Source organism: Hippocampus guttulatus, chromosome 17, assembly GCF_054856545.1.
Source record: "Hippocampus guttulatus isolate MCC_2025c chromosome 17, RoL_Hgut_1.0, whole genome shotgun sequence".
Lineage (NCBI taxonomy): Eukaryota > Metazoa > Chordata > Actinopteri > Syngnathiformes > Syngnathidae > Hippocampus > Hippocampus guttulatus.
In genome coordinates, this window is record NC_141277.1 from 14,699,622 (window position 1) to 14,771,155 (window position 71,534).

Consider the following 71,534-nt stretch of genomic DNA (forward strand, 5'->3'; position numbering starts at 1 on the left):
CGCTGGTCAAAAAGAGGACCAGGAAATAACAGAAAACGCTTGCGAAACAAAAACGGCAAGGAGAAAGTTCTTAAGTAAAATACTAATCAAACACGAGAGGAATATCAAGGCACGCAATAATAGTAAATAGTCATGTAATTCAGAGTTTTAACCGAGAAGGAATAGACGATAGCAAATGGCACGGCGTGGAATACTCCGGCAGTGAGTTGACTGTCGGAGCGCCTAGATATAGCAGGTGCAATCGTCAACAAATGGGTGGCAGGTGTGCAGGCGGCAAGCAAGAACGCCTGCCCCCTGCTGTCAAATACGGAACGTGACAGTTAGACGCTCAGCATCAACACGTTTTAAATCACAGTGAAGCTGCAGGAATGAATGAGAAGACAGTCACATCGTAACCAGTAATAAACTGATTCGGAACAAAAGTTGAGTGCGTTGTAGCGCGTATTAAGTCAATGACATGGACACACAATTGTATGTACACACATATATTTGATCACTTATTTTTAGACATTTTAGGCGAAGCTGAGCTCCCTTTGCAGTCTGAGAGCAATCACCTCTGGTTGAAAGGCTTTTTAATAATAATAATAATAATAATAATAATACATTTTATTTGTGGGCGCCTTTCTAGAAACTCAAGGACACCTTACAACAAGCAGTTAAAATCACAAACACAATGTTAAAAACAGCATCAAATAAAATAAGAAAAAATACAACAAAAAATAAATAAATAAAAATAATGGCTTTATGGTCCGAGTGAGTAGGCTTGTCTAAACAGATGTGTTTTGAGGCTGGATTTGAAATGTGTTAATGAGTCTGTATTACGAAGGTCAGCGGGGAGTGTGTTCCAGAGCTGGGGAGCAGAGCGACTGAAGGCTCTGTTTCCTATGGTGACGAGGCGAGCAGGGGGGACAGAGAGGAGGAAGAACGAAGAGAGCGGACAGGTGTAGGAATATGGATGAGGTCAGATAGGCATGGAGGGGCTAGGTTATGGATGGATTTGAATGTGAGGAGCAGGATTTTATATTGAATGCGGTGTAAAATGGGGAGCCAGTGGAGATGTTGGAGGACAGGTGTAATATGGTTTATGTATGGTGTGAGTGTGATAATGCGGGCGGATGAATTTTGGACCAGCTGAAGCTTATGGAGGGTTTTTTGAGGGAGACCGAGCAGGAGGGAATTACAGTAATCGAGTCGCGAGGTGACGAGGGTATGAACAAGTATAGCAGTGGACTGAGGAGTGAGAGAAGAGCGGAGCCGGTGGATGTTTCTAAGATTTTCATCTTAGAAACATCCACCGGTTTGTTTCATTATCTTAGATGATAATTTTTGTATCGTATTGTAATAATTTAAAGTCTAGATTAAAAAAAGCAACTTGTTTATACATCTCCACAATAACCACATTACTTTTTACATATGATACACACACCGGGTCCGGTTGAGGGATAATTAGGATTAAATTTTTGAGATTTTTTTCAACATGTTCACATCAACTTGTCATCTTGCCACATTTCAGAGGCCTCTTATTCCCAAATGCATAATCAGATTCGGACGGGAGGTGTCACGTTGGAAAGCCGGAGAGCGGTAGTTATCCTCAGACCTACAGCCCTCACGGGATAACAAACTTTCAATTTTTAGGAATTTTTTCAAAACGGTCAAAAATGTCAACATGTTGGGCGTTCAGATCATCTTGTCAGAAATCAGGTCAACATGCCAGTTTTCAGAGGCCTTTTATTTCAAAATGCAACATCTGATCTGGACGAGGGTGGTCTGGGTGGAGAGCCGGGGTGCTGGATTCCTTCTTTTAGGATGTTCTATAAATGGGCAAAAAGATCAACATGTTAGAATGCAGGTCATGTCAGAACGCAGGCCATCTTGTCACTTTTCAGAGGCCGACATCAGATCCGAATGGTCTTGTTGGATACCTAACGTTTTTATTTTTACAGTACAGTACCTGCATTTGAAATCCAAGCCACTGACGTGCATGGTGGAGAGCTTTTATTTTGAAGGTGGCCAACCCCGCTCGCCGGCGTCAGTTTACCGTAATGTAGAGTATTAATAATCGCTGGTTTAATCGCAGCCCAGGACTGGGGAGCGAGGAAGGATAGACGCCCTTGACCAAATTCGCCTGAATTTGGAGTCAACGTGCTCAAACATCCACTCGGGGCGTCCACCATCGTCTCACTGGCCAAAACATCTTTCGTTGAAGCTTCGTGTCCGATTAAACTCGTCTTGTTTTACGTTGACATTTCTCGGCCTAGTTTAGCTTCGGTTAGCATGCTCGTCGCTAAAAAAAAGAGGCGCTCGTGCTCAACACATCGCTCCGTAGAGATCGCAAACTTAAGGTGTTGTTTTAAAATTTTGTGTGAAAATGTATGAAAGAAGGACAGCTGAGTACGAGGAGGAATTTTGTGGAGCAAAAGAGGATCGCGAGCGACAAAGTCAACTACTGGACGCCATTGGCAAGATGCAGCCAAGAATTGTTCTTCACAGATTAGGTTGGGTCACACTCTTCGTCTCATTTGTTAAGTACTCTTTTTAACGGCCTTCATCTGTTGTCTTTCTTGTACGCAGTGTGTGTATGTGTGTCTGTGAGAGAGAGAGAGTCTGCTCGTGTTTTGTTTCTTTCTGTTGCGTTTCTTGCAGTGAAGAACACACGCACGTATGGCACTGATGATGGTGGCGTGCACAGAAACTTTTGGGGTTTTTGGAAGTGGTTGGGATAGGCCAGGGGTCGGCAACCCCAAATGTTGAAAAGAGCCATATTGGACCAAAAAAACAAATGTGTCTGGAGCCGCAACAAATTAAAAGCCTCAGAGAGAAGGCAACACGTATGTATCTATATTAGCTAAATCAGGGGTGCCCAAACCTTTTGGATCAAAGATCTACTTTTCGATCAACTAACCTCACAGGATCTACCCTTACCGGCACGCGCGCGCACGCGTTTTAAAGTGCTTCCCTGGGCCCTCCTAGGTTCCTATTCTTTGCCCGTGCCCTCTGTGAATTGTACACGAAGCAAACTCTGAATGAGAATAATGACAATAAAAGATAGAGCGCAACAGCTCTGATCACAAGCTGCAATTGCAGACTGCTGAGTGCTAACAACTTCCGGTGACGTAATCACGCGCCACCGTAAATTCAAGATTTACCTGCTTTATTTTATTTTTTAAATATTTATTTTGGGAAAATGAGATTGATAGGATGATTAGGGTTCAGCGTACATTAACACAAAAAATATATTACTAACATGTACAAAGACACACAAATGGTTGATTGTTTGTTTTTTCTCCTCGACACTCTTCGGATCTACTTGGGACCGGTCTTAGATCTACCGGTAGATCAGGATCGACGTAATGGGCACCCCTGAGCTAAATTAACCTACAATCTACAAATACACAATGAGCCTTCCCGATTTAACTTCTTATTTCCCTGCAATGCATCCTGTAGAGCAGGGGGGCTCCAACCTATTTTGACCAAAGCGCTATTTTTCGATCAACCAGCCTCCCGTTACCCCACACGCGCGCATATGCACACACTTGCACACGCATGCCACAATGAGCAACAGCCATAACTCTCGCTAAGATGAACAAGGCACGGGACACACTTTTGCTGTGTGTTAACTTTCGTAGCTGACATGGACCATTTTAAAATGCTTCTCTGCCATTCTTTGCCAGTTCCCTCTGTGAATTGGACATGAAACGGCGTTTCTTCTTAGATCACCCACCTGTCTGGCAGGCTGCACATCTTTCTGCTCATAGAAACGTGTTGCTGGCTATGAGACAAATCATCATTGACAGAAATGTTGAAATGTAGTATTTATTCGACATATTTTTACAGCATTGGAAAATGTTAAGAATGTTAGTCCTCCTACAGAAACCATATTTAAACAAAAATAATTTTCACTCCGCCATCTTTTTCCATTTTCAAACATTTTAAAAAGCTCCAGGGAGCCACTAGGCGGCACTCAAGAGTCACATGCGGCTCAGAAGCTGCGTGTTGCCGAACCCCGGGATAGGCTGTCTCTTTCAGTATGCCAGAGGAACTTGAGCCGCTCCAACATTCCCATCTGCTAAATATCGCTGCACTTCAGCCATTGCATCTGTGGTTGCACTTCTCCCAATTATCCCCACTTTGCCATCCAAGTGGTGCCACGGGTCATCTAAGAAAAAAACCCCCAACCATTTGTTTGATGGTCTGAAAGTTAAACCAAAAGAAAATCAATACATTTAAATTTCAGATGGACTAAATTGCACACATCAACTACTGCTTGATGTAAGTTCCACACAAGCCTTTCTTGTTGGCCAAACATATGGGTTCAAGGACCTAAATCAGTTTCTTGGAACCCTTCACACTCTTCAACACTGACGGGCTGCCAGTCCAAGGTAGAATTTGTGCTTTGGACTTATCTACTGCTCAAAAATCTGCCATGTCAGTACAGTCTCTGTACAAGTCTTTGCACAAACAATCATGGATTAAAAAAAATACAAAAACCACCATCATGGATAAAAATAAACAAAGAAAGAAATAAAAATTCACCACCAGAAGTGATTCTGCTCATGTCAAGTAGTGAGTAAAAATCTGAACTCATCTGGCTCTCATGAAGCGTGTTGACACAACGACACACTGTGTTGATACTGTGTCGCTGACCACTGACACCTGCTGGACTTTCAAAATCCCTGCAGGCAACCCAGTTGACAGACTGAACTGACTGATTTGATGATGAAGTGTATCCAATATCATTCACATCTATGCATTCATATTGTATTATTCAATATGTTTGAAGAATGTGAAAATTATGTAAATGAGGATGCTTGTGGGCTTTGTCTTCACAAATCGTTATTCAGAAAAATAAGTTGCTTCAGTGTCTTGAATTTCAGTCTGTTGCATTTCTTGCATGCTATTTCCCCTGCTGTGGAGAACACACGCTCGCATGGCACTGGTGATGCCAGCGTACAGAGAAACAGGTTTGCGAGGGTGGAGAGGTTTGGAAAAGTAGTGTGTTGGTCCTTCGATTATTATAGCAGGTTTTGACTGCGTGCAATATTCCCCTCTGCCAGGTATCGCTGGACCTCAGGTAGAGCATCTGCTGTTGCACTTCTTCGCAGTTTCCCTACCTCATCAACCAAATGTTGCCACAGTTCATCTAAAAAACCAAACCTAACAAATTTGGCATTTAGAACAGTTTCCGTAAAACTAACTAATAATGATGAGTAACATGCCAGATGTAGTTGCAGAGGTGCTTTTGTTGGTGTATGATATTTCTGTATGGCAAATTCGACATTTCACCTGCAATAAAATATGTGAAAAGTAATGAAGAGTTACCTTGAAATTAATTTGAATTAGAATGGAATAAGACGTCAAAAATCCTAGAGGCACTTGGTGAGACAAGGAGATTTGAATAAAACCCATTATTCTCCAAAAGGAGATAAAAATGGCTCTGCACGGCGGACAATATGCGTTTCTCCGGGAGCTGCTCCATAATATGCACGTACTGTAGCAACGCCACTCGACTGAAGCCTCAGCAGTCAATAGTCCGCTGCTCTCTGCTGTGTGCGCGTGAGCGCGAGCATGTACTCACGGCGCCGACGCCACCCACGTCACATATTAAAGAAGCTTTGAAGTACGACAACAGCTACGCTAGCCTAGCCGACACGACGCTCGAAGTCAGACGGACACGTTTTTCTGATAATCTCTGTGTTTTCCTTTTTGCCCAAATATATATTTTTATTTCAAATAGGGTGAGGTCTGGCTTGTTTCAGCAGGTGGCATCATGTCGCTCGACGCACTTCCTTATAAACACTGTGTGGCGGGCTTTTGCTGTGTCAACGCCCCCTGGAATGAGTCGACGCAGTTCATGTGCTGGTCACGTGATCCTCACGAATCAGCACACACACGGACACGTGGATTGCTCTGAGCTCGACGCATGCGTCGACGCATCGGTGTTGCTGGACCCATCACTAACCTTCATTTTAAGCATAAATCAGAATTCCATTGGGTGTTTGTCTCCTTGTGTCTTTTAGACATCAGCGAAGATGTTTGTCCTGAGCATCTGGATGCAGAGCCCTCTCACATTCAAGAGGAAGAGGAGGTCTCCCACTGTAAAGAAGAAGAAGAGGAGGAGCTGGCCCCTGACATTAAAAGACGGGAGGAGCCAGAGCACCCTTGCACGAAAGGTGGTGACAACACATCATCAAACGTTGATGATGATGATGAGGATGAAGAGTCTGATCGTGATCTGACATGTCACACTGACAACAAACCCTGGAATTGTTCTCGGTGTGGGAAGACGTTTACTTGGAGGAGCACTTTGAAAAGACATATGAGAACCCACACTGGTGACAAACCACTCACCTGTTCAGACTGTGGCCGGAAATTCTCTCGCAAGGGAACCTTAATGAGTCACGCAAGAATCCATACTGGGGAGAAGCCTTTTTTCTGCTCAATTTGTGGCCAAAGTTTCTCAGCCAATGCACACTTGAAAATACACACAAGAACACACACTGGTGAGAAACCTTTTTCCTGTACAGATTGTGGCCAAAGATTCTCTCGGAAGGGAACCTTAAAACGTCACACAAGTACACACACTGGTGAGAAACCTTTTTTCTGTTCAGATTGTGGCCAAAGATTCTCTCTGCAGGGAAACTTAAAAGTACACTCAAGAACCCACACTGGTGAAAAACCTTTTGCCTGTTCAGATTGTGGCCAAAGATTCTCTCATAAGGGACACTTAAAATGCCACATGAGAATACACACCGGTGAGAAACCTTTTGCCTGTTCAGATTGTGGCCAAAGATTCTCTCAGAAGGGAGACTTAAAAAACCACATGAGAATACACACAGGTGAGAAACCTTTTGCCTGTTCAGATTGTGGTCAAAGCTTCTCTCGCAAGGGAAGTTTAAAAAAGCATGTAAGAATCCACACTGGTGAGAAACTTTTTGCCTGTTCAGACTGTGGTCAAAGATTCTCTCAGGGTGGAAACTTAAAAGTACACTCAAGAATCCACACAGGTGAGAAAGCTTTTTCCTGCTCAGTTTGTGCCCAAAAATTCTCGCGGACGTCTCAGATGAAGAATCACAAGTGTGTTAATGAGATGAACAGTCAGCAATGAGGTTTTCACCTCTCATCTGAGCAGGCGTCATGATTTCATGCACCATGGGTGATTGAATTTTATGGACTGTACTTTTCTTTTTCTTTACTGCATTGAAAAGTTTTTTTGTTGTTGAAATGAATTTGAAAATCCTGCATTGTTATCGGCATTCTAATAGTTTTAGATTCTACATACGAGTTAGTTTTTATTTGGCTTTGAGTTGCAGTTTTTGTTGTTTGTTTTAATTAATTTTCAAAGGAGGTTTGGTCATATGGATTAGCACCCCATGTATCGAGTTGTGTTTTATCTTCTTATTGGATGTGATCCTGAATAAAATGGGCATTTTCCATTTTGTCATTTAATTTATGAAGCACCCATACCTATTGTTTGATGCTGTGTGTTGCTTGCTGGCCAATAAAGTTCTCCTTGCTCAAAAAGCTTGGATCAGCCGAGTCTTCTTCAATATCACCAATCACAATAATGGTGGGATTCATGACTTGTGAAGCACAATTTCCCTGGAATGAGATTGAAAAATAGCAACCCGAAAAAGGAAGGTTTGTCTGTATTCAAATGTTGACCTTCATTATAACATGTTTGAAATACGGGCAGAATGGAATTTTTGAATGCTGCTTTGAACTGGCATGTCCGAGCCCCGAAGTCAAGAAAAAAAAAAGACCCCAAATTCATTCATTCAGTGGTGTCAGATGGACTTGGTACTTCTTGAACGCCTTGGCAATGAGTCTGCATTCTGACATTGATTTTCTTCTCTGTGGATCACAGTCCAGTCGAATGGATCCTGTGATGTACTATCAGCAGAATGATGGCGTCTTGTATCCTCCTGAGAGTTCCCGCTGCATCTACTTGGGGAATGGTGGTGGTGGCGGTCATCATCAGAGATCCAATCACGTCTGCTTTGTCGGACCTCAGGTGAGTCTGAATGGTGCCCGCGATGGAATTCTGGACTTTGACCGTAGCGTCTGTCAGGTGAGTAGTAGGCTCTGGTTTGGCATTCATCACGATGGTCGGATGGAAAATGGTGACTGGCCCAGTGGTCAAAGCGCTGGCTGAGGTAGGTGTTCTCCTCCTGTAGCTGGCGGACATCACTCTGTAGGTTACTCACATTAAGTGTCAGCTGTTCGATTGCTTTTAGAAGTTTATCAGAAGCAACAAAACTTCTCTCCTTCCTGTGCTACACGGCCGTAGTCAGGGAAGGCTTCCATAACGAGGCGCGTGATGTCAGCATTGTACACCTCAAGGCTCTCACCGGGCTTGCAGGGACGATATTTCTGTGGCACTGTGTCATGTGATATTAAACTAATGATTAACTATTTTTTAGGGCACAATCTCTGGAAAAGACTTGCTATGGAGGTTGCAGAGACCCAGAAGACCTAAAATGCAACAGCTGGCTCCAAAAATGAAGTCCAACGCTACCTGGCAGAAGCAAACACACCCAGAAACCAAGACCCTTTACAATATTGGAAATGGAACCAGAGAACATGTCCACATCTGCATCAACTTGCACTTAAAACACTCTGCTCACCATTGTCATTTGTACCATGTGAAAGACTATTTTCTAAGGCTGGGGAGCTGGTGTCCCAGAGGAGAAATCGCCTTGGAGCAAAGACACTCCAAAAACCTTTGTTTCTCAATAAAAAATCATAAACTAATCACTTTTTGTCTTTTATTTAATATGATTTAACAGTGAACATTCTACATAAGTTAAAATTTGTAACTATGAATTATAACTCAAAGTTGCTATATTTTACACAACAACTGTCGTGTGCCCTGCGTCACGCTAATACATCAATAATTATCTTAAGAATAAATAGTCTAATAATAATTAAAAAATTAAATAAAAAAAGGAAATTCAGCCATACAAAAATGAAAGTGGATTCAAGGATAGGAGTCAATATTGCCCACTAGAGGGCGACACAGACCGTCAAATGAGTCATGACAATTCACCCCTTCAAATAGTTTGGTCCAGAGATGTTTTATCCTTTATATTCAATTGATAATGCTTTGAAAAGCCTTACAGTTGCCTTACAAAAAATTGGTTGATGTCAATAACGCTAGAATGATTGGGATACAACTTTACTGTTGAATCATACAATAGTATGGCGATACTGTAATTGAGGTTTTTATCCAAAGAATGATTATTGTTTTTCTTTTCTTTTTCATGGTATTATTCAGTTAAAGTAGAATAGTTCATATTATGATAACAAACGCTTTGAAACTGCTTTGTGTAAGATATTGCCAGTTGATGTTATTTATTCCCAAATGATGTCTCCTGATAAAGAACAAAACCTGTGATTGCAAGGGAGATAATGTATCAACATGATTGTGCATATATGATATCTTTTTATGCTGTTCAGATGTGATTTTAATTATAATAGATAACAGGAACAAAGGGATGTTTTGGCAGGCTGCCAGAGTGCATGCAGCTGTCACGAGTCAGAGATAAGCAGAAAGTACAAAAAGTAACAAACTAAAAATAGAATAGCCTGAGGAGTTTTGGCAGGATGCCAGAGTGCACAGCTGTGGAAAGTCCAGGTCAGATAAAGATTCATGTATATGGTACAGCTACCTTATCTATATCTATATTTATATTGCACTTAATTGAACGGTGTACTTTGAAACTGTAACATTGATTTTGTGAATGCAAACACTTTGTTTTTCTTCTTTCTTCTTTCTACGCACAATATTGCTGCTGTAGACTGTAAATTTCCCCAGTGTGGGACAAATAAAGGATATCTTATCCTATCTTATCTTATGCAGGTCATCATGCCCGCACCATCTGCAGGTTGACATGACCTTAACCCCAGATTCAGGGCTTTTAAAAGGAGTTGTGGAGAGAGACGCGGCGGGCATTTGGGCCCTCGCCTTAGTGGAGGAGGCTTTGCCTCCAGCCCATTCGGCCCCCTGCAAGCCCGTCTCCAACTCCAGCAGCACGTTGACATCACGTTACCGCACGGGTGCGCTGCTCTTGGCGGATCGCTGGCTCAGTCTGCCCCCTGACAACCCTCGAAGGACCCTGCTGCTGAGCCCGGTACGACAGCGCCTGCGCCGGTCCGACTGGTGTGGCGAAGTCCCTGCTAGGACTTCTAGGTGAGCATGAGATGGGTGCTCCTAGATCTGCCCCTCCTCCCTGGGACCGCGCTCCGCCACCACTGGTGCCCATGACTGCTGTGACAAAGACTAACTCCACGGACGAAAAGCTTGCTGGTGCCCTGGTTGCCATCGCCGCGGTTGGAGAAACGGACCTGGAGGTCTACACTGCAATGGCTGTCCACGCGGGGAGTCGTTGAGGACGGTGGTGCTGGTTTGGTGGTACTGCGCGGCGATACAGTCATTCACCGATGGCACGCGGCAACCGGTCGCCGGAGTAGTTCCTTCCAAGCTGAACTGGCGGCCATGGCGGAGGCTGTCACCTGGCTCGACACCAACCGGCACGAGTGGCTCTCGACCAAGCTGATCTGCGACAGCCGGTCCCTGGTTGACGCTCTCGCGAACCCTACCACGGCTGGGGATCCCATCCTCCGGCTAAGAGCGGGGTTTGCGGCCCTCGGCCAGCACGGACGGGTGCACCTCCTCTGGGTCCCTGGACACTGCAATCTCGCCGGTAACGACCTCGCGGACGATGAGGCCAAGCTGGGTTCTGAGATGCAGCAGCCCGATGCCTGCCCGGATGCCTCCACCAGAGCGTCATCCGGCGCGATGGCCGTCCTCCGGGGCTCTCACATCCCCGACTACGCGCCGTCCACATGGCGCCTCTCAAATTTGACGAGGAGTCGGCCCTTCCGAAGGAGGATCGGACGAACCCCATCCGCTTCCGCAGCGGCCACCACCCCCTGCTCCGCCACTGGCTACACCGGATCGGTAGGGCAGAGGATGCGACCTGCCGGTTGTGCACGGAGGAGGACGTCGTCTGAGCACCTCTGGCTCCGGTGCCCGGCCTTCCTGGCCGAACGCCAGCGCTACGGACTCGGCCAGACTCTAGATGAACTTGCGCGTCTCCCACGGGCATCGCTGGCGCTTCTGCGGACTATCCTCAGGCACTTGCGGTGATACAACAACAACAACAACTTCAGCAGCAAGCAACTTTTTCCTTTTTCCAACTCTCTGCCTCAGCTGAGAGCAATTGGACTCAGCATGGATCATCACATTTGTCCTTTTTCCAATTTTTTATTCCAGCTAAAAGGACGAATAAGAGTAAGCCCAGACACTTAATTTTTATTATTTCCTTTTCAAAGAGGATTTTTCTCCATGCTGTGAAAAATGCCTTACGAGATTAGGATACAGTCAAACCTCAGTTTCCAAATGTCTCCGTTCTCGATCAATCGGTTTTCGACCAAAAATTTCGAGTTTTTTTATGCCTTGGATTACGACCGAAATTCGGTTCTCGACCAAACTGAGCGCACTTGAATGCGCCTCTCGACTTCCTTACACGAGGAAGTGACGCTTCCTCGGGTTGACGAAGAAGTGAGGCCTCCGTTGTGAGCAGACGTGTTCAATAAAGATTAAAAAAAAAGAAAGCGTCCATTGTGAGCAGACGTGTTCAAAGATTTAAAAAAAAGAGCGTCCATTGTGAGCAGACGTGTTCAAATTTTTTTTAAAAAAAGAGCGTCCATTGTGAGCTACGGAGCCCCTAGTTTCGCAAAAGATCTGCGATCCCTAGGCTCAAAGGTGCGGATCAAACCGTCGCCAATTCCTAGTGGATCGCAGTGAAGTCCGTAAGGGAGCCTCCACGCCGAATTGACGGGACTTTCCATCACTGGAGAGTTGGTGCGAAGTGGTAATGACCTTCGGGTCAGCAAAATCCCGCGGGACCGCGTCCGGCGGTATACAAATCCACCACAGTCCTGGCGTTAAGCGCCTAGCAAGGTGTCGGACCGGATCCCCAAGCCGACCATCCCCATGGGTTATGAAGGAATGCCCACCCTTCAAAATAAAACACCGGGCCCGGCGCATCCACGGTCCAACCTCGGGTGCTGCAGACCCCCTGGACCACCACCGTCGGCCACCGCGCTGCCGTGGACCCTGGCCACGGGGTCGAAGTGCGGGGGCGGGGTTGCGACCCGTCCCCCTCCCTCACGCTACATAGCCCCCAGGATGGCGATTCTCCCCCCCCTCTTCCCCTCCCCTCTGCCCCATCAACCCGTTTCCCCCCTCTCCCGATCCCCCAACCTCAAGAAGTCCGGCGGCGATGGCGCGGGGTGTCGGGGACAGGCTCAGATGAGGGCCCACGTCCCTAGCTCCACAACCACACGTCGGCGGCCGTGGCACGATGGTCGCTCCCCTTGCAAACTGGTGATGGTGCAGGGGAGAGGCAGCGACCACGGTGGCGGAGCAGGACTCTCTAGTCGCAGCGCTGCTCCCCTCAATCCGAGGAAGGGCCAATAAAAGGCGGCCTAAACACGCCCATCACCGCCATCGATCGGCTGGAGACCCGCCTCTGGCAGATTCATCCTTTATGCGGGCGAAACAAATACAAATATAAAAACCGGACTGCTTTCCTGGAAATCGGCGCTTGGAATGTACGAACCCTGATGGACAATGCAAGAGCAAAGAGACCGGCGCGCAGGACTGCCCTCATCGCCCTTGAGATTCAGAAGCTCGGCCTGGACATTGTGGCCCTCTCCGAGACCCGTCTTCCTGGTGCCGGGCAGCTCGAGGAGCCTCGGCACGGGTACACCTTCTTCTGGAGCGGACGAGCTGTGGAGGAGAGAAGAATTCACGGTGTAGGGTTCTGCGTTAAGTCACGTCTGGTTAGGGATCACAACATCATCCCCGTAAGAACTTCTGAGAGACTCATGTCCATCACCCTACCTCTGTGTCAATCCCAATCCCTTGTCATCATCAGCGCCTACGCACCTACCCTGGACGCCTCGGAGGAGGCGAAGGAGTCCTTCTATGCCGCGCTGCGTGGCCTGATCCTCCGCGTCAACCCCCGGGATAAGCTCTTGGTTCTGGGGGATTTCAATGCGCGGGTGGGCCGGGACCATCAGCTTTGGGGAGGGACTCTGGGGAAGGAAGGCGTTGGCAACTGCAACGAAAATGGAGAACTACTCCTTGGTCTCTGCGCAGAGACGGAGATGGTAATAACCAACACACTGTTTCGGATGGCCAACAAGCACAAGACCACCTGGCAACATCCAAGATCCGGCCACTGGCACCTGATCGATTACGTCCTTACCCGAATCTGCGACCGATCCGACGTCATGGTCACGAGGGCCATCCGCTCCATGGATGACGGATGGTCCGATCACAGGCTGGTAGCCTCAAGACTTAGGCTGAAGATCGCGCCTGCGAAAAGAAGGAAGAAGATCCCCAAGAGGATACGTTTCAATGTTGGGCTGCTGATGAATCCCCAAGTCCTCGAACAGTACCAGACGTCCCTCGCGGACAAACTGGACACTCAACCTCGGACCCTTCCTGCCACTGTCCACTCAGACTGGGAGCACTTGAAAACTGCGCTCACCAAATCCGCGGAAGAGGTCCTCGGTGTCCAGAAGAGGAGAAATCCCGACTGGTTTGCCGAAAACCTGGAAGAAATTGAGCCACTGATTTCAAGAAAGAGAGAGGCTCGCATTGCATGGCAGAACTGCGTTTCCTCCAAGAGACTTGAAGAAGCCTACCGGACAGCCAAGAGTGAAGCACAGAGAGAGATCCGGAGGATCCAAAATCAATGGTGGGTCAACTTTGCCCACCAAATGCAGAGTTCCGCTGACCGTCACGATACCAGATCCTTCTTCGAAGCAACGAGGAAGATCATCGGTCCGGCTCACAGTCCTCCAATGGCTGTGAAGGCAAAGGACGGCACCATCCTGCAGGAAAAGGAGGATACTCACCAGCGATGGAAGGAGCATTTCATGGAGCTCCTGAACCGTCCGACATGCGCAATAGACGGCTTCCTCGATCCTGTCCCCCAGCTCCCCGTGCAACACTGGATGACGGAGCTGCCGACTCTCCGGGAGATCTCCGGAGCCCTGAGGAGGATGAAGAAGAACAAAGCTGCTGGAGTCGACGACATCCCCGTAGAACTTTTACAAGCTGGGGGTGCACATCTCCTCACCCGCCTCCACACCTTCATCCTTCAATGCTGGATCGAGGAGACGGTGCCTGGGGAACTGAAGGACTCCGTCATCGTCACGATATTCAAGAAGGGCGACAAACTCGACTGTGGAAACTATCGTGGAATTTCGCTGCTGTCAACTGCTGGAAAACTCATCTGTCGTATACTGGCCGACCGACTCACCTGTCTCGCTGAGCGGGTTCTTCCGGAGTCCCAGGCGGGCTTCCGTCCAGGAAGGGGAACCGCGGACATGGTGTTCTGCGCCAGACAGCTCCTGGAGAAGTGCCGGGAGCAGCGGAGGGAGTTCCACGCCATCTTTTATGATCTGGCCAAAGCGTTTGATTCTGTGCCCCGAGCAGCACTCTGGAAAGTGCTGGAACGTCAAGGCTGCCCCCCCAAATTCATATCCCTCATCCGGATGTTTCACGACGGCATGAAGGGTTGCGTCCTGACTCAGGGCGAAATGACTCCCCCATTCCCGGTTCGGACCGGAGTCAAACAGGGCTGCACGGTGGCACCGACGTTGTTCTGCCTCTACATCGCCGCGCTCATCACCCCTGTCCAGGAGCACGGAATCACTCTACGCTACCAAACTGAAGGGTCGCTCTTCAACCTCAGCCGTTTGAGGAGCAGGCGGGGGACCATGGTCACGACCGTCAGCGAACTCCAGTACGCTGATGACAATGCTGCGGTCTCCAACTCCTCCGGGGGCCTCCAGCTCATCGCGGACGGCTTCGCCGCGGCGTACAGGACCTTTGGCCTCTCCGTCAACACCAAAAAGACAAAGACCCTCCACCTGAACCATCGTCCACCCCAAATCTCCATAGACGACGAACCCATCGAGCAGGTCTCGGCGTTCCCTTACCTGGGCAGCATTATCCAGGAGGACGCCGGCCTCACGGAGGACCTCACTTACCGTATCCAGGCGGCCCACACAGCCTTTGGACGCCTCGGTCGTCGGGTCTTCAGGAATCACGCCATTTCCACCAACACGAAGATCATGGTGTATAAGTCTGTCGTCCTCCCGACCCTTCTCTATGGCGCCGAATGTTGGACCCTCTATCGGAGCAGCATCAAGAGGCTCGAGAGGTTCCACCAAGGACGACTCCGATCTCTCCTCAACGTTTCCTGGGAGGAGAGAGTGACTAATAATGAGATCCTCACCCGGGCTGGCCTCACGAGTATCGAGGCCATGATCACCCTGGCCCAACTGCGGTGGGCCGGCCACGTGCAGCGGATGAGCGACGACCGTCTCCCGAAGCAGCTCCTCTACGCGGAGTTGCTGGAGGGCACCCGTCCCCGCGGTGGCCCGAAAAGACGATTCAAAGACCAGCTAAAGGGTCATCTTCAGCGGTGCCGGATTCCCCCGGCACAGTGGGCTGACCTGGCCGCAGATCGGGCGGCCTGGCGTGGGGCTGTGCGGGGCGGGGTCCAGGTCCTCGAGACTCGACGCGTCGCTGCGGAGGAGGACCGGCGAGCGCGGAGGAAGGAGAGGGCCCGGCGACCGCCCGGCCCCCCAACCCACTTCTGTCAATCCTGCGGGCGGGGCTTTCGGGGAAGACTGGGCCTCTACAGTCATCGGAGACACAAGCACCAGGAGCCGTCGCCTTGTCCTGGGGGCCGCATTCCTCGATAACGAGGGCCTTCACCGACCGACGGAGCCCCTAACGTGACATGGAAGGAAAAAAAATAAAACTTTGCGAGATCTCGCAAAGTAATGCGAGATCTCGCAAAGTATTCCAAAGTATTGCAAGATCTCGCAAAGAATGCGAGATCTCGCAATCGTTATTTATTTATTTATTTATTTTTAATGCTCGTTGACGTGCTTCCGGGTCATCGTACGTGTAACCGAAAACAACAATTCTGGAGCGTGTTCAACCGTTCGTGAGTTGAATAGAATTTTACTTTGAAATTGGCTTGAAATGCAAAGACATTAAATCTGTCTTGATGTTAAGTACGGTTTCCAAATAAGCGAAAGACATTTGAAGCGAGTGCTGAACCAAAGAGGACTATTTCGTCGGAAAACGTTCAATGACTTGGGAGTCCTGGTTGACTTCATTCGCAACCAATTGCAGCATTCCGGACAACTACACGGTTACAGGTGGATGTACAGTAAGTGCAGAGAATATGGGCTTCTTATCAGGAAAGAGGACGTTCGTCTGGTCCTGAAAGAGTTGGATCCGAGAGGAGTGTAGTTAAGGCAAGCAAGACGTCGGAGACGACGAAACTACTTCTCCAAAGGGCCAAATTTTATATGGCACATGGACTCCTATGACAAACTGAAACCATTTGGAATTTGTATCAATGGGGCTATTGATGGTTTTTCAAGGAAAATAATGTGGCTCAATGCCTACATAACAAGTAGTGACCCGAAGTTGATTGGAGGTTACTACATCAAAGTTGCGCACCGTTTGGGGGGTTGTCCTCGAATCGTTCGAGCTGACCTTGGGACTGAAAATGGTCACGTTAAAAGGCTTCCAGTGTTTCCTGGTGCCAATACCGCCAGGCAGCACTCTTGACAGTTACTTGGATGGAGCCAGCACCGCCAATCAAAGAATTGAATATTGGTGGCGGTTTCTTCGCAGCCAGTGCATGGAGTTCTGGTTATCCCTCTTCACAGACCTCAGAGACAATGGCTTATTTGATGGTGGATTTCTGGACAAAAACATCCTACAATGTTGTTGCATGGGACTTATTCAGGTGAGTTCATACATTCTGATAGACTCATTAATTAAATGTGTATTTTTGTATGTGAGAGTGAGTTGATGGGAAAGTGGACAGGAACACGAAAGAAGGAAAGAAGATAATGGTGTGTTGTCACAGGGTGAAGGTGAAGGAAAAGTGGGGAGTGGTGAGATGTGGTACACATGAGAGGGGAGGAGTGAGACAAAAAAAGCAGCTTCATGCTAAAATGTCTTGCTCATAAAAGCTGATATGACTATGCAACTCTTATCTAATCTGTCTGTATATTATTTTCAACAGGATGAGTTGGATGACACGGCCCTAGTTTGGAACAGCCATCTCATCAGGCCCTCAAAGAACATGAATGTCCCCAGTGGTCGGCCCAACGTGATGTATACGTTACCTGAACTTTATGGTACAAGGGACTTCCTCTCCCCAGTTCACAATGAACAAGTTCAACTGTGCAAAAGCCAGTGTGTCTTTCGTTTGACCATGCCTTGTGATCCGGATGTATTTGCATTGTGTAAAAACCAAACGCTCCATTATTATATCTCCAAATCTTGAACGGTTACTCTTTGGGAATTTAGTAAGGATTTAGACCGGGTCGGTTTCGAAAAAATAAAGGCAGTGAGAACTCAGGCGTGTCAGAATCCCCGCGATTTCGCGTTGGCGCGGGCGAGGAGGCTCACGGAGGGTTCAGACCCCTTGGAGGAGTCGATTCGGATTGTCCCCGATCCAATCCTGGCCGCTGACACTACTCAGTTTTGCAAGAAATTTCTTTACCTGTAATGATTTTATCACTACTGCAGGTAGTACTATTGGGTGACCAACATAGTATCAATACAGAGGTTAACTGAATTTTAACAGTTAAAAAAAGGGATCTAAGAGATCAAAGAAAATTATCTAACGATCCATCCATCCATTTTCCACCGCTTATCCAGCGTCGGGGGCAGCAGCTTTAGTAGGGAAGCCCAGACTTCCCTCTCCCCAGCCACTTCTTCCAGCTCTTCCCGGCGGATCCCAAGGCGTTCATAGTCTCTCCAGCGTGTCCTGGGTCGTCCCCGGGGTCTCCTGCCAGTGGGTCATGCCCGGAACACCTCACCAGGGAGGCATCCAGGAGGCATCTTAATCAGATGCCCGAGCCACCTCATCTGGCTCCTCTCGATGTGGAGGAGAAGCGGCTCGACTCTGAGCTCCTCCCGGATGACCGAGCTTCTCACCTTATCTCTAAGGGAGAGACGGACACCCTGGGGAGAAAACCCATTTCGGCCACTTGTATCCGGGATCTCGTTCTTTCGATCATGACCCATAGCTCGTGACCATAGATGAGGGTTGGGTCGTAGATCGACCGGTAAATTGAGAGCTTCGCCCTTTGGCTCAGCTCCTTCTTTACCACGACAGACCGATAGAAAGTCTGCATCACAGCAGATGCTGCACTGATCCGCCTGTCGATCTCTCGCTCCCTCCTGCCCTCATTCGTGAAGAAGACCCCAAGATACTTAAACTCCTCCACCTGGAGCAAGATCTCCTCACCGACCCGGAGAGGGCACTCCACCCTTTTCCGACTGAGGACCATTGTTTCAGATTTAGAGGTACTGATCCTCATCCCAACCGCTTCACACTTGGCTGTGAAACGCTCCAGTGAGAGTTGGAGGGCTCTGCTTGAAGAAGCCAACAGTACCACATCATCTGCAAAAAGCAGAGATGCAATCCTGAGGCCACCAAAACGGACCCCTTCAACGCTTCGGCTGTGCCGAGGAAATCTGTCCATTAAGGTTATGAACAGAATCGGCGACAAAGGGTGGCCTTGGCGGAGTCCAACCCTCATTGGAAACGATTCCGACTGACTGCTGGCAATGCGAACCAAACTCTGACATCTGCAGGATAGGGACCGAGCAGCCCGTATCAGGGGGCTTGGTACCCCATACTCCCGAAGCACCCCCCACAGAACTCCCCGAGGGACACGGTCAAACACCTTCTCCAAGTCCACAAAGCACACGTAGAATGGTTGGGCGAGTTCCCACGTACCCTAAAGGACCCTGCTAAGGGTGTAGATCTGGTCCACTGTTCCACGGCTGGGATGAAAACCACATTGCTGCTCCTCAATCTGAGGCTCGACTTCCCGACGGACCATCCTCTCCAGCACCCCTGAATGAATAGACCTTACCAGGGAGGCTGAGGAGTGTGATTCCTCTGTAGTTGGAACACACCCTCCAATCCCCCCTTTTAAAAAGAGGGACCACCACCCCGGTCTGCCAATCCAGAGGCACGCTCCCCGATGACCACGCAATGCTGCAGAGGCATGTCAACCAGGACAGCCCCACAACATCCAGAGTCTAGAGGAATTCCGGGCGGATCTTATGCACCCCTGGGGCCTTGCCACCGAGGAGCTTTTTAACAACATCGGTGACTTCAGCCACAGAGATGGGAGAGCCCACCTCAGAGTCCCCAGACTCTGCTTCCTCCAAGGAAGGTGTGTTGGTGGAGTTGAGGAGGTCTTCGAAGTACTCTGCCCACCGGCTCACAACGTCCCAAGTCGAAGTCAACAGCGCCCCATCCCCACTGTACACATTGTTAGTGGTGCGTTGCTTCCCCCTCCTGAGACGTCGGATGGTGGACCAGAATTTCCTCTAAGCCGTCCGAAAGTCGGCTTCCATGGGCTCACCAAACTCCTCCCACGGCTGAGTTTTTGCCTCGGCGACCACCGAAGCTGCGCTCCGCTTGGCCAGATACCCATCAGCTGCCTCTGGTTTCCCACAGGCCATAAAGGCCCGATCTGACTCCTTCTTCAGCTTGACAGAATCCCTTACTGCTGGTGTCCACCAGCGAGTACGGGGGTTGCCGCCACGACAACCACCTTACGGCCACAACTCAGATTGGCCCCCTCAACAATCGAGGCATGGAACATGGTCCATTCGGACTCAATGTCCCCCGACTCCAAGTGCACAAATGGATACCCTTATGTTTGAACAAGGTGTTCGTTATGGACAATCCGTGACGAGCACAGAAGTCCAACAACAAAACACCACTCGAGTTCTGACCGGGTGGGCCGTTCCTACCAATCACGCCCATGTCTCACTGTCATTGCCCACGTGAGCATATAAGTCCCCTAGCAGAACAAGGGAGTCCCCAGCAGGAGTATTCTCCAGCACACCCTCCAAGGACTCCAAAAAGGGTGGGTACGCTGAGCTGCTGTTTGATGCATATGCACAAACAAGAGTCGTGTGGTGGAGGGAGGCAACCCTCTCGTCGACACGTGTGAACCCCAATGTTCAGGCACTCAGCCATGGGACAATGAGTATGTCCACACCTGCTCTCCGCCTCTCACTGTGGGCAATTCCAGAGTGGAAGAGAGTCCAAACCCTCTCGAGAGAACTGGTACCAGAACCCAGGCTGTGTGTGGAGGCAAGTCCGACTATATCCAGTTGGAACTTCTCTACATCGCACACCAGCTCGGGGTCCTTCCTTGCAAGAGAGGTGACATTCCACGTTCCTAGAGCTAGCTTCTGTAGCCGAGGATCGGACCGCCAGGGTCTCTGCCTTTGGCTGCTGCCCAGCTCACATTGCACCCGACCCCTTTGGCCCCTTCCATGGGTGGTGAGCCGATGGGAAGGGGACCCACGTTGCCTCTTCGGGCTGAGCCTGGCCGTGCCCCATGGATGTAGGCCCAGCCACCAGGCGCTCGCCAACGAGCCCCACCTCCAGGCCTGGCTCCAGAGGGGGGACCCGGTGACCCGTGTCCGGGCAAGGGAAACTTGAATCCATTTGTTTTGTTCATCATAAGGGTTTTTTGAGCTGTGCTTTGTCTGGTCCCTCACCTAGAACCTGTTTGCTATGGGTGACCCTGCCAGGGGCATAAAGCCCCGGAAAACTTAGCTCTTAGGATCATTGGGACACACAAACCCCTCCACCACGATAAGGTGATGGCTCACGGTTTGGTTGTGTATTTTCACATGTCACTGAGCGGGGATTGACCAACGCTGCCTGCACCCAAAGCCAGTGAGTTTACCACTACACTACCAGTGACAATTATCTAACAGATGAAAGAAAATTACACAATAATAAACAACAGTAGTGGGTAGCTTAATAGGAAAAAATAATAAAAATACATTATTTCCAAGCCACAATACTCCATTAATTAAATTCGAATAATCATTACAACCCAGTGTTTTGAGAGGTGGACACACTTACTTGATACGTTTCAGCGTGTTGGGTGGACACGAAACACGCGGAAAAACACAAAGGATCTCCCCTCTAAAGAAACATAAAGCAGTTTATGTTGTTTCACAGTTTAAAAAAAACATATTTACACCTTGTCACATTGTGAAGACTTGCGCTGTACAGCCGTTTGCAGGACCCACCACTGAAAGCATTCAATTTCCGAAACCACGATCTCTTATTCAACAAATATTCCAACAATCAATCACTCATCCAAATGCAACCCCGAACATGCGCTTCATGGTAAAGTAGTTACAAGTGATGGGTCCAGCAACACAGATGTGTCGACGCACGCGTAGAGCTCATAGAGCAACCCCTGCGTCGGCGCGTGTACTGCTTCAAGACAATCACGTGACCAAAACATGAACTGCGTCGACTCAGTCCAGGCTGCGTCGACGCCGCAAAAGCCCGCCAAGCTGTGTTTATAAGGAAGTGCGTCGAGTGACGCGATGGCGCCTGCCGAAACAAGCCAGCCCTCACCCTTGCTCGAATAAAAATATCTATTTGGGCAAAAGGGAAAACATACAGATTATCAGAAAAACTTGTCCGTCTGACTTCGAGCGTCGTGTCAGCTCGGCTAGCTTAGCTGTTGTCGTAGTTCAAAGCTTCTTTGATATGTGACGTGGGTTGCGTCGGCGGCGTGAGTAAGTGCTCGCGCTCACGCGCGCACAGCAGAAAGCAGCGGACTATCGACTGCTGAGGCTTCAGTTGAGTGGCATTGCTACAGTACGTGCATATTATGGAGCAGCTCTCGGAGAAACGCAAATTGTCCGCCGTGCAGAGCCATTTTGATCTCCTTTTGGAGAATAACGTATTTATTCAAATCTCCTTGTCTCACCAAGTGCCTCTAGGATTTGTTTTTTGGAAACTGTTCTAAATGCCAAATTTATTCGGTTAGTTTTTTTTCGATGACCTGTGGCAACAGTTGGATGATGAGGTTGGGAGACTGGGAAGAAGTGCAACAGCAGATGCTCTACCTGAGGTCCAGCGATACCTGGCAGAGGGGAAAATTGCACGCAGTCAAGACCCGCTGTTATAATCGAAGGACCAACACACTACTTTTCCAAACCTCTCCAACCTCGCAAAGCATTTTCTCTGTACGCTGGCATCACCAGTGCCTTGCGAGCGTGTGTTCTCCACAGCAGCATCTCCACAGCAGCATGCAAGAAACACAACAGACTGTAATTCAAAACACTGGAGCAACTTATTTTCCTGAATAAAAATATTGTGAAGACAAAGCCCACAAGCATCATCATTTCCATAATTTTCGCATTATTCAAACATGTTGAATAATACAATATGAATGCATAGATGTGAATGATATTGTCGACACGTAATCATCAAATCAGTCAGTTCAGTCTGTCAATTGGGATGCCTGCAGTGATTTTGAAAGTCCAGCAGGTGTCAGTGGTCAGCGACACAGTATCAACACAGTGTGTCATTGTGTCAACAAGTCAAGTCAAGTCAAGTCAACAGTATTTATAGAGCACTTTCAAACAGCCATCGCTGCATACAAAGTGCTGTACATGGAGCAACTTAACATGCACAATAAACAGTAAGACAAATCAGTAATAAAGGCGGTAGAAAGCACCAAACAATAAAACCAAGAACAAATCTAAGTCATGCTGAGTCGAATGCCAAAGACTACAAGTGAGTTTTGAGGAGGGTTTTGAAGATGGGCAGCGAGGAGGCTTGCCGAATGTTCAGTGGGAGATCATTCCAGAGAGAGGGACCAGCAACGGAAAAGGCTCCATCCCCTCTGAGCCTCAGTTTAGTTCTTGGTACTTCTAATAAAGTCTGGTCCACAGACCTGAGGCGCCGGGCAGGTGTGTAGGGGCGGATGAGCTCAGAGAGGTAAGGTGGCGCGAGATTATTCAGAGATTTGAAAACAAATAAGAGGATCTTGAAAATAACTCTAAAATGAATGGGGAGCCAGTGAAGGGATGCCAGAGTAGGAGTTATGTGCTCCCTCTTACGAGTACCAGTCAAGAGGCGAGCGGCGGCATTCTGGACCACACAAAGCCTGGAACACCAGCTCATGCTGGATAGTTGAAGTCAAATATTTATCTCATGGACCCATCACAACTAGTTACCAATTACCTGAATATCGCCTGGGTCATTATGACGATTATTGGTTTTTCAAGTTGGGACGAGCGGCATACACAGTTCAGTGACTATCTTCCTTCACATGCATGTCATCTTCCACTCACTTCCCGGTCTAATTCTCACTCGCGCTGATCTAGCACTACTTTTAAAGAGACAGTGCTAGCAAGACAGCCCCATTTTCAAGACAGTATCAAAGTATAGTTCACCTGGTTACATATAATATAGTAAATACCAGTCATCTCGTTACCTCTGCGTCCTAGACGTGTGTCCTAGACGTATAATTTTCCCGCGGGATGCACAGTTCCAAATAATGTGCGTTTTTGTGACGCAAGGAAATTTCTCAGTCAAAACAAAACAAAAAAAAAACTATATTACATCTTTTTTCCAGCAACTCAGTGTTGCAGTTTGACAATCGCCGCCATTGTTGTTTTGATCTCGCGTTAAGTAATTTCACGTGACGAGTTTTCCGTTCTCGCGAGACGAGATTGCAGAGATATCACAGAGGAAGCAGCCAAAATTGGACTGTTTTTTTGTGATAATAAGTTGACTTTGTGAAAGCCTTGCATCATTGGAAGCAGAGTAAATAGAGGAAAATTTATGAACTCAAAGACTGAACCATGGGATGAAATAAGAACCTATTTCTCAGCAAATATTGTATGCCTGAATTATTATTTTTTCAATTATTTTTTGTGAATTCACAGGTCCATACAGTCAATAAAAGAACCAAGTATACAAGTCCTTTATACATCTGATCTTACATAAAATTAGCTCAATTTAAAATAACCAGGACTGAGTAAGCAATACATAACGTGTAAGGACCAATAAGGAGTATAACTATATAACCTTTTTTTTAACTATAGTAAAATGAAAACAAACAAGAAAACAACAAACAGACAAGAAACAAAACAAAACCAAGTGGGGTAAACTTCTCTGAGTCGTTACGCTTTCTATTCCAGGATGTATGTCTGAATTAATTACATTTTTGCAGCATTTGTTTACAAGACATAAACCTATTATCAATTAATATTGTTGTTGTTTATGTTATTATCATATGCAATTGAATAAGTAGACCATTTCAGAATTCGAAATTTGGAACTCTCTAAATCAGGGGTGGGCAAACTTTTTGGCTCGGGGGCCGCATTGACTTTTAAAATTTGACAGAAGGGCCAGGTCAGCACGAGCTATGGTACATTAAAAAAAACTGCATTTGTTGACAGTCCATATCAAACATCAACAGAACAAAAGCATGAAAGTACAATATTATCCATCCATCCATTTTCCGAACCGCTTGATCCTCACTAGGGTCGCGGGGGGTACTTTTTTTAAATGACAAAGGTGTTGTTGATGACCTATTTTAGCCTGTGCATCGCTGCAGATGGGTTGTGATCGGACCAGTAGAAGTAGAGCGATACAGAGGTACTAGGTGGTCGAAAAGATTGCCCCGCCCCCCGTGTTCTGCAACTTCAAGTCAATGCGCCACCTGGCGGTGAAATGCCTGTCATTACAAGTCCAATTGAAATGAATGCAATCATTCACATCGAACCTTAATTGTGGACCAACCTTCGGCGGGCCGGATTAAAAAGACCAACGGGCCGGATTCGGCCCGCGGGCCGTAGTTTGCTCACAACTGCTCTAAATGCATAATGGGACTCATACTTTTCTGATCAGCGAGTCCATGGGACTCGCTGGGGTTAAACTGTAATTATCACTGTAAATATGCATTTAATCAGCACATCATTGTTTCATGAAATTTTATTGACGTTCGTGTAAAATAAATAAACTGAATTTAAAAGTAACATTTGAGTCCACACCCTTTAATGGAAGATCATAAAAAGAAATTCAAGCTAAAATAACTGCTTTGGAATAAAACAAAATCACAGCAAATTTCAGCTTAACTCACCAAACCGAACTGTTAATTTCACCCCAAATAAAACACCGAGGGGAAAATAAAACCCAACAACAACCAAAGAGAAACCAAACATGAAACATCCATCCATTTTCCGATCCGCTTTTGCTCACATGAGCCGCATTTTTAATTATATTTTTTAAACAAGCGCAAAGGTAAAAATAGCTGATTTTAGAGGCCTTTTATTTTGAAATGTAACATCAGATCAAAATGAAAGTACTTTGGTTAGATACCTGGGCTGTAGTGATGGGAATGATATTATAGTGATGCTACTTTTAGAGAGTACTTTTAGAGGCTCTTTTGGCTCGGCTCCCTAAAAAGAGTCGGCTCCCAAATGGCTCCTCAGTTTTTTTGTTGCTTAAATTAATTTACTACCAAAAATAACGTTATATTATGTGTAAAATGAATTACTAATGCAAAAAACAGACAGTATATCAAATATTTATTATTTATATGGCTTTATTTATATTCTTCTGAACATACTCAACATGGAGTACAACATGGAGTGCTACAAAAATAAAAACAAAGTACAAAGACCCATCTCAAAACAAGGTCAACAAAAAGTTCCAATCTCTGAATGTGTATATTTATAAGCATTTAACTATTTACTGTAAAACAACATAAGTAAGATTTGAATACCACACAACAAATTATAAACTAAAATTTGTAAAACAAAAAGAAAAAAGCAGCTTCCGGGTAAAGGGTTTAGCTTGTCTTTAGCGAAGATTGGCATTTAGAAAAACCAAGTGCCTCAGCTTTGAGGGGTTGATCCTGTTTCTCCTCTCTGTTAATATTTGCCCTGTTTTGGAGAAGATTCTCTCTGAGGGGACAGATGTTGCAACAACACACAGCCAACACAAAATGGCTGAAAATCACTTGCAATCATTTTACCCAGTTCCTCGTCAATTATGTTCTGTTTTGCTGGTTTTATAGCTTTTTGCATAAAGTGGCTCATAGAGCTCTGGGTTGTACATCTAGGCAGTTGTGACATTGCAGCAGCAGCAGCAACAGTTGCAGACACACTAGCACCTTCATTAATAGCTGGTTCCTGTGCTTGTCTTTTCTCTTCAAATTGCACTGATGGGTGGACTTTTCTGATGTGCCTGTGCAGGTTATTTGTGGCGCCTGATCGATGGGATATTTTAACCTTCCACAGTCTACACGCTGCCTTTGAACTATCAATTAAATTGAAATGAGTCCAAATTTCACTGCGTTTCCTATCCATTTTATCACCTTTACGCTTTCCACCGTGTTGTTTTTTTCGCTAACTTGCTCTCTCGTCTCCTCGTTTGTCTTGTTCGCGTGCTGCTCAGTGTGCTGCTGTCTTCTCTAACCCCTCCCCCTTCTCTAAACTGCAGCGTGTGTGTGTGTGTGTGTGCGTAACCCTCCCCTTCCTCTTCTACCACGGATCTTGACCAATCACGTGCGGCTTTAACCGAAGGGGGGAAAAAAACAGGAGAAAAAAAAAGTCGGCTCCTATTCGGACGGGCTCCCATCGTTCACTTCAAGAGCTCTAAGAGCCGGCTCGTTCGCGAACGACACATCACTACTGGGCTGGCATAGTGTGCCCTCGACCTGGTCTGGTTGCAGGAAAACAAAAATTCATTAATTTATTCATTCATTTATTTTTCCGAACCGCTTGATCCTCACTAGGGTCGCGGGGGGTGCTGGAGCCTATCCCAGCCGTCTTCGGGCAGTAGGCGGGGGACACCCTGAACCGGTTGCCAGCCAATCGCAGGGCACACAGAGACGAACAACCATGCGCACTCACGCCTAGGGACAATTTAGCGTGTTCAATCAGCCTACCATGCATGTTTTTGGAACGTGGGAGGAAACCGGAGCACCCGGAGAAAACCCACACAGGTCCGGGGAGAACATGCAAACTCCACACAGGGAGGCCGGAGCTGGAATTGAACCCGGTACCTCTGCACTGTGAAGTCGACGTGCTAACCACTGGACTACCGGGCCGCCCTTCATTAATTTATTTATCTATTTTTTTCATAAGGTGACATTTTAGTGATTGACAGAGAGTTAACATTGACTTTATTTTCTGTCTCAATTTCAGAACGCTTCTTAGTACTATTCTGAGAGAGTTTTCATTCTCTCTGGGTGAACTCGTCGTTGCCTGACCGCCAAGAAATTATTTTAAAACATTATTTGCTATTATTATCTACTGGTCAGGAAGGCCAGTTCTGTCCTGGGCTGCTCCCTCGACACTCTGGAGGAGGTGGGCAACAGGAGGATGCTAACTAAGCTAAAAGCTATGATGGACAGTCCCTCCCACACCCTCCAGCCCGCCCTGACAGCACTAGGTAGCTTCTTCAGCCAGAGACTGTTACACCAGCGCTGCAAGAAGGAGAGATACCGCCGCTCGTTCCTACCGACTGCTGTCAGGCTGCTGAATAAAATAATAATAATAATAATATTAATAATAATTAAATGATGTGGAAAACAACTGTAAATAGCACTGCGATTTATCCATTTTGTATTTATATTGCACTTAATTGAACGGTGTTTGTTTGTTTTTTCTTCTTCTTTCTGCCTACATTCTTGCTGCTGGAGGCTGTAAATTTCCCCAGTGTGGGACAAATAAAGGATATCTTATCTTATCAATCTTGCTGCTGTAGACAGTAAAGTTCCCCAGTGTGGGACAAATAAAGGATATCTTAATCTTATTTTCAATCCAATCCGTTGACGGTTTGAAAAGTTTTTATTTTGAAGGCGGTCAATGGCGCTCGCTGTCGGCAGATTTCCGTCATGCAGAGAACTGTATTAACAATCGCTGGTTTGACCGCAGTGGTTTGACTGCAGTCTCGGACTGGGACACGAGGAGGGAAGGCACTCTTTACCAAATTCTCCTGAATTTGAGGTCAACGTGCTCAAACCTCCACTCGAGGCGTCCACCATCACCTCGCTGGACCAAAACGTCTTTCATTGAAGCTTCATGCCCGATTAAAGTCGTCTCTGTGTACGTTGATGTTTCTCGGCCTAGTTTAGCTTAGGTTAGCTTGCTAACCGCTAACAAAGAGGCGCTTGTGTTCAACACGTTGCTCTGCTGAGATCGTCAGCGTCAAAGCGTTGTTGTAATTTTCGTGTGGAAATGTGCGCAAGAAGGACATTGGGGTACGAGGAGGAATTTTGTGAAGAAAAAGAGGACCACAAAGAACGTAAACGGCTGGACGCCATTTGCAGAATGCAGCCATTGGCAGGTTGGTTCATACTGTTCGTCCCGCTTTTTTCGTACTCTTTCTGAATAGCCTTCTAATGCTGTCTTTCTTGCACGCAGTGTGTGTGTGTCCGTGTATATTGGATTGGATTAAACTTTGTCAAATGTACTGTATGTGAAATATATATCGGTGTATATCAGTGGCGATTGATCTCGGACTGCAAGGGAAGCTCGGCTTCCCTTAAAATGTAAAAGAATAAGTGATCAAATATATGAATGTAAATTTCATTGTGTGTGCATGTCATTGACTAAATATGCGCTACAACGTGCTCAACTTTTGTTCCGAATCAGCTTCTTACTGGTTACGACGCCGCTCCCTTCTCATTCATTCCCGCAGCTTCGCTGTGCTTTAAACGGTGGACGCTGAGCAGCCCGCAGAGCGTCTACTGCCCGGACGCCGAGCGTCTCGAGAGTTCAGGGTAGGTTGTCCCAATGCGTTGAACGGAGACAAGTCATTGGATACAAGCTGGTTTTTGTCCCGCCCACGGACGCTCGGCTTCTCTGGGACTGGATGGCAGTGGGAGGGTACCGGACGCCAGGCTTTTTCTGCATCAGATTGGATGATCTGTCTGAGCCCGTGTGCCAGTTTGATTGACATCGAAATGAGCCAATCACCGACCTTTTAGTGTAGGCATCCGTGTAAGCAATTTTTCAATTCACATTCTGTTCTGAGTTGAGCTGGAGACTTCTCGTAATCATTTTAGCGACACTCTTTGTTGTAAACAACTGGCGACAAATTAATCTTTTATTTCTGGTGGGTTTTATTGTAGTTCCTGTAGTTGTAGGACACTAATTAAGTCCCTGGAAAAGACGCCTTGCTGGTATGACAGGGTCACAGATAATTTTCTTGAAAAGGAACGCAGAGTAGAATTCATGTATAAATAAACGGACACATTTTATGATGTCGGCCAAAATTGAGCTTGCCCTCTTTGACAGACCAGCATCCGCCACTGATATATGTATCTATATTTAAATATGTGTGTATACAGTAAATATTCCCATCCCCGGAATTCTACGGAAAGGAATATCCTTCACCGGGAATAAAAACCTATGCATTAACATTTTGACTACGATATTACATGTTACCGGAAGTTGCGTAAGCGGAAATTCCACTACCCGTAACCCGGATGGAGTTGTAATGCCGCGGGAGCTTAAATACACGCAACGCCCACCCGATGCGACGGAAAAGACAACGCTGAAACAAGTTTTCACTTCGCGTTTTTCGATCATCAGATTCTAAACGACGACGTGCAAGTGAGTTTTTATTGCCGTGCGTTTTACTGTAATTGTGAATGATTTTAACTTTATTCACTTACGTCCTGTAGAACGCGGCACTAGCTTAAAAGCAGCACCCACTCAACACGACCGAAGAAACGTGTTCGCTTCGCCGTTTTCATTCATCAGATTCGAAACGAAGACATGTAAGCGACTTTTTATTGGCGTGCGTTTTACTGTAATTGCGAAAGATTTTAACTTTATTCACTTACGTTGTGTAGATCATCGCATCGAAACGTAGAAGAACTGTAACAACTGGAGCGGAGCGAGTGAAATGCATCCGTTTGAGCGAGGCTGGACACAAAGTTAGAAAGATCCAGCAGACACTTGGAGTCGGAAAGACGCAAATCTACGAAACTTTAAACAAGGCATCGATTCAACTCCTGATGACAAGCCACCATCCAGCAAGGAAGCAATGCAAATGGCAACAAAAATCCTTCAGTATGCACAAGAATTACCAGACATCGGTGATCAACGGGACAGTTACTTGCAACTAGCAAGAAAACTGTATGACACGCAGGCAAACATTGTCATAAACCAAAGAATGCATCTAACAAAACAATCCAAAATACATATTTTTTTTCCCAAGACAGAAAAAAAATAAACATTAAAATACTGTACGTATTTTATTGTTGTGATTTTTTTGGGGATACACCTGTATTGCAGTTTTTGTTATATAAACAGTTTTTGGACAATATATTTTTGTATTTTATTGATTGTGTTGTTACACGTGCATTTTGTCAACATACTTGCAGGTTCATAAAGGACGTGTACCATGCTCATTTCCCAAATGAGGAATTTCTGTTATCAGGACAAATTGGACAGCGCAAACACGAGTCCGTACTAGAGAATATTTACTGTATAAACTGTATATGTATATGTGTGTACCCGCGAGAAGGCAAAAATCCCCGAGGTAGGCTTTACCCCACCACCCCGCCCCCCGAGGCATTTGTGTGTCAGGGTTCGTGACTACAAGCATGTTTAAAATATGTAAACAGCATTTATACTTTACATATTTGAGACAAAGTCAATAGCAGTCCACGTACAAGAAATATTCTCAAGTAAGGAATCATATTTGTGCTGTCCAATTCTTCCTTATGAAATAATTTCCTGATGTGGGAAATGAGCATGGTACATGTCCTTTATGAACACGCAAGTATGTGAACAAAATACATGTGTAACAACACAAGCAATGAAATGCAAAGATATATGCTCCTAACACTGTTTATAACACAAAAGCTGCAGGACAGTATACTGCACAGGTATATGAACAAAATACAGTATAACAAATTTAGGACTATTTGCTCTAAAATGAGATGAGGAACAGACCCGGTGGCTTTTCTTTCCACTATTTCACTGTCTCTCACTCGACCTCCCATCGATCGCCACCCAAGACAGCGTTGCTCAGCTGATGTCTTGCAATGAACTTTTAAGTCAGCCACGGGACTCTTCGAAGTCCTCGATGTCCATTGTTAGCGCGATGTAATTCGTCTTCTCTCTAATTAGCGCTCCAGTTAGCGTAAGGTTTTTCCAACTATCCAACTTTAGCTGCTTCCTCTGTGATATCTCCGCACTAAACTGTCACAACACTTGTTCGCAACACTTGTTTTAACGTTACCCAACTTGGCAATCGTCTGCTTTCCACGAGGTTGAAGGCCGATCTCGTCAATCTCGGAAATCTCGTCACGCGAGATTACTTAACGCAAGATCAAAACAATAATGGTGGCGATTGTCAAACTGTGATCGTTGCGGGGAAAAAAAGATGTACCGTTGTAGGCCTGAGGATTTAGGAAAGTCACGGTAACCGTTTTTCGATTCCGTCGGATTACCTAACTAATTTTGGGTTCCGTAAACTTTAATCATGGGAACCCATTTTTCTATTTTGACTGATATTCATAATCAAGAATTCTGATATTCAAAAGTATGTTTTATGGGTAAATGTTTGAAAACTATGCATTAACAATAAACATTACATCAGCAGCTGTGTACTCCAGGTTTATTCAACTAAATAAATGGATCAAAATATGTTGTACTCATATGGCATTATGACTACATCATACCACAAAATCAGTATTTTTTTTCCAGTCTCACACTGCAAACATTAATTTACTGGTAATCATTAATACAGGTAAGTATTGATGTGGCTTGACGTCCTCTTCCCAAGACGATGCTTGTGTTATCTACTATCAATTTGACGAAAGAATCTACCACACGTCATCGTTAGTTCTACCGACAGTTAACATTCGCATTATAACACCTTGTGACGAATGTTTTATTCATAAAGTTACCATGCTACAACCAGTAAATTATAGAATAACCAAGACTGTTACGTCACAGGTGAGTTTAGTGATACGCCCTTCGGACGATTCATACGAAAAATCAGACTGGCATTCCCACTTCTTAAATGTCATAACTAGTAGACCTTTGTGTTTTTTTCGCCGCCATCTCAAACTGTCATCCACGCGATTTCTCAGTTTTCGGACTAAAATAGCAACCCGCCTGCGCACATAACATTATCTGTTCCTCCCCCCACACTGAAAACAAAACAAAACGAAAGTAAATTAGAAGAAACACACTCACACACCACATCACAAACACACATACAGGCACAGTGAAATCACGTTGGTCACACAGGAGAGATTCGATCGCGTAGTCAACTCGTGTGCGGTGATTTTTATGGGAAACGATTTTTCAGTACCGTCAAAATGACTCCACGGGAACGACACGCGACCGGTAACGATCGTTACCATGAAATCCTCAGGCCTGCTGTAGTTTTTTTAATTTGTTTTGACTGAGAAATTTCCTTGCGTCCCAAAAACGCACATTATTTGCAACTTTGCGTTCCTCTGGAAAATTATGCAACTTGAACGCAGTACGCAGAGGTATAACAAGATAGCTGGATGTGCATGCATTAGTTGGAGAACTTTTATTGTGAAGGTGGCCAACGCCGCTCGCTGGCATTCGATAGCTGTAATGCTCTGGATTAAACATCGCTGTGGCGGCTGTCTTAACTTCAACTTTGCGAGTGGAGGCTGGCCTGACCGCAGTGCTTCACCCTGTGTGTGTGGCTTATCTTACCCAACAGCTATAAGAAAATAGACACAAAAGATTGAAGACGCTTGTTTCTTTCTCATGCGGAAAACACAATAGTGTCGACTGTTTCCAGTTCCACCATGTTTTGAGACATGTCTATCCGTTGCTCCTTTTTTTAATTTCTTGAGGAGGTGCCTGGATGACATCGCAATCATGCTCAGGAAAAAAATATGGAGGTTATGAAACTAACGGCTGGCTATGTTTATGCGACGAGCAGTTTTGTGGGTTCTCCTCTCAGCGTAGTACAGTAAACATTCCCATCCCCGGAATTCTACGAAAAGGAATTTCCTTCACCCGGAATAAAAACCTATGCATTAACATTTTGATTACGATATTACATGTTATCGGAACTTATGTAAGCGGAAATTCCACTAGCCGTAACCCGGATGGAGACGGAAGGCCGCGGGAGCTTAAATACGCGCAACGCCCACCGATGCGACGGAAAGACATGACGGAAGACACGTTTTCACTTCGCCTTTTTCTATTATCAGATCCGAAACGACGACGTGTAAGTGACTTTTTATTGGCGTGCATTTTACTGTAATTGCAAAAGATTTGTGGTGTCGGTGAAGACATCTGTGAGCTCCTCAGCACAGTCTCTCAGGACACGACCAGGAATGTTGTCAGGAGCTGCCGCTTTCCGTGCATTTGTCTTCCTGAGGGAACGCTTCACTCTATCCGGGGAAAGCTTCAGCACCTGGTCGCCAGGAGGAGGTAGGTCTTCTGTGCTCGGGGATGTTGTTGTCGACCTCAAAGCGGGCGAAGAAGTCGTTAAGGTTTTTTATAATATATATCCAGTGAACCCTCGCTATAACACGGTTCATCTTCCGCGGCTTCGCTGTTTCATGGATTTTGTAGTGCAGTTTTTTTTCATGCTTTTTTTTAAACAGTGAATTGTGTTCTGCATCCTGATCTGCTAAGGGACTGACCAACGGGAACAGTCTCCGCACCTCGTCTCTGTACAGCTTGCCAAATTTACCTTTGCAAATTTTTGGTCTTGCTTTCATTGTATCAATGGCAGATGCTGGTCTGTCAAGGAGGGGAAGCTCAATTTCGGCCTACATCATAAAATGTGTCCAGTTACAGTAAATATTCTCTCGTACGGACTCGTGTTTGCGCTGTCCAATTTGTCCTGATAACAGAAATTCCTCATTCGGGAAATGAGCATGGTACATGTCCTTTATGAACCTGCAAGTATAATGACAAAATGCACGTGTAACAACACAATCAATAAAATACAAAAATATACTGTCCAAAAACTGTTTATATAACAAAAACTGCAATACAGGTGTATCCCCAAAAAAATCACAACAGTAAAATACGTACAGTATTTTAATGTTTATTTTTTTTCTGTCTTGGGAAAAAAATATGTATTTTGGATTGTTTTGTTAGATGCATTCTTTGGTTTATGACAATGTTTGCCTGCGTGTCATACAGTTTTCTTGCTAGTTGCAAGTAACTGTCCCGTTGATCACCGATGTCTGGTAATTCTTGTGCATACTGAAGGATTTTTGTTGCCATTTGCATTGCTTCCTTGCTGGATGGTGGCTTGTCATCAGGAGTTGAATCGATGCCTTGTTTTTTAAAGTTTCGTAGATTTGCGTCTTTCCGACTCCAAGTGTCTGCTGGATCTTTTTAACTTTGTGTCCAGCCTTGCTCAAACGGATGCATTTCACTCGCTCCGCTCCAGTCGTTACAGTTCTTCTACGTTTCGATGCGATGATCTACACGACGTAAGTGAATAAAGTTAAAATCTTTCGCAATTACAGTAAAACGCACGGCAATAAAAAGTCGCTTACATGTCTTCGTTTCGAATCTGATGAATGAAAACGGCAAAGCGAACACGTTTCTTCGGTCATGTCGAGTGGGTGCTGCTTTTAAACTAGTGCCGCGTTCTCCAGGACGTAAGTGAATAAAGTTAAAATCATTCACAATTACAGTAAAACGCACGGCAATAAAAACTCGTCGTCGTTTAGAATCTGATGATAGAAAAACGCGAAGTGAAAACTTATTTCAACGTTGTGTATTTTCCGTCGCATCGGGCGGGCGTTGCGTGTATTTAAGCTCCCGCGGCATTACACCTCCATCCGGGTTACGGGTAGTGGAATTTCCGCTTACGCAAGTTGTTAATGCATAGGTTTTTATTCCGGGTGAAGGATATTCCTTTCCATAGAATTCCGGGGATGGGAATATTTACTGTATTTATACGGGAATTCTACTATCCCTTTTCAAAAAATGAAAAGGATGCCTTCACCATAAGATCGGTGATTGGCTGATCTCGTTGTCTATCAAATAGAGATTCAGCCTCAGACAGATCATCCAATCATCATGCAGAAAAGCTGAGCGTCCGGGCCAGCCTTTTTCTGCTTGGCTCTCGACAAAGGCGGATGCTTTTTTGCTCTGCTCCTGTCCTTCCTTCACCCTTCCCTGCTCGCCACTCAGTCTATGTGCTCTCCTTGTCTGACTATCCTAGCCTCCTGCCGTATTTTCATCCTAAAAACAAACCATGGAATTGGTTGGCTGGTCTCTCGATGCCTTCAACAAAATTTTCTCGACGAGAAGAGCAGGCAGTGGGGAGCCTACTTGCCCCTCGGGGACATTTGCTGCCGGGTACACCCTAGATCCCTGGAGGAAGTGGAGAATGGTGTGCCTGTCAATACTGTCCGTTGAGGATGTGGAAGACATCTACATTATCGGCCTTCTGATAGCAGGTATGCTGCTTTTTGGTGTCAGCAGTTTCCTGATCTATCGAAAAATTCAACCGACGGGAGCGGCTTTATTGGAAGTGAAGAAGCTGCCGGTCTTTATGGATGGCATGGTGCGGATGTCCAACACTCAGACCCAAGCGGTGACTGAGCTCAACCGCAAAATGGATGCGGTTTTGGAGCGTCATTGCAAAGATGGACAACAACTTGGAGAAGTTGGAATCCACGCCCAGAAAAGAAATCGCGGATTTGGCTGATCTATGCCATTGAAGAGACAGGCCACGGACTCAAGGCTGTCTGGAATTGTTGGCAGCCTGTTCCCAAAACATCTGCTATCTGAACCTTTCCACTGGAAGAAAGTACGCATGGAACCTCGTGCCCTACCATCACCCCCTCCTTCTCGGCCATAGACTGATAAGCCTGTACTGTCTCCATGAGAAGACCTTGACGAAGCAGCTGTGGCCTGACACGCACACACAACCAGACAATCACACGCGCATACACATCTTTGTCATCGCCGCCTTCATTGTTCCTGTTTTATCCCTGCGACGTGAACTGATCTGCGGAGCGCTCGAATGGACTGAGCAGCTGGTCGGACGGGCCGCGTCGCGCTCCCCCTGCCCCCCCCCCCCCCTTCCCATCCATTCGCCCCCTCATTACATGTTATGTCTTGTGACTTGTTGTAACTGTCATATGCTTGTTTACGTGCTGGGGTCTGTTTTTTTTTCTCCTGGACTCAAATTATCCTCAGAAGAGGATAATTCGAGCGGGGTTTATTTTTTTCCCTCTCCCTCCCTAGTGGTTTCCTTTCTGAACTAAGATCTCCGGGCGCTGTGCACACAGCGAGTACCGACAGGCCCTTTGCACTGTATCCCATGTTCACCATTGTTTTTCATGTTTCTTGTGCAGAGCGTACCTTTTGAGTGGTAATTCCGTTACACGAACGTGTAATGACAATCAAAGCAATTCAATTCAATTCAATAAACTAATATATATATATATATATATATACACACATCAGTATATGTAATATATATATATATATATATATATATATATATTTATATATATAGAGCTGTCAGTTTAGCGCGTTTTATTGGCATTAATTTAAATACATCTTAACGGGATTAATTTTTTTTCTCGTGAGATTAACGCGGCACACGTCACAGCTGATGTTACGTTGCTCTATAAATAAACGAGAAACAAAACAACAAGCGCGCTGCACAGGTCCACGCACGTTTGTTTTGCCAGCCACGGCAGCGCGAGACACTGAAAACGGATACTTAAAGAGTTTATGAATGGAAAGTTTACTTTTAAAAAGTTGCCAGATTGTTCCACTGACAAGACCAAAGTTACCTGTATGTTTTGCAGTCATAAACTGAGCTATCATCATAGCACATCGAGTCTGAAATACCACTTAATGGCCAAGCTCACAGCTGACGTGAGTACTCCGCCCCCTCGTCTCAGACAGACAGCTCTGGATCATTACAAAGCTAAGAAAATGGATGACACGAAGAACAAATTTGCTGAAGCCATAGCTAAGTGTATGGCCTACTGCATGCAAGCCTGTCAACATTGTCCACAGCTCGACTCAAGCTGAAATCATTCGCATTGCATCGAACGACTCCACAACGGATTGCCAGCGAGAGCCTCCATTACAAGCTGTGCATAGAGATTGTACGTAGCAGAGAAGGCTAAGGTCCACCAAGCGGGAGAAGACACTGTTTCGGGAGAGAAATAAGAATAAAGAGCAGGTAGCCTGTCGAATACGATGTATGTCACTGACGCGATTGTTACTTGTTTGGAACTATTTTGTGTGGAAGGTTACAGTGTTCCGTGTCCATATAAATAAAGCGGGTGGAGCTTCTCTGTGTTCGTCTGACTGACGGTGCGCTTAGGCGCGTCGAGGGTTCAGCGGTGCAGTCGAAGCGACCATACTGAAAATAAAACGTCTCTGGTGTTGTCATCAAACCAAGTGTAGTCATCTGAAATGATGTCTACACAAAACCGTAGAGAGACTTCCGCGCAAGAAGGACCAACAAAATCAACATTGCCTGACTGCTGTGTTCAAAGCAAACTTGAGAAAAACGAAGTATGCAACCATGGCTTAAATCCACTAAAGGCTGAGTACTAGTTTACCTTAGATGTGCACTTTATTATGTTATATTGCTCTGATTTGATTCCATAAAAAGAGCTGTTAAAGCAGCTGTTGTGTGACAAAATATTTTTTTCACTGTTGTTGATAGACAGTAATAGTGTGTGAGAGATTATGTGTGAATAACTGCTCCAAGTGAAAAATGTTCATGTAAAATTGAAAATTGAAATTATTTCAGTAAATATTTGCATTTTGCACATAGAAAACTGGTTCATGATTCCATGTTGATGAGAGCATTAAAATGGGGGAAAATGGGACAAAAGGAAAGGAATAAAAGGAAATTCAGAAACGATAAAAAATGCGTGAGTAATCACGATAAATTTTTAGTGAATTTGAGTTAATTATGACAGTTGCATTTTTAATTACCGTATTTTCACGACCATTCGGCGCACCGTATGGTTGGGCGCAGTCTCATTAATGGGTGCTATTTCTGTATTTGACACATAGACAAAACGCACTGTATTATTGGGCGCAGTTTTACAGTGGTAAAACATACGGCAGCTTAAACATACGGCATGCATGCGCGCACGCTAAAAACACGTTAGCTTGTAGCATACGGTAGTATTCCAAGACATACAGATACAAGCTAAAAACACGTTTTTAAAAAGGCAACGGAAGCAAAACTGAATTCCGTTGTATTTTATTTAGCCATCGTACAATGTACTCACGTTTTTCGATCAATCATCACCCAGAAATCCATCAAAGTCCTCATCCTCTGTATCAGAATTGAACAATTGTGCAAGTACCGGTAATCCATCAAAAACACTGTGCTCCCTCTCGTGAGAGTCACTCTCATTGCCATGTGGCTCCACAGAAATGATGCCGGCTTTGCCAAAAACTCGAACAACAGTGCAAGCAGACACGTTCGTCCAAGCAGCCACAATCCATTCGCAAATTGTGGCGTAACTCGCCCAGCGCTGCCTCTCACTCTTTGTAAAGTTGTGTTTGCCATCGATCATCCATTGTTCCCATGCCGCTCGCAACTTTACTTTGAACGCCCGGTCGCAAATTTGCTTTGAACGCCCGATTGATGCCGATGTCCAGCGGTTGGAGTTCTTTAGTCAAGCCTCCGGAATAACGGCAAGCTCAGAGTTCATTTGCTTGACTTGGTTTTTCACCGCTGCTGTGAGATGGGCACGCATGCCAAAAGCATAACCGATGGCTTGAAGTTTGAACTGAGCTTCGTAGGCGTGTCTCTTTGTAGAATTCATTTTCGGGGGTTCTTAGAAACCAAAACCGAAGTTGTTTTGCAACAATGCACACAGCCACACTCTATACAGGTGTTGGTACCTGCTTGGGGCGTACCTTTAGCGTCCACTTACACGCCCACCCTTCACTCATTGGCGGACTTCTTCGCCGCATGCCTGTCCTCACTCACGTCTGCCTTTTCTCTCTCTCTCTCCATATATGTATATATACACGCCCACCCTTCACTGATTGGCCGACTTCTTTGCCGCATGCCTGTCCACAGTCACTTCTGCCTTTTCTCTATATAAACAGCGTGTCGGCTGTCAGTCAGGTTTTGGAACTGGGGCGCATACACAAGACGCTCCGCATCATAAGGCGTCCTGTCCATTTTGGAGAAAATTTGAGACTTTTAATGGCGCCTTATAGTCGTGAAAATACGGTAGATTAAATATTTTAATCGTTTGACAGCTCCAATATATATATATATATATATATATATATATATGTATGAAAAAAAAATAGTCGTTTCACCCCTCTGGTGGTGTCCGTCCCCCATTCAGCTCGGGTCCTCTACCAGAGGCCAGGAAGCTTGAGGTTTCTGCACAGTATCCTTGCTGTTCCTCGCACTGCACTTTTCTGGACTGAGATTTCCGATGTTGTTCCCGGGATCTGTTGCAACTACTTATCTTGTTTGGGGGTCACTGCCCAAAGTGCTCCGATCACCACAGGCACTACTGTCACCTTTACGTTCCAGGCTCTCTCCAGCTCCTCTCTGAACCCTTGGTATTTCTGTAGTTTCTCATGTTCCTTCTTTCTGATGTTTCCATCCCTTGGGACCACTACATCAACTACAACGGCTTTCCTCTGCCCTTTATCTATGATCACGATATCTAGTTAGTTCGCCATTACCATCTTGTCAGTCTGTATCGGAGGTGTGGGAGGTGTTTCCCATTTTTGGAGGTGTTTCCCATTTTGACCTTGGGGTTTCTAGTCCATATTCCACACAGATGCTTCGGTCGACTATGCCAGCCACCTGGTTATGGTAGCTGGCATGTAGGCTTTCTCTGCCAGCATCTTACACCCTGCAGTTATGTGTTGGATCGCCTCAGGTGCCTCTCTGTATAACCTACACCTTGGGTCTTGTCTGGTGTGGTATATCTGGGCCTCAACGGCTCTGGTGCTCTCAGGGCCTGCTCCTGAGCAGCCAGGATGAGTGCCTCTGTGATGTCCTTCAGGCCAGCCCTCTCTAGCCACTGATAGGACCTCTTGAGATCAGCCACTTCAGTTGTGGTCCGGTGGTACATCCTGTGTAGGGCCTTGTCCTCCCATGATGGTCCCTCTTCCATCACCTCATTCTCTGTTCCCCATTGTCTGAGACATTCTCTGAGTATGTCATCCGTTGGAGCCTTCTCCTTGATGTATTCATGGAGCTTGGATGTTTCGTCCTGGACAGTGGCTCTCACACTCACTAGTCCCCGGCCTCCTTCCTTTCGGCTTGCGTACAGTCTCATTGTGCTGGTTTTGGGATGGAGCCCTCCGTGCAAGGGTAGCCGCTTTCCCTGTTGCCAGTTGGAGGTTACCATTAGCTTATGGTATATCGAGGTACTTGTAGCTGTCCTCAATGTCTGCTATCGTTCCTTCAGGGAGTGAGACCCCTTCAGTGTGGATGACCTTGCTTCTCTTCATCACCATCCGACTTCATTTCTCAAGCCTGAATGACATCCCGATGTCACTGCTGTAGATCCTGGTTGTGTGGATCAGGGAGTCTATGTCCTTTTCGCTCTTAGCATACAGCTTTATATCATCCATGTAGAGGAGGTGACTGATTGTAGCTCCATTTCTGAGGCGGTATCCATAGCCTGTCTTGGCAATTACCTGGCTTAGGGGGTTCAGTCCGATGCAGAACAGCAGTGGGGAGAGTGCATCGCCTTGGTATATGCCACATTTGATGGACACTTGGGTAAGTGGCTTGCCATTGGCTTCAAGTGTGGTTTTCCACATCCTCATCGAGTTCGCAACGAAGGCTCTTGGGGTCCTGTTCGCCTTATACAGCTCCAAGCATTCAGTGATCCATGTATGTGGCATCGAGTCGTAGGCTTTCTTGTAATCAATCCAGGCTGTACACAGGTTGGTGTGTCGGAACCTGCAGTCATGTGCGACTGTTCTGTCAACCAGGAGCTGATGTTTGGCTCCTCTGGTATCTCTATCACTGCCCTTCTGTGCTTCGCTGTATTGATCCATGTGTCCACTTATCTTTGCTGCAATGATGCCTGATATGAGCTTCCATGTTGTGGAGAGACAGGTTATTGGCTGATAGGTGGATGGGACTGCACCCTTTGAGGGATCCTTCATGATCAGGATTGTTTGCCCTTTGTTTAGCCATCCTGGGTGAGTCCCATGCCTCAGCAACTGGTTCATTTGTGCTGCTCGGCGCTCATGGAGTGCTGTGAGTTTCTTTAGCTAGTAGGTGTGGACCATGTCCTGGCCTGGTGATGTCCAGTTTTTCATGTCTGAGACTCTTTCCTGTATGTCTGCCACTGTTATGGGAACTGGGTTCTGTTCAGGGATGTTGCTGTGCTCCTCTCTCAGAGTCACCAGCCATTGTGCACTGCTGTTATGTGCAACCTCCTTCTCCCATATGCCTTTCCAATACCTTTCAGTTACCAGTCTTGGTGGGTCTGCTCCGCTGTTAGAACCCTGCCAGTGAGCGTACACTTTCGCAGGTTGTGTTGCAAACTGCCTGTTTATTCGTATGGCCTCATTCTCTTTCGTGTACCTCTTTAGGCTACTGGACAAGGCTTGGAGCCTTTGTTTGGCAGTTTCGAGTGCTACAGATATGGTCATCTGGATGTACCTCCTGGGTCTCGGCCTTTTCATCACACCTCTCTGGGCCTCCGTCAATTGGCTCGCATCTTTCCGAGCCACCTTGATCTTAGCCTCCAACCATCTTTTCCATGGTGGGTAACGTATCTCATGGCTCCCATGGTTGCTCTTATAGCCAAGCATCTCGAGGATCACTGATGCTGAAGCGTATATCATCTCATTAGTTTCCGTGATCGTTATGGTAGGGATCACCCTCAGTGCTGCATTCACACTTTCCATGAGACTTTCAGGTGGTACTTCACATAGCCGTTGTAACGGCTTTCTCGATTGCCCAGCTTTCATTCTCACCATGATCTTAGCTTTCAGGTTAGTTGCTGCCTCGCTCAGCATTTCATTCATTGGGGCTGGCCTCCCAATCTCATCATCTGCATTCATTGGGGCTTGCCTCCCAATCTCTGGTATGACCTCCTCCTCTGATATGGCACCCTGGGGCCCTTCACCATGGAATCTGCATTGTACCTCATCAATCTCAAGTTGTGACAGCAATTGTCCTTTGTGAATGTTGGAACACTGAGCTACTAATTGTTTCGTCGTCAACCGTGACTTATCCACCACTCTAAAATGTGCAATGTCACACTGTACAAGTCTTTTCACAAATAACAAAGGATTTAAAAAAATGAAATAAGTAAACCACCACCAGGAATAAAACTAAAGAAAGAATGAAAAAAATCCACCACAAATATGTGATGCTAGTCATGTCACACATTGAGTTGCAATCTGAACTCATCTAGCTCTCCGAGTAACCTTCATTGTAATTACAAACAATAATTCTGTTTTTGTCTTCTTGTGTCTGGCAGGCATCAGCAAAGATGTTTGTCCTGAGTGGCTGGATGCAGAGCACTCTCACATTAAAGAGGAAGAGGAGAACAAAGAGGTCTCCCACTTTAAAGAGGAAGAACAGCAGGTCCTATACATTAAAAGAGAGGAGGAGCCAGAGCACCCTTGCACGAAAGCTGGTGACAACACATTATCAAACGATGATGATGAGGATGAAGAAGCTGATGGTTATCTGACATGTCACGCTGACAACAAGCCCTGGAAATGTTCTTGGTGTGGCCAAACGTTTACTTATAACAGTGCTTTGATATTACACTCAAGAACACACAGTGGTGAGAAACCTTTTACCTGCTTAGTTTGTGGCCGAAGATTCTCTCAGAAGGGACACTTAATTCGCCACACAAGAACCCACACTGGTGAGAAACCTTTTGCCTGTGTTGATTGTGGCCAAAGATTCTCTCAAAAGGGACATTTAATTAGCCACACAAGAACCCACACTGGTGAGAAACCTTTTGCCTGTGCTGATTGTGGCCAAAGTTTCCCATCGAGGGGCATTTTAAAAAGGCACACAAGAACCCACACTGGTGAGAAACCTTTTGCCTGCTCAGTTTGTTGCCAAAGATTCTGTGATAAGGCACACTTAAAAAGGCACGGAACAACTCACACTGGTGAGAAACCTTTTGCCTGCTCAGTTTGTGGCCTAAGATTCTCTCGTAAGTACAGCTTAAATTATCACAAAAGAACGCACACTGGTGAGAAACCTTTTGCCTGCTCAATTTGTGGCCAAAGATTTTCCCGCAAGGATAGCTTAAATATTCACACAAGAATCCACACTGGTGAGAAACCTTTTGCCTGCTCAGGTTGTGGCCAAAAATTCTCATGGAGGTCTCAGATTAAGAATCACAAGTGTGTTGACAAACAGTTGTGAATGAAATTGTCACCCCTGATCTGCTCAGGCTTCAAGAGTCAATGCACCAAGTCAATGCAATGCGTTTAGAAATGTTTTTGTTAGTTTTTTTGGTAATGATTTCTAGCATTGTCATTGGGTTATAATACTTTTGGCTTCTTCATTCTAGTTAGTGGTGATGGCAAAACAAGGCTTTCTGAAACTCTGAACTTTTTTTGAACAACTGTGTCATAAAATGGATCACTATCTGAAGTTTCATTCAGTACCCGTGGGTGACCTCAAGTGTCAATAGGGATAATTGTGCCTTTGGATTCATCCAAAAGAACCACAAAAAATGTGACATGCTTCTTGTGTATAATAAAACTCAACATAGCAATTTATCATGTGGAAATTTGTCAAATGACTTGGCAATGACAGTGGTGTTTTATGAATTTATAATTTGTACCTTTATATTATATCATTAAAGCAACAATTATATAACATTTTAAAAAATAATAAAAGGACTTTTGAAATTTTGTTTGTCATTTATATCTTTTTTGGCGATTGTGCTTGGTGTACTCAATGTTTATACTTGACATTGTGCTTTGTGTGCTGTTCTGCCTCATAATCCACAAAGGCGTCCACAAGGAAGCTTGAGATTGTTTAAGCATATGCATCGCATCAAGAGATGCACTTCCCCAGAAACAGTTTGGTGCATTTTTGCCAGGTCAGTCCAGTCCACGCATCGGTCATGTGATTGTCTGAAAGCAGTACGCGCACTGGCACGGAGATTGCTCTTTGCACCCGGCGCGCGGGTCAGCAAATTGATGCTGTGGGACAAATCACAATATATACAGTAAATATTCCCATCCCCGGAATTCTATGAAAAGTAATATCCTTCACCCGTAATAAAAACCTATGCATTAACATTCTGACTACGATATTACATGTTACCGGAACTTACGTAAGCGGAAATTCCACTAGCCGTAGCCCGGATGGAGGTGTAATGCCGCAGGAGCATAAATACACGAAACGCCCACCCGATGCGACGGCAAGACACTACGACGCCACGTTTTCACTTCGCCCTTTTTCTATCACCAGATTCGAAATGATGACGTCTAAATGACTTTTTATTGCCGTGCGTTTTACTGTAATTGCGAAAGATTTTAACTTTATTCACTTACGTCATGTAGATCATGGCATCGAAACGTAGAAGAAACTGTAATGACTGTAGCGGAGCGAGTGAAATGCATCCGTTTGAGCAAGGCTGGACACAAAGTAAAAAACATCCAGGAGACACTTGGAGTCTGAAAGACGCAAATCTACGAAACTTTAAAAAACAAGGTATCGATTCAACTCCTGATGACAAGCCACCATCCAGCAAAGAAGCAATGCAAATGGCAACAAAGGTCCTTCAGTATGCACAAGAATCACCAGACATCGGTGATCAACGGGTCAGTTACTTGCAACTAGCAAGAAAACTGTATGACACGCAGGCAAACATTGTCATAAACCAAATAATGCATCTAACAAAACAATCCAAAATACATATTTTTTTCCCAAGACAGAAAAAAAATAAACATTAAAATACTGTACGTATTTTACTGTTGTGATTTTTTTGGGGATACACCTGTATTGCAGTTTTTGTTATATAAACAGTTTTTGGACAGTATATTTTTGTATTTTATTGATTGTGTTGTTACACGTGCATTTTGTCAACATACTTGCAGGTTCATAAAGGACATGTACCATGCTAATTTCCCAAATGAGGAATTTCTGTTATCAGGACAGATTGGACAGCGCAAACACAAGTTCGTACTAGAAAATGTTTACTGTATATATATATATATATATATATATATAAATGCGATAAGTGAAAACCCGCGAAAGAGGGTTTCCTCTGATTTTTTGTGTATGTGGGTACCAGCATGTTTAAAATATGTAAAGAGTGATTACACTTCACATATTTGAGACAAAGACTACAATCGTACATGCACTTACTTAAATGTGCAATTATAAAATCTTATCCAGTCATTAACATTCATCAACATTGCCCCCTGAGAGAGGAGATCATTTTACGCTCTGACGGTGTAGCCGCCGTGAGCCTCCAGCTTGTCCTGACAGCTATCACCGTGCAGCCGGCGTGTTTATGATGAAACAATTAATCGATATTGATGAGGAGGAGACAAACAGAAACGGGCTGCTGCTTTCGGTGAAGCCCAAGACACGATACGTGTGCATTCTAAGGGTGTGGAAAAGAATCGAGATTAATCGATGCGCACGTGCGCGATGCGAGTTCATCGGCACATTCACTGGGTATGATGCAATTGATGGGTGAAATCTCGATTCATCACGATGCGTTGGTGGGTATCGGTAAAATCCGATGCAAGCGCCGTTTTATTCATGTTAAAAGTCACCTATCTGCTGTTTCCTAGGCGCAATGAATGCACCATCATTATTTTGCGTTTTGTGTTGAATACGGACGGAAGCCGTGAGTCACATAAAGTACAGTACACATACCTGTCAACTTTTCGGAGCGTCAACCTGTATAAAGTACCAAAAAAATCCTTATAAAGAGCTAAAAATCCTTATAACATACCAAAGCATTTTATATGTCAAAATAACGGCAGAAAAAACCCCACGAAATGTTCAATGATATTTATTATAGATCTCCATAATACAATGTCTGGTTAATGTCTAATCATCATTCTACTTAGTGGCATTACTGTGTTCAGAGTTGTATTCCTGCGTTACTTTTTTCACCAACTCCAAATACTGACCCATCGGCTCGAAGTTACAGCATCCATTCATATTTACTTTGCACTGCAATAATGCTGTCAGTGTCTGGTGCAAGCGATTTTCGGAAATCTGTGTGAAGAGAAAGTTACCGGAAATGAAAGCATTCGAGTAGACTAGCACCATTCTGGGCAAAAGCAAACGGAACTACCTGTTAGGGGGGAAAAAACCCCGGAAATTTTCAGTATCCGTATGATTTGTGCGATACGGCCATATACGTAAGATTCACCACAAAATCCGTATGAACTATGGCTAAACAGGTAGTTGACAGGTATGAGTACACTACTAGTGAAACACTATGGAGGTTCGCACAGGCAGCAGCGAGGAAACTACTATATTTAATGCACCCGCAACATTCAGATCTTGTTTGGAAATATTAATTATTTGAAAAGAAAGACGCTTGATAAAACCTCCGTAATTTGCAAAGAATGTCGCACTAAGAAGCCATGCAACGGCAGCACCACAAATATGCAGACCCACTTAAAACGATGGCACCACATCGCCGACAAGTTTCCCGCCTCCTACCCCGCCTCCCCGTTCAGTTCCTCGTCGGACACTGGAGAAACTCTTGGCAAACCAGGTCAGGATCAGAAAAAAAATCGCCTCTTATTTTGGGGGTCCCCTTGCAGCTCACTGTGACCGCGCAATGGCTATAACTAAGGCCACTGCTTATTTCACATGCAAAGACCTCCAGCCTTATAGCGTGGTCAAGTCAAGTCAAGTCAACAGTATTTATAGAGCACTTTCAAACAGCCATCGCTGCATACAAAGTGCTGTACATGGAGCAATTTAACATGCACAATAAACAGTAAGACAAATCGGTAATAAAGGCGGTAGAAAGCACCAAACAATAAAACCAAGAACAAATCTAAGTCATGCTGAGTCGAATGCCAAAGAATACAAGTGAGTTTTGAGGAGGGTTTTGAAGATGGGCAGCGAGGAGGCTTGCCGAATGTTCAGTGGGAGATCATTCCAGAGAGAGGGACCAGCAACAGAAAAGGCTCGATCCCCTCTTAGCCTCAGTTTAGTTCTTGGTACTTCTAATAAAGTCTGGTCCACAGACCTGAGGCGCCGGGCAGGTGTGTAGGGGCGGATGAGCTCAGAGAGGTAAGGTGGCGCGAGATTATTCAGAGATTTGAAAACAAATAAGAGGATCTTGAAAATAACTCTAAAATGAATGGGGAGCCAGTGAAGGGATGCCAGAGTAGGAGTTATGTGCTCCCTCTTACGAGTACCAGTCAAGAGGCGAGCGGCGGCAGAACAGCAGAGGCCCCAGAATTGAGCCCTGTGGAACACCACATGACAGGGGAGCAGTGCGTGACTCAGAGCAGCCAAGGCTGACACAGAAGGTTCTGTCAGCTAAATAGGACCTAAACCACTCAAGAGCACTGCCGCCAATGCCCACCGAGTGCTGCAAACGAGACAGCAGAATACTGTGATCCACTGTATCAAATGCTGCAGTTAAGTCCAATAAAACTAGACACACGTGGTCTCCAGAGTCATTTGCCAGGAGGATGTCATTAGAAACGCGTAACAGGGCTGACTCCGTGCTATGCATCGTCTTGAAACCTGACTGGAAGACCTCCAAGATGTTATGTTCATCCAAGAAAATTTTCAACTGCATGTGCACGACTTTTTCCAGAATTTTGGAAATGAAAGGCAGCTTGGAAATGGGCCTGAAACTTGACAGCACATCTGGATCAAGGCCAGCTTTCTTGATCAAGGGTTGGACCACAGCATGTTTAAACTGTTGGGGAACTACACCAGAAGAGAGGCTGCTGTTGATGATATCCAAGACTGATGCGCCAACACTCGGGAGAACCTCCTGAAAGAAGTGCGGGGGAAGAGAGTCGCAAGGGGAGCCAGATGGCTTTGTCTGGCGAACTACATCCTCCAAAAGCGCCAAGGACACAGTTTCAAAAGAATTTAGCACAGCTGAACATGGAACATGGACAGAGGGGTCAGATGCGGTATTTGAGACCGGAGTCCTAGCTGTAGAGACCTTACCAATGAAAAACTGAAGGAATCTGTTGCACATCTCGGGTGAAGAATCCGAGCAAGTAGGCAGAGGGGGTTTGAGTACAGAATCTATTGTTTTAAATAGTGCGCGTGGGTTGTGACGGTTAGCTTGAATAAGGTCCGACAGATATTCTCTTTTGGCCTCTTTTACTGTGAGCTGGTAGTTACGCCAGCAGTCTTTCCAAATTTGATAAGAGACATGCAATTTGTCATTTTTCCACTTGCGTTCGGCTTTGCGACACCCCTGCCTAGCTGCGCGGGTAATGTCGTTAAACCATGGCTCGGGTTTAGGTTTTGGGAGCACAGTTTTTGAAGGAGCCACCAAATCCAGGATGGCACAGCATGATGAGTTGAACCAAGAGGTGAGTTCCTCTGTGTTAGACGAGGATACGCAAAGGTTATTAAAGGCATCAGAGAAACGACCAGCAGTGCGAGGGTTAAAAATTCGGCGTTTAAAACTAGGAGCGGCAGATTTCACAGCAGCACGCGATAAGACTACGTCAAATAAAACTGCCATGTGATCAGAAATCCCATTTTCAAGGACTTCCAGATTTGACACCGGTAGACCATAAGCAAGGACAAGGTCTAAAATATGACCTTGTTCATGTGTCGGGCTGGTCACATACTGCACGAAATTAAAAGAGTCGATAAGTCTTAAGAAGTCCTTTGCTAGCGTTTTTTCCGGACAGCACACATGGATATTAAAATCCCCCATTAGGAGGATATGATCATATCTCAGCCTGATTTCCGCAAGAAAGGTTGAAAAGTCGCTTAAAAAGTCTTTGTTGTATTTAGGAGGACGGTAAATGACAGCACAGAGCACCGGGAAAACACGACCGACTTCAAAGAAGGTTGCTTCAAAGCTGGTGGCCGATGTGGTGAATGTGCACCGTTTACATTTGAAATTGTTCTTAAAGATGCTCACCGTTCCTCCACCACGGCCTGATGTCCTCGGGGTATCGAGGAAACCACAGTCGGGTGGCAACAATTCAAGCAAAGCGTTGTACTCACCAGTACCTGCCCAAGTCTCCGTCAGACACAGGAAATCCAAGTCATTGGAAAGGAAATACTCCCTCAGAATATGGGTCTTGTTCGTCAGCGACCGGGCGTTTAACAACGCGATCCTTGTGGGAGTAGCAACGGGAGGGATTGCCTCTTCCGATCGCCGAGCCCGGGGGAATTCCCTCAAAAGCTTTCGCTGGATTCCTCCCCGAGAAAGGCGTGGAGGGTAGAAATGCCGTGGCGCGATGGGAGAGCCAACGACTGTTAGCAAGCACGAGGCGACGGGGTTGAGGGCACACCACGCCGGAGCGATCGAAGTGTGTCTCAGATCCCGTTTTAGCTTCACGAGCTGACCGCTACGTTTGCCGCGGCGGCGGCGACGGCGGCGGCGGCGCTTCTGTGAAGGGGGCGAGCGAACGCGGAAGAGATTAGCCGGCAGGTTAGCCAAGAACGGAGGTAGCGTCTTTTCACCACCGTCTTGCCAAAACGCGGCCGAATCTCCGACGTGTTGTTGAATCAATAACAACGATCGGCGATCATAAACCAACCGAGACGCTGCTAGGGAGGTAAGAAGCATTGCGAAAAGTAAAAAAACCCGAAATGGCAGGAGCGTCGCCGAACACACTGGCGCACAAGCGGCCATCTTGGTAGGTAGTGGTGGACAACGAGTGTTTCAGACAGCTCGTGCACGTTTTGGAACCCAGGTATAAAATACCAGACAGGTCTGTGTTCACTTACCAACATATTCCCGATCTGTACAACAAAGTGAGAAGTGAGATTACTGTCGCTGAACAGTGCACAAAGAGTTGCACTTACAGTGGATGGGTGGACATCTTGCGCTACTGACTCATATATAATAGTGACGGCACACCACGTTGACTAGGAGTGGGAAATGCAAAACTTCGTTCTTCAGACCAGAGTTTTCCGTGAGTCGCACACCGGAGCAAACCTTGCGGAATTACTGCGCGACGTTTGCTGCGAGTGGAACATTGGCGATAAGAAGCCAGCGTTAGTCAGGCATAATGCCACTAACATGATACTGGCAGGGTCTGGCGCACAAATGAAGCCGCATGTGCGATGCATAGCACACACACTTAATTTGTCCTCACAAAAAACATTTGCAGTAGACCAGGTGAAACCTATCCTGGTGAAAATAAGGAGAGTCGTTACATTTTTTTCACAGAAGTACCAAAGCATCCGATGCTCTTCGTGATCAGCAGCACAACTTTGGTTTGGCACACCACAAGCTATATGTTGGAGCGTTACTGGGAACAGAAGGATGCTGTGGCGGCAGTATTCAGGAAAATTAAGACAAAGGGAGAACCACTGCCTCCCCTCTCAGATGATGAGATGAAAGTAATCCCAGAAATTGTGAAACTGATCTCCCCCCTGAAATTGGCAACCAAGCTCCTCAGTGAGGAAAAGACCCCCACTATCTCCATCGTTTCCCCACTACTGGCCAAACTACGGTCAGAATTTGGAGAAAACCACAGCGATCTAGCTGCAATTGCCAAGATGAAAGAAAATTTCAGACAGGACTTTGATTCCCGTTACAACTACATCCAAGACTTCCTCGACAATGCCTCAGCCCTTGATCCCCGCTTCAAGGACCTGCACTTCATGGATGCTGACAACACTGCAAAGGATGTGATATTCCTGAAGATAGCACAACAAGTGGAAGATATGGTAAGAAATACAATATTATCAGCAGTTAGTTTTACTCTTAGTATTTTCCATCTCACTTAAGGGTTTTCTTTTTTAGTTCTAATGATATTACATGTATTAATTTTTTTCACATGGAAAATAAATCAACACTTATGCTAGTTTTTAACACTTGTCCAGGTTGGCTTTTCTAGATGATGATGATAATTTCATCTGCTCTCTGCTCTGCTCTGCTGATTGTCAGGCAAGGGCTAATGGTATGCTGGATGATGAGAGCCAGGCAGCTAAGGCAGAAGGTGATTGGAGAGGCCACAGGGAGGAGGAGTAGGACAATGAAAATGATGTGAAGGAGAAGGAGGAAGATGAGAGAGGTTTGTTTTGGGACTTGGTTATGTTATCTATAATAGTTCATTGATTTGAAAAGAGGTGTGATGATGGTATTGTAATGCAGTCATATGGTATTTAACTAATGACTAGTTTAATATGCTGATATTATTGGTTCGCACAGCTGTGTGTAAATTAATTTGGAGCATTACAAAGTGAGTTATGATGCTGCGCTATTGTTTATGATTCCTGTTACTGTATCAGCACCAGGAGGAGGATGTGCATTATGCAGTTTTTTTGTTGTTTGTGTTTGATAGGATTGTAGAGATATTGTTTTGACTCATGTTTCTTTTGTCCTGTCTTTCTTTGTCTTGTCTACCCCAGATGATGAGCCAGAGCCTCCCAAGAAGAAGTCCACTATGGACCAGTTGCTTGGAGGTTTCCTTGCTCCTAGAGCACCAGAGAAGACCATAAGGGAGAGAGCTACGGGAGAAATAACAAAATACAGGAGGAGGGATGGGTTAGATGTCAATGGTGACGTGTTGCAGTGGTGGAAAAAACAAGTAGATCTTCCACTGCTGTCAAAATTGGCCAGGAGCTATTTGTCCGTCCCTACCACAAGTGTCCCCTCTGAACGAGTGTTCAGCACAGCAGGTGACATTATAACAGCAGAGCGTAGTCGGCTTCTTCCTGAACATGTGTCATGATTCGGTTTAGGGACCAACAGGTGGCACTGTAGGGCTCCCCCGGCAGCTGCACACCTGTTGGTCATAGGTAATTAGGGCTTTTAAAGGACTCCCACCCCGAACACTCAGTGTCGGGTCATTGTTTGCTTTTGCTACTGTCATGTTCGTTTGTTTGCTGTTCCTTTACTGCTGTCAGGTTTGTTTCGGTCATGTTTTTGTCACGGTTCTGTTTTAGCTTCACTTGTTATTTTTGTTTGTTACTTTGGACTGTTTGTTATTTGGATTTAGTTTTCTCTGTGTTTTATCAATACACTTCTTCAAGTTCACCCTGCTCCTCCCTCCTGCCTGCTTTTTGGGGTCCACCACCACCTTGCAACGTGACAATATGTGGACCAACTAATCTTCCTGGAAAAAAAACTGAAGCAGTGCCATATGAAGTACATCACAAAGTGAGATGTTGATAGTGAGAGTGGCATTTACAGAAAGATCGGTTTTCTTTTTTTCTTTTTTTGACTCTTTTGGACATTTCATTTTGAGACACTCAGTGAGAGTGGTCTGTGTACGCTACAATACACACAGCAGCTTTGAGCCTGTGACTGCCATATTGTTTAAATTGTATTTTATTTTCTGTCCTATGGAGATGGATATTTCATATAAAACACTCAGTGAGAGTAGTCTGTTTGTGTTTACACTACAGCTACAGCTGTGAGTCTCAGGTGCCAAATTGTTTACATTTTCTTTGCACAAAACCCAATTGTGAAAGGGCTTAAATAAGTTGTTTTACACTTTCTACTGTTTATAAGGAATAAAGTGGTATCCTTTTTGTAATACTGAATTCCATCTTTTTTCTTTGCTTATTTGCACCATGTTTAATCGCACAATATCGCAACAAATTGCATTGTATCGTATCGGATTGCATTGATTTGAACTAAATGTGTATCGCATCGTATCACATCCTGAAGACGGTGAAATGGATCGCATCGTGTCGCCAGAAAATTCCATGTATTTTTTAAGTATCGCATCGCTGGTAGTGCATCGAGATGTGTATCGAATCGTCCTCAGTGCTGAGATTCACATCCCTAGCGCATTTGCATTGATATGTTCGTCCGCACGCTGAGAAAGTGTGCGGATGACAGATAGAGTTGGCAGCGAAAACGACACTGAAAAGTGTATTACTTATGACATTACACTGGTTTCACTCCTATCTCTCTGGGCATTCTCAGTTTATCCAACTCAATTCCTTCACTTCACAGTCCCTCCCCGTCTCTTCCGGTGTGCCCCAGGACTCTGTCCTGGGACCCCTCCTCTTCATTATCTACCTTCTCCCCCTTGGCAATGTTTTCTGTAAATTTGGTATACATTTTCACTGCTTCGCGGATGACACCCAGCTCTACCGCTCCAGCAAACCCGACGCCTCCCTCCCACCCTCCTCCCTCTCACACTGCTTTTCAGAAATTAAATCTTGGTTCACACATAACACTCCACTGCTATCATTGTCCACAGTCTCGTTACCTCCCGTATTGACTATTGCAATTCACTTCTCTTTGGTGTCCACAACAAATTCCTCCATAAACTTCAACTGGTCCATAATTCTTCAGCCTGTATCATCACTGGAACCCCCTCCTTCCATCACATCACTCCCATCCTCCAATAGCTCCACTGGCTCCCTGTCAAACTGAGGATCAACTTCAAAATACTCCTCTTCACATTCAGAGCCATCCATAACCTTGCCCCCCGCCCCCGCCCTACCTGTCGGACCTTCTTCAAATTTCCGTTCCCTCTCGTTCTCTCAGGTCCTCAGCCTCCCTCCACCTCTGTGTACCCTCTGCCCGTCTCAGCACGATGGGGTACAGAGCTTTCAGCCGCTCTGCCCCCAAACTCTGGAACTTCTCACCCGACATCCGTAATATTGACTCTCTTCCAATATTCAAAACTTATCTCAAAACCCACCTATTTAAAATTGCATATTTAGTTTAACTCATCGCTTTTTCTTATTTATAATTTTATCTGTGGTTTTATTGCTCTTTTTTGACTCTAAAGTGTCCTTGGGTATTTTGAAAGGCGCTTATAAATAAAATGTATTATTATTATTATTATTATTATTATTTAAGAAATGGGAATGCCAGTCGGATTTTTCATCCGAAGAAGGGCGTATCACTCAGCTCACATGTGATGTACGCACAAAACACGAAAGAGATTCGACGTGAGGCATGATTCCGAGGCAAGTATTGAAGTTGGTCATGAGATCAAAAGGCTACCGTAATCGCTTTGAAAAATATTATGTAACAGTCTTAGTTATTCTATTATTTACTAGTTGTAGACATGGTAACTTTATGAATAAAACATTCGTCACCAGGTAAAGTAGTACTCATGTTAACTGTCGGTACAACTAACAATGACGAATGGTCGATTCTTTGGGCAAATTGATAGTAGATTACACAGTGCGTTGTCTTGGGGTTGCAAAGAGGACGTCAAGCCATATCAATATGATAAGTCTATAAATAGTAATAAGGTCATTCTTTTTAAAGATTCATCACATGATTTTAATCATTCAATTCCTATTGATGCTTTTGCATTGATTAATGGGTTGAGGAGTCATTGATATCATGTTTATTCACATAAATCGTACACGTACACGCACACACGCACACACACACACCCACCTACTGTATATTATCATGTTAACAGTGTCAGGTTTACTTGTGGCTCATGGTATATGCCTGTGCTGATTGTGGCCAAAGTTTCCCATCGAGGGGCATTTTAAAAAGGCACACAAGAACCCACACTGGTGAAAAACGTTTTGCCTGCTCAGTTTGTTGCCAAAGATTCTGTGATAAGGCACACTTAAAAAGACACAGCTGCTGATGTATTCATTGTTAATGCATAGTTTTCAAACATTTACCCTTTAAATATTATACTTTTGAGTATCAGAATTCTTGATGATGAATAACAGTCATCATAGAAAAATGGGTTCCCATGATTAACGTTTACGGAACCCAAATTTAGTTACCGTGGTTTCCCATTGGGTAATCCAACGGAACCGAAAAATGGTTTCTCTGAATTTCTGAAATCATCAGGCCTGCAATCTCTCTCCCTCTCTTGCTTTCTGTCCCCGCCACTCACAGTGCAAATAGAAGGGACAGTATGCCAGAGAATCAACAGCGTGATGTGACACAAGGCTTCCCGAGCGTCTCACCATGCTGGGCGGGGCTGCGAAGATGCACAGCCAATCAACTCAAGGGATAAATCCACTCGTGCTGTCATTGCTCGACGTCGCACCGGAAACCAATCATGCACTTTGAATGAGTGTTTGTTGCCGATGCAGTCCAGGCATGTACAAAACCTCTGAGTCGTTCAGCATTTTTTTTTCTGAATACAGTACAGTAAATATTCTCTAGTACGGACTCGTGTTTGCGCTGTCCAATTTGTCCTGATAACAGAAATTCCTCATTTGGGAAATGAGCATGGTACACGTCCTTTATGAACCTGCAAGTATGTTGACAAAATGCACGTGTAACAACACAATCAATGAAATACAAAAATATATTGTCCAAAAACTGTTTATATAACAAAAACTGCAATACAGGTGTATCCCAAAAAAATCACAACAGTAAAATACGTACAGTATTTAATGTTGATTTTTTTCTGTCTTGGGAAAAAAAAGTGTATTTTGGATTGTTGTTGGATGCATTCTTTGGTTTATGACAATGTTTGCCTGCGTGTCATACAGTTTTCTTGCTAGTTGCAAGTAACTGTCCCGTTGATCACCGATGTCTGGTAATTCTTGTGCGTACTGAAGGATTTTTGTTGCCATTTGCATTGCTTCCTTGCTGGATGGTGGCTTGTCATCAGGAGTTAAATCGATGCCTTGTTTTTTAAAGTTTCGTGGATTTGCGTCTTTCCGACTCCAAGTGTCTGCTGGATCTTTTTAACTTTGTGTCCAGCCTTGCTCAAACGGATGCATTTCACTCGCTCCGCTCCAGTCGTTACAGTTCTTCTACGTTTCGATGCGATGATCTACACGACGTAAGTGAATAAAGTTAAAATCTTTCGCAATTACAGTAAAACGCACGCCAATAAAAAGTCGCTTCCACGTCTTCGTTTCGAATCTGATGAATGAAAACGGCGAAGCGAACACGTTTCTTTGGTCATGTCGAGTGGGTGCCGCTTTTAAGCTAGTGCCGCGTTCTCCAGGACGTAAGTGAATAAAGTTAAAATCATTCACAATTACAGTAAAACGCACGGCAATAAAAACTCACTTACACGTCGTCGTTTAGAATCTGATGATCGAAAAACGCGAAGTGAAAACTTGTTTCAGCATTATGTCTTTTCCGTCGCATCGTTGCGTGTATTTAAGCTCCCGCGGCATTACACCTCCATCCGGGTTACGGGTAGTGGAATTTCCGCTTACGCAAGTTCCGGTAACACGTAATATCGTAGTCAAAATGTTAATGCATAGGTTTTTATTCCGGGTGAAGGATATTCCTTTCCATAGAATTCTGGGGATGGGAATATTTACTGTACTTTGGAAATAAAACTCCGTGATGTACTGAGGTCACGATAAATGAAGCACGATGTAGTGAGGGATCAAAGTATAGTCATCGCTCTTTTTTCACGGTTCAGAAACGCCCTGTGGAAGGTGAAAAGCACAAGGTAGAATTTGCGCTCTGGACTTGTCCACCACTCAAAATGTGCAATGTCACACTCTGTACAAGTCTTTTGACAAATAACCAAGGGTGAAAAAAGAATTAAATAAACCACAACCACGGATAAAAATAATCAAAGAATGAAAGAAAAATCCACCACTAATATGTGATGCTGGTAATGTCACATATTGAGTTGTAATCTGAACTACTCTTCCTCTCCGAGTAACCTAAGTGTACACCATAATTCCATGTGTGTTTTTGTCTCCTTGTGTCTTGCAGACATCAGTGAAGATTTTTGTCCTGAGCGGCTGGATGCAGAGCCCTCTCACATTAAAGAGGAAGAGGAGAGCAGCGATGTCTCCCACTTTCAGACGGAAAAGGAGGACCAGGCCCTTTACATTAAAAAAGAGGAGGAGCCAGAGCACCCTTGCATGAAAGATTGTGACAAGACATCATCAAATGTTGATGATGATGAGGATGAAGAGTCTGATGGTGATCTGACATGTCACATGATGTTTACTGGTAGGAGGGCTGTGAAAACACATGTGAGAACCCACACTGGTGAGAAACCGTTCACCTTTTCAGACTGTAGCTGGAAATTCTCTCGTAAGGGAAACTTAAAAGCACACTCAAGAACCCACACTCGTGAGAAACTTTTTGCCTGTTCAGATTGTGGCCAAAGATTCTCTCAGAAGGGAAGTTTAAATGATCACAAAAGAACCCACACTGGTGAGAAACCTTTTTCCTGTTTAGCTTGTGGTCAAAAATTTTCTCATCAGGAAAGCTTAATTCACCACACAAGAACCCACACTGGTGAGAAACCTTTTGCCTGTTCAGTGTGTGGCCAAAGATTTTCTCAGAAGGGACACTTAATTAACTACACAAAAACCCACACTGGTGAGAAACCTTTTCCTGCTTAGCTTGTGGTCAAAGATTCTCTCGGAAGATTCACCTAAGTCACCACACAAGAACAGACACTGGTGAGAAACCCTTTTCCTGCTCAGTTTGTGGTCAAAGATTCTCTCGGGGGCATCACTTAAAAATACACTCAAGAACCCACACTGGTGAGAAACCTTTTTCCTGCTCAGTCTGTGGCCAAAGATTCTCTGAGAAGAGAACCTTAAAACACACACACACCAGAACACACACTGCTGAGAAACCTTTTGCCTGTTCAGATTGTGGCAAAAGATTCTGTCAGAAGGCACAATTAGTTTCCCACACAAGAACCCACACTGGTGAGAAACCTTTTTCCTGCTCAGTTTGTGGCCAAACATTCTCATGGAAGTCTTAAGAATCATAAATGTGATGATGAGATGAACAGTTGTCAATGAAATTTTCACTTCTCATCTGAGCAAACATCATCAGGCAAATACAAACGTATTTTATGTACCTTTTAATTGGGATGCTGACGTTTTCCTTGACTGCATTGAAAAGTTTATTTATTTTGGTAGTAATGAATTAGGAAATCTAGCAATTGTTATCAGCATTATAATACTAATACTATGGATTCTTCATTTTCTTTAGTTTTTATTTGGTTTTGAGTCGTGGTTATTAAATGTCATTTGTTATCAACAGTTTTCAGAGAGGTTTGGTCATTTGTATCTATTCTTAGTTTTTTTTGTTTTGTTTTTTCAAATTGGAACCATCCTTGTCTGAATAGCACCCCATGTATCGAGATATTTGTTTCATCGTCTTTTATTGGATGCGACCCTGAATAAAATGGACATCTTCCATTTTGTTATGAAACGTGTGATGGATCCATATGTATTGTTGTTCGGTGCTCTGTGTTGCTTGCTGGCCAATAAAGTTCTCTTGGCTCAAAAAGCTTCGATTAGCTGAGTCTTCTTCAATGTACCCATCTCAATACCAGAGAGATTCATGACTGGTGAGGCACGATTTCCCTGGAGTGAAATATCAAAAGAGTAGCCCAAAAACAGAAGGTTTGCCCGCTTTTCAATGTTGACCTTCATTATGTCTCAAGTAAGGTCAGAATGGAATTTTGGAATGCCGCTTTAAAGTGGGAGGTCCAAGCCCCAAACTCAGGGAAAAAAAGACCCCAAATGCACTCGTCAGAGAGGATCCCCATCGAGACAAAGTCTGTGAATGGAGAAACATAATCCATTCAGAGATGAAAGTTCTCCAGTTTTTCCCAGAATTCCAGATTTTCATAAAAATTCCTCCGGAAAATTGAGGAAAAACATTGCCTAAAATTAAGCCGGATATTAGTTGACAACATTGAATGAACGCGTTTGACTTTGTTGTTTTGCTTTCACGAGCGTAGCCATGTTGAGGCACTAACACTAGGAACAGTAAAGCGATTTTCGTCTCTTTATAAACACACTTGCAAAACCTCAGTGGAATGAATAAAAGACGACGTGGACAAGACAGTTGTAGTAAAATATACAGTATATATACAGTAAATATTCCCATCTCTGGAATTCTATGAAACGGAATTTCCTTCACCCGGAATAAAAACCTATGGATTAACATTTTGACTACGATATTACATTTTACCCGTACTTCCTTAAGCGGAAGTTCCGCTATCCGTAACCCGGAAGGAGATGGAAGCCCGCAGTAGCTTAAATACACGCAACACCAAGCCGATGCAACGGAAGACACGACAGAAAAACGTGTTCACTTGCCTTTTTCTATCATCGGATCTGAAACGACAATGTGTAAGTGACTTCATTGGCATGCGTTTTATTGTGATTGTGAATGATTTTAACTTTATTCACTTACGTCCTGTAGATCGCGGCACTAGCTTAAAAATCAGCGCCCACTCGACACAATGGAAGAAACGTGTTCGCTTCGCCGTTTTCTATCATCGGCTTCGAAACGACGACGTGTAAGTGACTTTTTATTGCCGTGCGTTTTACTGTAATTGCGAAAGATTTTAACTTTATTCACTTACGTCCTGTAGATCGTGGCACTAGCTTAAAGAGCAGCGCCCACTCGACACAACGGGAGACACGATGGAAGAAACGTGTTCGCTTCGCCGTTTTCTATCATCGGATTCGAAACGACGACGCGTATGTGACTTTTTATTGCCGTGCGTTTTACTGTAATTGCGAAAGATTTTAACTTTATTCACTTACGTCGTATAGATCATGGCATCGAAACGAAGAAGAACTGTAATGACTAGAGGAACAAGTGAAATGCATCCGTTTGAGCGAGGCTGGACACAAAGTAAAAAGCATCCAGGAGACGCTTGGAGTCGGAAAGACCCAAATGAAAAAAAGAATGAATCCAACAAAACTGTTACGGTCCAGGAGAGGTGGAAGTAGCAGTGGATCCAAGAGCGGATGGGGAGCAGGATAATTGTAGGATCACTTGGTCTGGGGGTGAAGGAGCAGCGGCAGGCTGGGCAGGGAGGCACTAGAAAGAAACGAGCAAGAGTAAGAAGTTGTACACCAAACACCCAACAAGGGCAAGCATGTGCGCTAACAAAAGGCCTCGATGCCACTCGTAGGTCACGAATCATCTGGCACCTGCTTGCAGATCAGCAGCGGTCTTTTACACAGGTGGTGATTGCTGATCAGCTGCAGGTGTGGGAGCACCTCCGGCCCAGCCTGAAAAATAGAGGAAGCAAACAAAGTCCCCGGAAGTGGACCATCAAAATAAATGAGGAAGCCAGAATACAAAACCCTAAGGAGTATCGTTTGACAGCACATCACAGTACTCCCCCCCCCACGGGCGCCGCCCGGCACCCGCCCAGGCCTGCCAGGATTTTCCCTGTAAAAGTCCCTCAGGAGAGAAGGGTCCAGGATGAGGCGGCGGGAGATCCACGACCGCTCCTCCGGGCCATACCCCTCCCAGTCAACGAGATACTGGAAGCCGCGGCCCCGGGGCCGCACATCCAGAATCCGGGAAACAGAGAAGGCCGGCAGACCACCAACAAGACGGAGGGGCGGAGGGGGAGCGACAGGCGGGCACAGGGCACTGGAGGAAACTGGCTTGAGGAGAGAAACATGGAAAGTGGAGTGGATGTTCATAGATGCAGGGAGGTTCAAACGGACGGCAGAGGGATTAATAACTTTGGATAAAGTGAAGGGACCCACAAACCGGAGGGCCAGTTTCCGTGACTCAGTCTGAAGGGGAAGGTCACGTGAAGACAACAGGACCTTTTGTCCAACCTGATAAGCAGGAGCAGTGGAACAGTGGCGGTCAGCCAGCCGTTTGTTCTTCTCCGCCGTTCGAGCAAGGGCTGCCCTGACAGACCTCCAAACCGCGCGGATCCTGCGGAGATGATCCTGTACAGCAGGAACCCCGACCTCTGCCTCCTGGTCAGGGAGCAAGGGAGGCTGGTAGCCATAGCAAGCCATGAAGGGGGACATACCTGTGGCCGAGCAGGAGAGGGAGTTGTGGGCATATTCCACCCAAGGGAGGAAGGAGCTCCAATCCTGGGGATGGTGTGCAACAATGCAACGGAGGGCAGCCTCCAAATCCTGGTTGGCCCGCTCTGTCTGGCCATTGGACTGTGGATGGTAACCCGAGGAGAGGCTAGCTGTCGCGCCCACTGCTTTGCAAAATTCCTTCCACACGCGGGAGCTACATTGAGGGCCACGATCAGACACGCGGGAGCTACATTGAGGGCCACGATCAGACACAATATCAATAGGGATCCTGTGAAAAAAAAAAAACATGAACGACCAGGTGTTTGGCTGTTTCAAGAGCCGAAGGCAACTTGGGAAGAGGAATGTAGTGGACGGACTTTGAGAAGCGATCAACGATGGTCAGAATAACAGTATTGCCTTCAGATGGGGGCAGCCCAGAAACGAAGTCCACAGAAATGTGAGACCAAGGGTGGCTGGGAATGGGAAGTGGATGCAACAAACCAGCAGGGGGGGGGGGGGGGGGGGGGGTGAGAGGCCTTACCTCAGGCACAGACCGAGCACACCGCCACAAATTCCCTGGTGTCCCGGACCATGCTCGCCCACCAAAAACGATGACAGAGGAACTGGAGTGTCTGGTGAACGCCAGGGTGGCAAGTCAGTTTGGAGGAGTGCACCCACTGGAGGACTTGGGAATGGACTCTGGTGGGAACAAACAACTTGTTGGGCGGACCGGTACCAGGACCCGGGTCAGCCTTCAGGGCCTCCTTAAACAACCGAATCAATCACCCAGGTTGCAGCGCCCACCACACAGGCGGGAGGAAGAATTGGCTTAGGGTCCTCGGACCTCGAGAGGGGTGAGTGCATTCGTGAGAGAGCATCTGGCTTGGTGTTTCATCCACCATTGATGCGTCCACCTCTACCACAAACTGGAGAGAAGAATTAGGGTGCTTAAGAATGGGGGCATTGGTGAACAGAAACTTCAGTCTTGTAAATGCTTCATCAGCTTCCAGGGTCCAACAGAAAGGGAGCTTTGTGGAGGTGAGGCTGGTTAAGGATACTGCAACCTTACTGTAGTCGCGGACAAAGCAGTGGTAGAAGTTCGCAAAGCCCAAAAACTGTTGGAGTTCCTTGCGATTGGTGGGGGTAGGCCAGTCGGCAACTGCCTGTATCTTAGTAGGGTCTGGTTCAAGTTGGCCTCTGGCAATAATGTAGCCAGCCCAAGAACTGCGCAGATGACACATGGAACTCACACTTCTCTGGTTTTACAAACAGTCTGTTCTCCAGGAGCCTTTGGAGGACCATCTGTACGTGTAGCCGATGCTTCTTGAGAGAACGGGAGAAGATCAAGATGTCATCCAAGTAAATGAAGATGAAATGGTTGAGCATGTCTCAAAATAAGTCATTCATCAGGTGTTGGAAAACTGCAGAGGCATTTGTGAGTCCAAAGGGCATGACAAGGTATTCGAAATGACCAAGGGGGGTGTTGAATGCAGTTTTCCATTCATCACGTTCCCTGATGCGGATGAGGTGATAGGCATTGCAGAGGTCCAGCTTGGTGAAGATCTGGGCATGGCAGACTGGTTCAAATGACGGGTCAAGGAGAGGCAATGGGTACTTGTTTTTAATAGTAATTTTATTCAGGCCCCGAAACTTTTTTGCCCTGCTCCTGCTCCTGCCCCCTTGCTCGCCACTTAGTCTATGTGCTGTCCTTGTGCTGTCTTTTCCTAGCCTCCGCCATATTTTTCATCCTAAAAAACAAACCATGGAATTGGTTGGCTGGTCTCTTGATGCAATCGACAATTTTTTCTCGACGAGAGGAGCAGGCAGTGGGGAGCCTGCTTGCCCCTCGGGACATTTGCTGCCGGGTACACCCTGGATCCACGGAGGAAGCGGAGAATGGTGTGCCTGTCAATACTGTCCGTTGAGGAGGAGGAAGACATTCTACATTATCGGCCGTCTGATAGCAGGTATGCTGCAGTTTGGTGTTAGCAGTTTCTTGTTCTATCGCAAAATCCAACCGACGGGAGCAGCTTTATTGGAAGTGAAGAAGCTGCCGGTCATTCTCGATGGTCTAGCGCGAATGTCCAACACTCAGACTCAAGCGGTGACTGAGCTCAACCGCAATTGCGGTTCTGGAGCGTCTCCGTACGATTGAAAACAACATGGAGAAGTTGGAATTCTCTCTTCGGAAAGGAATTGAGGATTTGGCTGATCGGCGCCAGTGAAGGGATACAGCCACGGACTCAAGGCCACCTGAAATTGTTGGCGGCCGTCCCTCCAAAACAAACAATGCTATTTGGACCCCTTTCCCCTGGATGGAATGTATGCACGGATGCTAGTGCCCCCACCATCACCCCCCTCCTTCTCGGCCATGGACTGATAAGCCAGGACTGTCTTCATGAGCAGACCTTGACGAAGCAGCTGCGGCCTGTTCACGCATACACATACACAACCAGACAATCACACGCGCATACACATCCTTATCATCAACGCCTTCATCGCTCCATTCTTTTTCCCCCGCGACGTAGAATTATCTGCAGAGCGCTCGGTGACCGTGCAGCTGGTCAGATAAGCTTCGTCGCGGTCGCCCCCTCCCCCTTCCCATCCATCCGCCCTCTCATTACATGTTATGTCTTGTGACTTGTTGTGACTGTCATATGCTTATTTATGTGCTAGGGTCTTATTTTTTTTATCCTGGACTTAAATTATCCTCAGAAGAGGATTGTTCGAGCGTGTTTTTTTTTTCCCTCTCCTTACCCAGTGTTTTCCTTCCTGAACTCTGACTGTAAATTTCCCCATTGCGGGACAAATAAAGGATATCTTAATCTTAATTAAAATCAACGCAAGGATGAAGGGTGTGATCTTTCTTCTCCACGAAGAAAAATCCTGCCCCAACTGGGGAGGAGGAGGGACGGATCAAACCATCAGCCAGAGAGTCAGAAATGTACTTTTCCATGTTCTCCCTCTCAGGGCGAGAGAGGTTGAAAAGCCTGCCATTGGGGAGGGGAGCCCCCGGAAACAGGTCAATGGCACAGTCATATGGGCGGTGAGGGGGCAAGGTGCGTGCTTGCCCCTTGCTGAACACGGCAGCAAAGTTGTGGTACCTGAGGGCACTGTAGAAAGGTCCGGGGGGTTTGAAGGATGAGAAGGACCTAAGGTGACAGCCCCTCGTGGGATAGCAGGACCTAGGCACAATGAGTAACAGTTAGTGAGAGCTCCAGCCCAAAACCTTGTTCAGTGACCAGTCAATTTGCGGATTATGGTGCCTAAGCCAGGGGAGACCAAGAATGGCAGGAGACGAGGGTGAAGGGATTACGAATAGTTGAATCGTTTCCTTGTGATTATCCGTGACGACCAATGAAAGGGGGGCAGCGCGGTGAGTAACCCGGAAAATAGATCTGCTATCCACGGCCTGAATGACCTTTGTTACCTCCAGGAGCTCAAGGGGTACCTTAGCCAGAGTAGCAAAGTCCTGGTCAATAAAATTGTCATCTGCACCTGAATCAATGAGAACTTGAACAGGGAAGGTGATTGAATTGAAAGTCAATTTGGCAGGGAGAGACAGACGGGTAGGAGAGCGAAAAGAAGAGGACGTTTGACTCACTAGAGTACTCTCCATCACTGACGAGCCTGATCTTTTGGCTGAGCCGGACAAGAAGTTGTGAAATGCCCTGCCTGCCCACAGTACAGGCACAAATTGGCGTTCATCCGTGTCTGCCGTTCACCGAGTGTGAGACGAGTCTTGCCAATCTGCATGGGTTCGCCCAGGGGTGCAGTGGGTGTCACAAACTGGGGAGGAAAATGATGCCGTACCGTGGTGTTGTTGGGAGACATTGGGAAAGGAGCTTGTTTATGGGCCCTTGGTGCTCTCTCTCTCCGTCGGTCCCGAAGGCAGTTGTCAAGCTTCATGGCTAATGAAATTAAGTCCTCTAGAGAAGACTGCTCATCTCGAGTAGCCAACTCATCCTTAACTTCCTCGGATAAATTACGGACGAACAGGTCCATCAATGCAGGCTCCCCCCCACTCACATTCTACGGCCAAGACCCTGAATTCAATTGAAGAGGCTGCAACAGATTGTGAGCCCTGCTTTAACGAAAATAAACGATTCCAGGCCTCTTGGCCCCAAATAGGGTGGTTGAACACCTTGCGAAGTTCGCCCGAAAAAGCACAAAATTAATTCAAAATAGGGGATCCCCTGTCCCAAAGACCCGTAACCCACTGATCCGCCTTGCCTCGTAACAAATTAACACAAAATGCTATTTTAGCGACATCCGACGAATCACTTGTGGGCTGTAAATCAAAAACTAGTTACAATTTAGCAAAAAGCGACCACAAGCACCTGGTTCTCCTGAGTAAACCTCAGGAGTCGGAATAAAAGTTTCACGTTGCTAATGCGATTTCTTACGAGAGAATATTGATTGTATTTGGACAAAAAGGGAAACGCACAGATTAGCAGAAAAACATGTCCGTCTGACTTCGAGCGTCATGTCGTCTCGGCTAGTTTAGCTTAGCTGTTGTCGTAGATCGAAGCTTCTTTGATCTGTGTCGTCGGTTACGTCGGCGCTGATTGGTTGAAACCAAAAGATGTGCGCGTGCGTACATGTTCGCGCTGACGCACGCACAACAGAGAGCAGCGGACTATTCACTGCTGAAGTGCGCTTCACTCGAGTGGCGTCACGACAACAGTAACACCCTCGCCTCGCATTCTCATGGCCTTGCCATATCTCGGAGATTTCGAAATTTCGGCGAAAACGGAAGCCGCAAAGGGTGCACACAAAAGGAAGATAAATCATTGAATGTAGAGTATTTGAATAGCGTTTTGTGTAAACTAATTCATGCGTGATCGGCCAGGTACGGCCGCAGCGCAATGTTCAAACAGGCAAGTTGACATACATGCAATAGACGTGAGTGTTAGGAACACGTTTTAATGGTCATGGCTTGAGGAAAAGGGCTTGAACGGAGATTTTTTTTTTTGTCCAACTACATTAGAAGGGTCTCAAACCAGGTAAATCTGTTAAAATTGCTGGCATGTCATTCGTTTTATTGACTCTCATCATTGTATGAGGTAGGCATTAACGTGAAGGTTAATTCATTATTGTGAAGGGCACACCGGACTTTATGGAGTGAGACACTTCCGGTTGAACGTTGCACGGGGAACCTCCGAACGATGGACTGCAACTTCGTGTCGTAGGCCAAGCACAGCCTGTATGTAAATATTTTATGTAAATGTGTGCCATATTATTAATTTGTGGGGTGTGTTCAGCGTGTATTTACATTATGGGGCGTTTCTATTGTTTAATTCACATTTATGCACAGCGATTAGCACATTAGCATATTAGCTCGTTAGCTACACTAGCGTAGCCACGCGTTCGTCACATGTCAGATCAGTGGGGCACATTGTTTTACCACGTTTTACGTTGCAACGTATAAGTGTTTTTATGTCTGTCTGTTTCAGTTTTACACCTTCTTGACTCGCTGGTGAATAAATCGCTGGAAATATCAACAGTGTGGTCATTGAAGGAGTTGTCTGTCTGTCTAGCCGCAACGGGGACGCGGCGAGGGCGGAACAGTAAAAAGGCTCGCTAAACGGCGATAGCACGAGGAAGTGTGCGGCTCTCAGACTTCGGTGTCAAGTACAACAATGCACTCCACAGAGGATGACAAGCTGGAGGTACGCTCCGTCTGCTCCAACTCATCGACCAGATCCAGCAGCTTACTCGTAAAGGCAGCAGTTGAAGCTCGTGCAAAGGCTGAAGCTGCACGCGCTAGAGCAGAGTTTGCTCGGAAAGAAATTGAAATTAGGATCAAACAAGCAGAACTCACTGCCACACTTGATACTCTCAAAGAGGAAAGGGAGGTAGAAGCTGCTTCAAGCAAACGTGTTTGAAGCACCAGTAGCCGAAGTGAAGGAAAAAGGTGAAACATCTCCATGGCAAGCAGAAAACAACATGAGGAAGCAAAACAATACAGTAAAGACGACATTGAAGCCATGCTCACCACTCATGGATTAAACCAATTCCCATCATCTGCTCATCCAAGTAGTTATGGGCAACAAACCTACCTGAAGTCATCATCAGACCATCAGGGTGAGGACCTACCAGGTGACAGACGCTTCACACCCAACAAGCAGTCTCCATGTGCCATCAGCCCAGCCTCACATCCACCTCCATCTACTGACAACGACCTTGCCAGTCTTGTTAAATATCTAGCGAAAAGGAGTTTAGTTACAGATGGTTTAACAAAGTTCACGGACAGAGCTGAAGACTACTGGGCTTGGAAGGTGTCCTTTAACAATGCCATAGAAGGGCTAAGCCTTCGACCAAGCGAAGAATTAGACCTGCTCGCCCGGTGGCTGGGTGAAGAGTCTTCCAAACATGCCAAACGCATACGCTCCATCCACCTCAACAATCCAGCAGAGGGCCTCAGCAGAGTATGGGAACGGCTACAAGTTTGCTATGGCACCCCAGAAGCGATTGAGAAGTCTCTCTTGGATTAGAACACTTTCACAAGGTTTCCATGAAAGAGCCTCAAAAACTCAGAGAATTAGGTGACCTTCTATCCGAAATAGACGCAGCCAAATCTGCTGGGTACTTACCCGGTCTAGGATATTTGGATACTTCACGTGGCGTTGCCCCTGTTGTGGACAAGCTGCCAATTTGTCTTCAAGACAAGTGGATGTCAGAAGGGACAAAATACAAAAAGAGACACAATGTGAGTTTCCCTCCATTTTCATTTTTCTGCCGTTTTATACAAGATGAAGCTGACATGAGAAACGATCCCAGCTTCAATTCAATCCTAACAGCTACTACGTCAACCCCACCAATTCACGATGACAACTACTCAATGTTTGGCAAATCCAGAGGTCCTGTCACCGTCCACAAAACAGAAGTAAATAAGACTGTAGAAACAAACCACTTAAAATCCAGTGAATTTGAGCGCAGAGAATGCCCCATCCATCAGAAGCCGCACTCCCTGAAGATGTGTAGGGGTTTTAGAGAAAAGACATTAGACGAACGTTCCTCTCATATCTGCTATTATCCACTCCTCACTCTCTTCTGGTATTGTCCCATCACTCCTCAAAACCGCTGCTATCACCCCCACACTGAAAAAACATGGCTCTGACCCCAACAACTTCGATAACCTCCGCCCCATCTCCAACCTTCCATTTATCTCGAAAATCCTTGAAAAAACTGTTGCTGCTCAACTCCACTCCCACCTGTCCCTTCACTCTCTCTATGAACCCTTTCAGTCCGGTTTCCGCCCAGAGACTGCCCTAATCCGTATTGTAAATGATCTCCTCATAGCATCTGATTCCGGTTTAGTCTCCATCCTCATCCTCTTAGACTTGAGCGCTGCCTTTGACACAATCTCTCACCCTATCCTCCTCAATAGACTCTCCTCCATTGGTCTCTCCCACACTCCCCTCAGTTGGTTCCACTCCTACCTCACTGGCCGCACTCAGTTTGTCCAGCTCAAATCCTTCACCTCAAAGCCCTCCCCAGTCACCACAGGTGTACCACAGGGATCTGTCCTAGGTCCCCTTCTCTTCATCATCTACCTCCTGCCTCTTGGCCATATCCTCCGCAAATTTAATATCCACTTTCACTGCTTTGCTGATGACACCCAGCTCTACCTCTCCTGCAAGCCAAACTCCATACTCCCACCCCCCTCCCTCACCTCTTGCTTCTCCGAACTCAAAACATGGTTCACAACAAACTTTCTTAAATTAAATACTAATAAAACTGAAGTCCTCCTTCTTGGCACCAAATCCACTTTATCCAAAGTAAACAGTTTTTCCTTCAACATTGACAGCTCCCTAGTGTCCCCCTCCCCCCAGGTTAAGAGTCTGGGTGTCATCCTGGATAGCATGCTCACCTTCCACTCACATATCAATACCATCACCCGCACTGCTTATTTCCACCTCCGCAATATTACCAGACTTCGCCCTTCCCTCACCCCCCGCACCACTGCTATTCTTGTCCACAGTCTTGTCACATCCCGCCTTGATTACTGCAACGCTCTCCTCTTCGGCATACCTCAAAAGTCCCTTCATAAAATCCAGCTGGTTCAAAACGCCTCTGCTCGCATCATCACAAAAACATCTTCCCAGCAGCACATCACCCCCGTTCTCCAACAGCTCCACTGGCTCCCTGTTCAACATCGCATCAATTACAAACTGCTTCTATATACATATATGGCCATCCACAACCTGGCCCCTCCTTACCTATCCGACCTTCTCCAGGTGCATATCCCCTCTCGCTCCCTCAGATCCTCGTCCTCCCTCCGCCTGTCAGTGCCCCCTGCCCGACTGAGCACCATGGGAGCCAGAGCCTTCAGTCACGCTGCTCCAAAGCTCTGGAACAACCTACCTCCGGACATCCAAAACTGCACACCTCTTTCCACTTTCAAGTCCCGTCTAAAAACACACCTGTTCAGGATTGCCTACAACACATAGCTCTTCCATTTCCTATGTTTTTATGATTTTATGATTTTATGTCCTGTTTTTATATAATATCTCGTTTACTAATTTTTACATTGTATTTTCTTATTGTCTGTACAGTGTCCTTGGGTGGCATGAAAGGCGCTTTAAAATAAAATGCATTATTATTATTATACCGATTAGCCTATAGATCTAATGACCAACTTGCCTCGGAATCGTGCCTCCCGTCGTAGCTCGCTCTCGTGTTCTGTGCACACATCACAGGTGAGTTTAGTGATACGCCCGCCGGACGATTCATATGAAAAATCAGTCTGGCATTCCCATTTCTTAAATGTCGTAATTAGTAGACCAGGCATGTCCAGCTCCGGGCCTGGAGGGCCACCACCCTGCCTGTTTTCCAGCTCTCCCGGCTGCAACACACCTGATTCAGATGATCAGCTCATCAGCCAGCTCTGAAGCAGCATAAGAACGATCCTGATGATTTGAATCAGGTGTGTGTGGAAAACAGGCAGGACAGCGGCCCTTGAGGACTGACTTTGGACACCCCTGTAGTAGACCTTTGTGTGTTTTTTTTCGCCGACATCTAAAAGTGTCATCCATGAGATTTCTCAGTTTGCGGACTAAAATAGCAACCCGCATGCGGACATAACGTTATCTGTTCCGCCCCCCCAACACTGAAAACAACAAAAAAAGAAAGTAAATTAGAAGAAACACACTCACCCCCCACACCACAAACAGGCACAGTGAAATCGCGTTGATCACACAGGAGAGATTCGATCGCCTACAGTCAACTCGTGTTGACTTCACTTTTATGGGAAACCATTTTTTGGTACCGTCAAAATGACACCACAGAAATGACACGCTACCGGTAGCGACCGTTACCGTGAAATCCTCAGGCCTGTCGTAGGTTTTTTTTGTTTTCACTGAGAAATTTCCTTACGTCCCAAAAACGCACATTATTTGGAACTGTGCGTTCCGCGGGAAAAATTGTGCTTCTAGGACGCGGGACGAAGAGGCAACAAGATGGCTGAGTAAATAGGGGTGTTCACACGGCACACATTTGCATCGGTGCTGCACAGATGTAATTTGTTGCGATATATCTTATACCGCTGTACATTTTGTGGAGCGTTCACACGTATAAAGCTGCTTACTAGAGAAACGTGTTAAACCCCAGTGCAGCCCCACTTGCGTTCACATGGCAGTTTCTGCGGCCGTGCAATTCGATAGTAATAATATGGAAATAAAACATGCGTAAAGTGTACTTCTTTTTCCCTGCCATGTTTAAGCTGTTTTCAGGGGCTACTCCGGTATAACTTTGTACGTGTGAACGCTCTACAGGGGGCAGCCCCGGACGGTGCTAGACCGGAGTAAAAGTTGTGGCTGAGTGGGCACGGCCTTCACTATTATTTTGTTCGGTATTTTGGTTTTATTTACATTTTGCACAACGTCCAAATTTTCGAATTGGGCTTTGTATATCTCAGGTAAGCTGTTCCTCGAAAAAAGGTGAGTGTGTTGAGTTCAGGAGTAGGAAATGTTCTTGTAACAAGAATGTGGTGTGTGTGTCACTGTGGGTGTCACAGCACAGTAGAAAACTGCAGTGTTCAAGCGACGCAGCCTGTGTGGTGCTTGTCCAGGAAGTTGTTTGTACCAGAATATATAATGACTACTCATTGACTTTTTGGCATAAACATGACAGTGTCACCCGACTGCCTTTTGATGCCAGCATTTCAGTCGTGACTGCCACCAGCTCGCTGCTGATGCCTCAAGGATGAGACAAAAGCAGGTTCAGAGTTCGGTGACATCTTGAGTGACTCTTCGCCTCGCCAAGCAGCACTCACCTGCCACCGTGATGATGACCAGCAACCAAGCTGACAGAAACACCCTGAAGAAATTTCTGTCAACTCTGCTTCTCCTTCTGAACTCAAGCTCTGAACTAACAAACTCTCACGTGACTGAAGCTCCTCCATGATTACGTGAAGCCTAGCCCCAAGCTGCCTTTTACTTTTACACTGGTACCTCTACTTACGAACGCCTCAACAGGAATATATTGCCTCTTGTTACGAAATAAATTTCAAGATACGAAAAGGTAAAAATATAGAATGGGCCGCTATTCGCAGCTCCATGTTTCCTGAATGCAACATACTTAGAGCTGCTCTGCCTATTACCGAGCATCTTCCTGGCATCCCATTGGCTAAGAAGGACCTCTTCCGTATCGGTCTGTGTGAAGATAGCTAAATGGATGTGTGTCTATGCAGCGTCTTGGTTATTGACCCCTCGGGCCATGAGGTCTTTCGGCAGTTTTACGTAAATGTGAATCATGCAGAAAAAGGGTTCACCAGCCGGGCGATCGCTCTTCTCATGTTTGCCT

The 71,534-nt window shown here is 45.8% G+C and overlaps 3 protein-coding genes and 3 pseudogenes across 6 annotated transcripts; 4 read left to right on the plus strand and 2 right to left on the minus strand.

The window, feature by feature from the left end:
* The first annotated feature begins 2,043 nt into the window (after positions 1-2,043).
* Positions 2,044-8,751, plus strand: LOC147192212 (uncharacterized). Of its 2 annotated transcripts, XR_015103562.1 has the most exons (3): positions 2,044-2,495; positions 7,865-8,011; positions 8,421-8,751. XR_015103562.1 is itself a non-coding variant. In XM_086135595.1 (2 exons), the coding sequence occupies exons 1-2, from the start codon at positions 2,369-2,371 to the stop codon at positions 7,103-7,105; spliced, it is 1,215 nt and encodes a 404-aa protein (XP_085991721.1). In that variant the 5' UTR covers positions 2,044-2,368; the 3' UTR covers positions 7,106-7,521. The 2 variants fall into 2 exon arrangements, 1 of the variants encoding a protein (XP_085991721.1); XM_086135595.1 differs by lacking the exons at positions 7,865-8,011; positions 8,421-8,751 and adding an exon at positions 6,018-7,521.
* Positions 8,752-12,253: 3,502 nt separating this feature from the next.
* LOC147192213 (uncharacterized) lies at positions 12,254-13,867 on the minus strand. Of its 2 annotated transcripts, none has more exons than XR_015103564.1 (6): positions 13,720-13,867; positions 13,563-13,626; positions 13,278-13,387; positions 12,960-13,104; positions 12,627-12,796; positions 12,254-12,550 (listed from the first exon to the last, which is right to left on the minus strand). XR_015103564.1 is itself a non-coding variant. In XM_086135598.1 (6 exons), the coding sequence occupies exons 3-6, from the start codon at positions 13,326-13,328 to the stop codon at positions 12,546-12,548; spliced, it is 375 nt and encodes a 124-aa protein (XP_085991724.1). In that variant the 5' UTR covers positions 13,329-13,387; positions 13,563-13,626; positions 13,720-13,867; the 3' UTR covers positions 12,254-12,545. The 2 variants fall into 2 exon arrangements, 1 of the variants encoding a protein (XP_085991724.1); XM_086135598.1 differs by having other exon boundaries at positions 12,956-13,104.
* A 1,780-nt stretch (positions 13,868-15,647) lies between these two features.
* Positions 15,648-28,006, plus strand: LOC147192214 (uncharacterized; annotated as a pseudogene).
* On the plus strand, positions 27,829-58,187 carry LOC147192215 (uncharacterized; annotated as a pseudogene). The gene is made up of 4 exons (XR_015103563.1): positions 27,829-28,036; positions 28,183-28,277; positions 28,632-28,713; positions 56,671-58,187. The product of XR_015103563.1 is annotated as an uncharacterized LOC147192215 (transcript).
* Positions 39,731-40,432, minus strand: LOC147192216 (uncharacterized; annotated as a pseudogene).
* LOC147192217 (uncharacterized) lies at positions 41,547-43,780 on the plus strand. The gene is made up of 2 exons (XM_086135643.1): positions 41,547-41,571; positions 42,391-43,780. The coding sequence occupies exons 1-2, from the start codon at positions 41,547-41,549 to the stop codon at positions 43,296-43,298; spliced, it is 933 nt and encodes a 310-aa protein (XP_085991769.1). The 3' UTR covers positions 43,299-43,780.
* Positions 58,188-71,534: the final 13,347 nt, after the last annotated feature.

Coding starts and splice junctions, on each gene's coding strand:
- LOC147192212 (XM_086135595.1), top strand. CDS start 2,369: ATGTATGAAAGAAGGACAGCTGAGTACGAGGAGGAATTTTGTGGAGCA. Junction 2,496..6,017: donor AATTGTTCTTCACAGATTAG/GTTGGGTCACAC, acceptor TGTGTCTTTTAG/ACATCAGCGAAGATGTTTGT.
- LOC147192213 (XM_086135598.1), bottom strand. CDS start 13,328: ATGGAGCGGATGGCCCTCGTGACCATGACGTCGGATCGGTCGCAGATT. Junction 13,105..13,277: donor CGGATCGGTCGCAGATTCGG/GTAAGGACGTAA, acceptor TTCCTTCCCCAG/AGTCCCTCCCCAAAGCTGAT. Junction 12,797..12,955: donor CTCCGAGGCGTCCAGGGTAG/GTGCGTAGGCGC, acceptor TCTCCTCCACAG/CTCGTCCGCTCCAGAAGAAG.
- LOC147192217 (XM_086135643.1), top strand. CDS start 41,547: ATGGTCATCTGGATGTACCTCCTGG. Junction 41,572..42,390: donor CATCTGGATGTACCTCCTGG/GTCTCGGCCTTT, acceptor TGTGTCTGGCAG/GCATCAGCAAAGATGTTTGT.